The 71,646-nt window shown below is 48.7% G+C and overlaps 4 protein-coding genes across 5 annotated transcripts in view; 3 read left to right on the plus strand and 1 right to left on the minus strand.

Annotated features, from left to right (window-relative positions):
- Nucleotides 1–22,985: 22,985 nt before the first annotated feature.
- Nucleotides 22,986–40,514, minus strand: U2AF1L4 (U2 small nuclear RNA auxiliary factor 1 like 4). Of its 2 annotated transcripts, XM_063942184.1 has the most exons (9): nt 40,406–40,514; nt 39,269–39,356; nt 38,121–38,187; nt 37,673–37,717; nt 37,407–37,456; nt 37,034–37,132; nt 25,596–25,729; nt 24,975–25,070; nt 22,986–23,998 (listed from the first exon to the last, which is right to left on the minus strand). In XM_063942184.1, the coding sequence occupies exons 1-9, from the start codon at nt 40,447–40,449 to the stop codon at nt 23,887–23,889; spliced, it is 735 nt and encodes a 244-aa protein (XP_063798254.1). In that variant the 5' UTR covers nt 40,450–40,514; the 3' UTR covers nt 22,986–23,886. The 2 variants fall into 2 exon arrangements, with proteins under 2 accessions (XP_063798254.1, XP_063798255.1); XM_063942185.1 differs by lacking the exon at nt 37,673–37,717 and having other exon boundaries at nt 40,406–40,513.
- On the plus strand, nt 31,136–32,040 carry LOC134965814 (G protein-activated inward rectifier potassium channel 4-like). Its single transcript, XM_063942183.1, has one exon. The coding sequence runs from the start codon at nt 31,198–31,200 to the stop codon at nt 32,038–32,040; it is 843 nt and encodes a 280-aa protein (XP_063798253.1). The 5' UTR covers nt 31,136–31,197.
- A 10-nt stretch (nt 40,515–40,524) lies between the features above and the next one.
- Nucleotides 40,525–50,180, plus strand: PSENEN (presenilin enhancer, gamma-secretase subunit). Its single transcript, XM_063942186.1, has 4 exons — nt 40,525–40,855; nt 48,201–48,344; nt 49,570–49,674; nt 49,886–50,180. Exons 2-4 carry the CDS (start codon nt 48,284–48,286, stop codon nt 50,023–50,025), a joined length of 306 nt encoding a protein of 101 aa, XP_063798256.1. The 5' UTR covers nt 40,525–40,855; nt 48,201–48,283; the 3' UTR covers nt 50,026–50,180.
- Nucleotides 50,181–53,264: 3,084 nt separating this feature from the next.
- Nucleotides 53,265–71,646, plus strand: part of HSPB6 (heat shock protein family B (small) member 6) — a 21,910-nt gene continuing 3,528 nt past the window's right edge. Inside the window, exon 1 of the mRNA XM_063942187.1 lies at nt 53,265–53,498. Within this exon, the coding sequence (XP_063798257.1) occupies nt 53,304–53,498 (195 nt within the window). The 5' untranslated portion in view covers nt 53,265–53,303. The remainder of the gene's footprint in view (nt 53,499–71,646) is intronic.

Genomic DNA, 71,646 nt, shown 5'->3' on the forward strand with positions numbered 1-71,646 from the left:
ATCGCTCAGGGATCTTTTGTTCTTGACCCGTATGCTGGTACTTTGTTGTTCAGACGGGAAGCCATGAGATCTATCTCTGGCAAAGCCCACTTGTCTACCAGAGTCTGAAATACTTCCGGGTGTAGATCCCATTCGCTTGCTTGAATGGCGTGTCGACTGAGAAAATCCGCTTCCCAGTTTAGGACTCCCGGAATGAACACTGCGGACAAGGCTGGAAGATGGAGTTCTGTACAACTTCTGCGGATTTTACCAATTTGTATGAACAACAGGTTTTGTCCATTTTTCGGTGTTTGGGAGCAAATGGTCAATTTATCATTTACTCATATCTATTACCAGATTTACATTCCAACCAGCCAGATCTGGCAGATAATTGTATAGTGTATCCCCAGCTCTAGTGATTGCTTCTGTGCTGGTGATCAGACATTAACCACTTTTAATTAAACCTTATTTAAATACTAGTTACCAGTTACACAGCACTGGCGGCTGTGTGCGCCCAAACAGAGCAACACAAGAATTGCTCTGTTGGGCACCATCTAGTGGCCGCCGGCACGCAAAACACTTGAATTCCCCCCATAGAGGAGCAGCTGTAGAATTTTATAGCCTCCATACAGCAAGATAGATAGAGAGATAAAAACACAGCACCAATGTTACATATGTAGAAATAAAACAGATTAAATAGCCGCCTGTTCACCAGCATCAATACATGGATGGTAAAGGTCTTCTACTGCAATATTGGCCCTCATTCCGAGTTGTTCGCTCGCAAGCTGCTTTTAGCAGCATTGCACACGCTAAGCCGCCGCCTACTGGGAGTGAATCTTAGCTTAGCAAAATTGCGAACGAAAGATTCGCGATATTGCGAAAAGACTTCTCTGTGCAGTTTCTGAGTAGCTCCAGACTTACTCTTCCAGTGCGATCAGTTCAGTGCTTGTCGTTCCTGGTTTGACGTCACAAACACACCCAGCGTTCGGCCAGACACTCCTCCGTTTCTCCAGCCACTCCCGCGTTTTTCCCAGAAACGGTAGCGTTTTTTTCACACACACCCATAAAACGTCCAGTTTCCGCCCAGAAACACCCACTTCCTGTCAATCACATTACGATCACCAGAACGAAGAAAAAACCTCGTAATGCCGTGAGTAAAATACCTAACTGCATAGCAAATTTACTTGGCGCAGTCGCACTGCGGACATTGCGCATGCGCAATTAGCGGAAAATCGCTGCGATGCGAAGAAAATTACAGAGCGAACAACTCGGAATGACCACCATTGTTCATAAATAGTTGGATAAACCTATATCCACTGTACAAGGAAGGGTCCACTTTCTATCTGACCTGAGTAATCCCACATGAACACCCTTCTGACTAGTAGAACGTGGGATTACTCCTATCAGTTTCCTTACAGCTTTCGGATATCCCACTTGTATCCAGTGTCCCAGAATGAGATTTATGGGAGATTATTTTGTACTTAGGTTAAATCAGTGGCTCTCAACTCCAGTCCCCAAGTACCACCAGCAGCTCATGTCCAGTGTATATGTGTGATCTTGCACAGGTGAGTTACTGCCACAGTAATTATCCCACCTGCTTCCACAGACGGAATCCTCAAAACATGACCGGTTACGGTTGAGAACCCCTGGGGTAAATCCTCTGGTCACTCTGGTCACTGCTGGTGTACACTGGTCACTCACTTTTACTCCTGTTTTCTTTTTAATTATTTATTTTCCCTGTCGTGCTCCTTAGGATCATCGCTGTCATTGATTAATGTTGCTATCCCCTCTCTTTCCTCTACGGGACTCTGGGTTCTGTTTTTATGTTAGTAAATAGCGCAGATAACAGGTAGAGGTATAATGGTATAGAGAGGATGGTGCTTGAACCTTTGCTCTGTAAATTTAAAGTGCCAAATGCTCCTGTCACTGCCCTCTAAACCCCATTGTATCCGGTGTCCCCCTATAGCACGGGGAGATAAGGACTTAACATACACAGACCACCATGTGTTTAGGAATTCTTACTGGGCACTGATACGTGGCAGGTGTGAGATACTGAGATTGGTGTTTCTATAGGTTTAGTAGGGTTAGGCGCCTGGAAAATCATTAATCATCATGACTTTTACTGGCGCTGCTTATCCAGAAACATCCACTGGAGGCCATATCAACTGCACCCAAGCGTTGTGCCACCATCACTGGACCTTCACCAGCATCCGGGATTGCTCCCACTTCTTAGCCAATGTGTAGCAGCTACAGCCCTTCACCCTTTCCTGGGGATCAAGTGTGATCGCTCTGTAGCACTGGGGTGGATCCAAGTGTGAGCGTCATCTGCTCTTGTAAGAGATGTTCTATCAACCACACACTGACTTGACTTTGAAGTCCATTAATTGCGTATTCAATGTGATCTGGGTGTGACATTAGCACCCAGCATCGCATCGCAATATACGATTACTTTGTTGTCCCTGCAATGTGCCGTAAGGGCTGCCGGGGCTTCTGCGCATGCGCAGCGGGCAATTCCATCGGAAGTTTCCGGGTGAACCCTTCAGAACCACATCCACAAAGTGTAGCCCATAGGCTACAATGGGCTACCGCCAATCTCAGATGGCGGTAGCTGCTGGGGCAAATCTCCAGAATGTTTTGCTCTGCTGAGCTTGGTAAATCTCACAACATCACATCCCACCAGGGCCGGACTGCCCATCTAGCACATGCCAGAAGGGCCGACCGGCTGGTGGGACGGTCTGGTTACGCAGAGAGCCGGGAAGGCCGAGCTAAACGCAGCATTTGGCTCTCTGGTCTGGGCAACCGAAGCGAGCGTCTCTATGGAAATATCCTTTCCAGGATGATCTGATGGAGTTACCCTAACGCGTTTCGCACCCTTAGGTGCTTTTTAAAGAGGTAACTCCATCAGATTATCCTGGAAAGGACTGTGCTGTATTGAAAGCAAATATTCATCCCGCTGATTTGTGGTTTATATATAAACCATTTTTATTAGAAGATAAACCATAAAACCACAATATTAAAATATAACCGTGTCTCTGGTCATTATATGTACCTGGAAATCTGGTTGTATAGCGCAATGGGTCACTGTTTTATATTTTATGATGAATACTAGGGGTGCAGCTTGGCCATCAGAGCTACCAGGACTCATCAAATCTTACCGGAGATCACTAAGAGGACTGCAGGCGCTGTCTGGTTCCAGCAATGGTATCACTGTGGAGTCACAGACCTGAGTGAGGGGAGAAACAACACATTCTGCATGTACAGTATGTGGTACCCGCACATGTACATGTACACATGTCTGAGTTACTTCAGCATTGCCTCCGCAGCAGCTGGAATATCTCCTTTAAATTATATGTGTGAATGGGAGAAGCTTTGTCCATGGAGTCTAATTTACAGGACTAAGGGGTAATTTACAGACTAATCCAACGTACAAGAGGACCAACACCTTATTGGTGTTCCAAGTCATGCTCCCACAAATAGCTCCTACCTCCTGATGTTTTATTGAACCAGATGCAGACATTTTGGAGACAAAGGAGTCGACTGCCGCCGGGCTCCTGTGGTGAAGGGGATGCCTCTCCTACATTGTCTCCAGCTCCACGTGCTGGCCTGTGACTCCTGCCAGCCATTATCAGCAGGGAACCAATTAAACTACGCTAGCACCGATACTACCCAGAGCTGGGCAGCCCCTGCCTCTGGCATCGGATCTCCTTCCTGGCGCGGTACCTCCTGTCCCCTCCTCCAGTGCGTGACTCCAGCATGGCCGCAATTCCCAACAGTCACCTCCCATTACTCAGATGTGACCCCTCTACCCCTTCCCCTGTATTCCCATTACTCAGAGGGGACTCCTCTAATCTCCCCCTTATTCCCAGTAGTCAGATGTGACTCCTCTACTCTCCCCCCTGTATTCCCATTGCTCAGATGTGACTCCTCTACCCCCCCCCCCCCCCGCATTCCCATTACTCAGATGTGACTCCTCCTCTACCCCTTCCCCGTATTCCCATTACTCAGAGGGGACTCCTCTACTCTTCCCCCCCCCCGTATTCCCAATACTCAGATGTGACTCCTCTAATCTCCCCCTTATTCCCAGTAGTCAGATGTGACTCCTCTACTCTCCCCCCTGTATTCCCACTGCTCAGACGTGACTCCTCTACCCCCTCTGTATTCCCATTACTCAGTTGTGACTCCTCCTCTACCCCTTCCCCGTATTCCCATTCCTCAGAGGGGACTCCTCTAATCTCCCCCTTATTCCCAGTAGTCAGATGTGACTCCTCTACTCTCCCCCCTGTATTCCCATTGCTGAGATGTGACTCCTCTACCCCCCCCCCTGCATTCCCATTACTCAGATGTGACTCCTCCTCTACCCCTTCGCCGTATTCCCATTAATCAGAGGGGACTCCTCTACTCTCCCCCCCCCCCCCCGTATTTCCAATACTCAGATGTGACTCCTCTAATCTCCCCCTTATTCCCAGTAGTCAGATGTGACTCCTCTACTCTCCCCCTGTATTCCCATTGCTCAGATGTGACTCCTCTACCCCCCCCCCTGCATTCCCATTACTCAGATGTGACTCCTCCTCTACCCCTCCCTGCATTCCAAATACTCAGCTGTGACTCCTCTCCTCTCCATCCCTGTATTACCAATACTCAGCTGTGACTCCTCTCCTCCCCCTCCCAGTATTCCCATTACTCAGCTGTGACTCCTCTACTCCCCCTCCCTGTATTCCCATTACTCAGCTGTGACTCCTCTACTCCCCCTCCCTGTATTCCCATTACTCAGCTGTGGCTCCTCTACTCCCTGTATTCCTATTACTCAACTGTGACTCCTCTACTCCCTCCCCTTATTCCCAGTAATCAGATGACTTCTCTACTCCCCCCTTAGTCCCAGTTCTCAGATGTGACTCCTCTACTCCCCCCTTTATTGCCAATACTCAGATGTGACTCCTTTACTCCCCCCCCCCCCCCCCATTTTCCTAATACTCAGATGTTGTTACAAGCCGCTAGCGGTGCGTCTGTGTTACTACACTCCAGCAGCTAGATTCCGGAATGTATCCCTGTGTTCAGCCTCAGCTGGTGTATAATTAGTAGTTTGCCTCTGTGTGTCTAGCTGTCCAGATGCATTGTATTTCCTCATCAAGAGGCTTGGCTTTCCTGGCTGTTCTGATTGGGTCACCTCCTTTTATATTCACTTCCAGTTCACTCCCCAAATTGCTGGTTATAGTTCCTGCTACATGTGAGAACCTGTCAGCTATGTGAACTCCTGAGATTCGGATACCCTGTCTTGTTCATTTTCCTTACTGGAACCAGCTCTTAGAATTCAGGTTTTGTGTGGAATTTCCAAACAGATTCTTGTCTCCTGCACTTATTTAATTGTTTTTACCACCTTGGGTATTGTTGCATTTATATTCCGTTAAGTTGCTTATATGACCTTGTGCATTGTTGCATTTACACACCATCTGTGTTTTATTGTTATACCACCCTGTGCATTCTTGCATTTCGTATACTTTCAGTGTTTATTACTATATTACCCTGTGCATTGTTGCAGCCACATGCTGTTAATTATCTCTGTCTGAGTATTGAGTAGCGTTATCAAGGTTGTGTCCAGTGAACATCTAACTGTACTGCATTTACTCTTGCCCAGCCTCCAATAGTCGCCTTGTCCTTACATAAGACCTGGGGGCATCTGAGTTCAGGGTGGCTCTATTTCACCCTGGAAAGGCGGCTGCTAAAGGTGAAGCTTTGCAGCGCAGGGGGCTAAAAGGCTGCTGGGCAGAGGTAATTGCGTGAGCATCACCAAGTACCACCTGGTATCCCAGATAACTGTGTAGTCCATGTAACAGATGTGACTCCTCTAATCTCCCCCTTATTCCCAGTACTCAGATGTGATTCCTCTACTCTCCCCCCTGTATTGCCAATACTCTGATGTGACTCCTTTACTCCCCCCCCATTTTCCCAATACTCAGATGTACTCTCTACCTGTATTCCCAGTACTGATATTACTCTTCCACTCCATACTCCCTGTATTCCCAATACTCAGATGTGACCACTCTACTCCCCCTCTCCGCTGTTGCCAATACTCAGATGTGACTCCTCTACTCCCACCCCTTATTCCCAGTACGCAGATGCGACTCATCTACCCCCCCATATTCCCATTACTGAGGTGTGACTCCTCTACTCAACCCCACCTCCTTATTCCCAATATTCAGATGATTCCTCTACTCCCCAACCCCTGTACTCCAATACTCAGATGTGACTCATCTACTCCCCTCCGTATTCCCAATACTCAGATGTGACTCCCCCCATTTCCAATACTCAGATGTGACTCCCCCCTATTCCCAATACTCAAATGTGATAACTCTACCCCCCTCCTTGTATTCCCAATACTCCACTGTGACTCTCCCCCTGCATTCCCAGTACTAATGACTCTTCTACTCCATCCTCCCTGTATTGCCAATACTCAGATGTGACTCCTCTACTTTACCCCTCCTCCCCCCCGTATTCCCAATACTCAGATGTGACTCCTATACTCCCCACCCCCCTGTATTACCAATACTCAGATTTAACTCCTCTACTCCCATCCGTATTCCCAATAACAGGATTTTAGTACTTACCGGTAAACCCCTTTCTCAGATTCCACAGGGGACATTGGAGTGTTCTTTACAATGGGGTATAGAATGTGTGCTAACCGGGAACTGGCCCTATAAGCATTTAGAAGTGTGACTAGCTCCTCCCCCTCTATATCCCTCCTACAAGCCAGTCTTGGTAAACCGTGCCCGAGAAGAGCTGGAAGAGTGAACTTCAGCGGAGGAGTGGAACAAGAACACCCAACGAACAACAGATGTGAAACATAAGGAAACAGTCAAAAGAACTGAAAATAAACATAATGAAAATAACCATGGCAGGAAGGAACAGCAGGGTGTGCGTCCAGTGTCCCCTGTGAAATCGGAGAAAGGGATTTACCGGTAAGTACCAAAATCCTGTTTTCTCCTTCATCCACTAGGGGACACTGGAGTGCTTTTTACAACGGGGACATCCCAGAGCTCCCATCACGGGCGGGAGAGCACTGAGAACCCTGCAAAACAGCATGGCCAGATTGAGAAACAGAGGCCACAAACCTGTCGAACCGGTAAAACCGGACAAAAGTATGCTGGCCAGACCCAGGGGCTGCTCAGCAAAGTTGATCCATGGAAACCCTGTGGGATCCACCGAGAGTGTAGAATGTGCTGTAAGGCCTGTCTGATGGCCAGACGTATCCATCGTGCAAGCATCTGCTTTGATGCCGGCCAACTGGCTGGGCAGCATGATACAAGACAGTGAGTCTGATTTCCTCAGAGTAGCAGTCCTGTCCATATAGAGCCTGAGAGCCCTGACAATGTCCAGAGATATGGAAGCAGGAGAGTCTTCTGGAAGAACCGGTACCACAAGAGGTTGTTAATGTGTAAAGCAGAGACCGCCCTTGAAAGGAATTACATTTTCTCGTGGAGTTCGGCCCTATCTTCCTGGAAGATCAAGAATGGAGGACAACAGGGCAGAGCCCTCAATCAAGAATAGAGGACCACAGGGCAGAGCTCCGAGCTCCAACACTTTTCAGGCAGAAGCCAGGGTGAGTAGAAGTATCATTTTCCATGATAGGTACTTCAACTCCACCTTCTTCAATGGTTCGAACAGAGGACTGTAAGAACGAAAGGACAATCTCCAGGTCCGATAGTGCTGTGGGAGGAACAAAAGGTGGTCGTAAACAGACAACCACCTGAAGAAAGGTTGTAAGAGCCATTTCATCTGGAAGGAGATGGACAACGCAGACACCTGCACCCTCCTAGACGAAATCCGGCTGAGAAACCTGCATGCAAGAAAACAGAGGAGCCGAGACATCTTGAAGGTAGTGGGAAACGTTCCACGACGTTCACATCAAGATGCGTAAGCGTTCCAGATGCAGTGGTAGAGGTAGAAGTAACTTCCTTGCAGTCCTGAGCATAGTAGAGATGGCTGCAAGAAACCCTCTTTGCCTTAGGATTGCCCTTTCAACAGCCACGCTGTCAAACATAGTCTGGATAGATGAAAGGCCCCTGTTGTAGCAGAGATCCTCTTGCAGCAGTAGAGGCCACAGCTCATCTATCAGAAGCAGACAAAGGCTGGAATACCAAGCTCTGAGTAGTCTTTTCTCTCATGATGCTTTGAAGACGAGGCAGCAGAGGGAATGGTGAAAACAGGTAGACAAACCGGAACCCCCAGGATGTCATGAGTGCATCTACCACTACGGCTGCTGGGTCCCTTGTTCGAGAACAATACAGCAATTGGATGCCATAAGGTAAACTTGTGGAAGTCCCCACCGATGGATCAGATGTCGAAACACCTAAGAATGGAGAGCCCACTCCCCGGGATGTATGACCAAGATATTTATAGGCAGCGTCACTTCCTGTGGAGTCCAGCGGCCTTGGAAGTGGGTGTCCCGAGTCACTACCCCCCACCCTCGCAGGCTTGCTTCTGTGATGTGGAGAGTCCAATCCCACACTCTGGAACCTCTAGTCCCATAGGTGAGATGAGGTCAACCAACAGAGTAGAGATATTAGAGTTCTGGGGGCCAATGTTACTCTTTGGTGAAGGAACAAGTGAGATAGGATCCACTGAGATAGGAGATCCAGCTGAAAAGGTCTTGAGTGGAAATGGTCATAAGGAATTGCTTCTTAGGCTGCCTCTATCCTCCCGAGTAGTCGTATGCATAAATGCAGACAATCACCTGTGTTGTAGGACCAACCGAATCCTATCCTGAATGGCTTTCATCTTGTCCTTAGGGATGAAGATCCTGTCTCACCGTGGCCCGGATCATACCCAGAAACTGAAGTCGGTGCGTCAGTTGTAGACGGGACCTTGGAAAAGTCAGGATCCACTCATGACGTATGAGGAGCCTGTGAGTCACTCCTATGTTCTAATAATAATGGAATAATTGGGGGGCGTGGCCTAGTGGGACATGGAGTAGCAGCTCGGTGCGGGTGCTCTCCACCCTAATCATCCGTACTGCCTATCCTGTGGTGACCCCCCGAGCCCATTCTACCTCATCTGGTGGGGGAAGGTACAGAGCCGCCATGGAGCTGTAGTGGGCCGCCGGACGAGCGCTGGGTTTGGGGGAACTGGGCGCCGCATCTCCTCACCCCTGGCCTCCCAAGATGGTGCCGTGACTTCCGGTCCCGGCCCTCCAGCGAGCCTTCACAGAGTGAGCTGCGCGGGACCCGCTCTCCTGGGGACAGCTATATTACCTTGCTGGAGCCTGCATATTGCCCTCCTGAGCCGGATCAGTGCTGCTGTGGGCAGTGGTAAGAGCGACCCCCTCTCCCCCCTTCCCCTGTGCTGCCTGTGTGCAACAGAGCCTGGGGCTGCCTGGGTGAACCTGCCTGTTCTAGGGGTCGTGCCCCTGCCCTCTTAGACCCTGTTATATAATATATTGGACTTGCTCTGAGCTGCTATATATTCTGTGAGGCGCTGTGACTTTTGGGACCCCCTGATTCCAGTGTGTACACACATTAATATTAATATTTTGCCCAGCTGTGGATCCTACAAATTCTGTGCTGCTGCTTGCTGTTGTTGTGTCTTCTCAGAGCTGCTGATCCTGATTTGCTTTAATATATCTTAAAATGGTGAGACTAAGGCAGAATAATGTCCGCTTTGTGGGGCTACCGGAAAAAGAGGAGGGCACTAACCCGGAGCAGTTCGTTGAGTCTTGGCTGAAAAATTCCCTTGGTGCTGATTCCTTTACGCCTTTCTTCACGGTTGAACGGGCTCACAGAATCCCTTTCAGACCGCTGCCACCGGGTGCGCCGCCGCGCACACTGATAGTGAAATTTCTCCACTACCGAGACCGGGACGCTGTATTATCTCTGGTGCGTACTAAGGGCCCCCTGCTATGGAACGGTTCCAAAATTTCTGTGTTTCCTGACTTTGCGGTGGAGGTGCAAAAGGACCGTGCACAGTTTATTCCGATTAAAAGACATCTCAGGGAACTTAATCTACAGTATGCAATGCTTGTTCCTTCTAGGCTAACGGTGGTGGTGGACGGAGAAACAAAATTCTTTGCTACACCTCTGGACGCTGCCCTGTGGCTGGTTCACTGGGCCCCGGCTAGACGGGCGCTTGCAGCTGATCCTTAATGTCTGGTATATCTTTATATATATATGCTAATGTTTATTGCTGATATCCATGTTGCAGTATGTTACCCGGATGACGCTACGTTGACTCTGCTACTGTTTATTTTCTCACTCCACTGATGTTTCAGAATTTTTTTTCTTCTATATTTAGGGCTCGGGTGGTGTCTCCACACTTTTCTCATGTGAGGGTGGGAGACCTACGCCTTTGTCTTTAGGTCATTTCATTCATTGCCTTTTTTTGTTGGTATAGTTTTCTTTTTCTTTGTTAGGGGGAACAGTTTATTGGGATAAGGTATGCCTCAGTTTGGGTGGGGATACAGGCAGGGGGGACAGGATGGGGGGGATTGTACTTTGTTGTTTGTTTTCTTTTTTTTTTTCTTGTTTGTGTTGCAAACTCTGTGGGTTTTTCGAATCTTTCAATTATATCTAGTGCTAGTGTTGGTGGCCTGTCGGGGATACACGGGACCGATCATACATTTTGTTTTGTCTTGACCTATGGCCTCTAATCAACTTAAAATTCTATCCTGGAATGTCCGGGGACTGAACGACAAGGTTAAACGTTCGTTAGTGCTCCGTCACTTTAGACAATATGGTGCGGACATTATTTGCCTTATGGAGACCCATCTGGTGGGGGCAAAAGTCCTGGTTTTTAAGAAACCATGGGTGGGCTGGGCCTAACACTCCACCCATATGTCGCAATCGCAGGGTGTGTCCATTTTAGTTCGAAGGTCGGTCCCGTTTGTCCTTGATCAGGTCCAATTGGACCAGTGGGGCCGGTATGTTTTTCTTAAATGTCAAGTATATTCTATGTCTTTGCTTGTCCTGGCTGTTTATATACCGCCCCCTTATTCTCCGAAGGTTCTCAAGAAGGCAGCCGAGTTTATTACGCTATATCCGAATGTTGCTATTGTTTGTCTTGGCGACTTTAATAACGTCATCGACCATGCTTTAGATAGAACTAGAATATACCCTGATGCTCCTGTGGTGCGTAGGAGGTACTTTGCGCTACTGGTGGACAGTCTGGGTTTAGTAGATGCGTGGAGGGTCCGCCATCCTGGCGCAAGACAGTATTCTTGCTTTTCTCCTACCTACTTATCCTTCTCCAGTATAGACTTGGCCCTCACTTCTAAAGGCTTGCTGCCAAGACTGGTTGATGTTCAGTATGCTACCAGGGGCATCTCAGATCATTCCCCGGTAATTATATGTTTGGACATGGGTGACGTTAGGGGGGGCACGGATTTGGAGGTTTAATTCCTTTTGGCTGACTCAGATGGACACCGGGCAGAGCTGGTGGGAATGTGGGAGGCCTTTTTAGTGGAAAATTAGGGCTCGGTATCTGACAGTTTTATGGGATGCCTTTAAGACGTATGTCCGTGGCACCCTGATCAAATCAGTAGCTGTTTTGTAGTCTGGTTATACACAGAGGGAGCGTGACCTTGAGGCAGGCTGTAGGAGGCTGGAGCTTCAATATATTGCTGACGGTCTTGACACTACAAGGGAGAGGTGGTTGCTTGCGCAGGCTGAATGGCGCGATTACTTGGCTGATAAAGCTAAGTACCGTCTACTTTACAACCAACACACGTATTATGCAACGGGTGACAGGCCTGGTAGCTTTCTGGCTACATTGGCGGGTGCGGACAGGGCATCTACTACGGTGCCTGCTGTCTGTACTAGTGATAATGTAACTCATTTTAAAACTCCCGATATTGTAGGGGACTTTGTAGATTACTATAGACGGCTGTATAGTTCTAGGCTTACTCACACTGTGACGGAAATAGAGATGTATTTGGCTGATATTCCGTTACCCACGCTGTCCCTGGACGCTATAGCATTTTTAGACTCCCCCTTAACACTGACTGAGTTGGAATCCGCTGTTAACTCTTTTCCTGGAGGGAAGACCCCAGGTCTTGATGGGATACCCCTGGAACTATATAAAAAACACTTACCTTTTTATGGCCCTAAACTTCTTGATATATATAATAATTTATTCGTACATGGAAGGTTGCCTGACTCTATGGCAGAGGCCCTAATCACAGTTCTCCTGAAGCCGGATAAGGACCCAACACGAGTCGAATCTTATCGCCCAATTTCCTTATTAACGACTGATGTTAAAATTTTAGCTAAAATACTGGTGACAAAGCTAAGCTCTGTGATTCTACAGTTGATTCATGAGGACCAATCAGGGTTCATGCCGGGCCGGTCCACTTTACCTAATCTACGTAGACTTTATACACACTTCCAGGCCCCTCACGAGAGTTCCTGCTCCTCGGTTATAGTTTCTTTGGATGCTGCTAAGGCATTTGATTCAGTGGAGTGGGGCTTCTTGTGGGGGACCTTGGACCGATTTGGCGTTGGACCCAATTTTAAAAAGTGGGTACAGCTGCTTTATTCTGCTCCCACGGCTAGGGTTTCTGTTAACGGCCACATCTCCTCCAGTTTTTCTCTACAGAGAGGAACAAGACAGGGGTGTCCGTTGTCCACGATCCTTTTTGCTCTGGCCATAGAGCCATAGGCTTCCGGTTGGGTGGCAGGACAGACAAAATTGCTCTTTATGCAGATGATATTCTGTTATTTGTATCTGATTATTTCACCACTATGTCTCATATCTTGGAAGTAATTGACACTTTTGGGGGATTCTCTGGTTTGTCCATTAACTGGGACAAATCTTGTGTCCTTCCGCTTAGAGGCCCCTGTCCTGTTTGCCCCCCCAGGGACCTGCCGCTCCGCTGGGTGGATTCTTTTAAATACCTGGGTGTATGGATTACCAATCAGTCTTCACAATTCATTGATCTGAATATACGCCCACAATTGGACTATTTACGGTCTCGTATTAGGATGTGGAGTAAACTGCCACTTACTGTTACGGGTAGGATCAACCTCATTAAAATGGTCATATTACCTAAAATGCTGTATGTCTTCCAACATTCCCCTGTCTATCTCCCCCAGAAATTATTTGGTATCATAGATGGTCTCTTGTCCTCACTGGTTTGGTCCAACCGTAGAGCTCGGATTAAATTAGATACTCTAACTAGACCCCGTCTTGCCCTTCCTAAAATTAGATTCTATTACTTAGCGGCTCAGTTATTCCATCTAATTCCCTGGGTCTCCGACTCTTCTGGAGATTTATTAATCTCCAGTATACTATTAGTGTCTAGAATCAATCTGTCACCTCTACAGCTCTTACTAAGTGATAATGTCGCTCTCCTTACGATGCCGCTTGTTAAACAAGCGATTATGGTATGGAGGCAGGTGGGGGGGGGGGTATGGGATCCCGACACTCCATTGACATACACTCGTGATCTTCCTCATTTCACCTCCTTACAAATGGGATCGGTATGGGGATGCTGGGGAATTTGTTCCCTTAATCATTTGCACTCCTCGGGCACACTTAAATCTTTTGAACAACTGCAAATTGAATTTAATATACCCACGTCCTACTATTACAGGTTGAGTCTCCCTTATCCAAAATGCTTGGGACAAGAGGTATTTTGGATATCGGATTTTTCCGTATTTTGGAATAATTGCATACCATAAAGAGATATCATGGAGATGGGACCTAAATCTAAGCACAGAATGTATTTATGTGTCATATACACCTTATACACACAGCCTGAAGGTCATTTTAGACAATATTTTTTATAACTTTGTGCATTAAACAAAGTGTGTCTACATTCACACAATTCATTTATGTTTCATATACACCTTATACACAAAGCCTAAAGGTCATTTAATACAATATTTTTAATAACTTTGTGTATTAAACAAAGTTTGTGTACATTGAGCCATCAAAAAACAAAGGTTTCACTATCTCACTCTCACTCAAAAAAGTCTGTATTTCGGAATATTCCGTATTTCGGAATATATGGATATGGAATACTCAACCTGTATAGATATTTCCAACTTCGTCATGCATGCGCATCTCAGTTTAATGCGGCTCCACCTCTCCTTCGGAAGTCACCGGTTCACCTGCTCTTGGCTGATGCTTTAGGCTCCGGGGCTGTCTCTGCTCTCTATTCCGCTCTGCTCGGTGCCCATCACTCTGACAGTCTCTCCCACCTTAAATCTAAATGGGAAGTTGATTTGGAACCCGTTTCCCTAGATATATGGGAAGAGGCCTTGGGGACCTCACGTACTGCTACCACCTTGGCTCGCTTTCAGCATACACTTATTTATACTTCACCGAGTCTACATCACTCCCATCCGTCTCGCTAGCATAGGGGGACGGGACGACTCTAGGTGCCCGAAGTGTGCCTCTCCGGATGGTACCTTCTGGCATCTGTTGTGGGCTTGTCGGATGGTGCAGGCCTTCTGGGAAGCGGTAATTCGGTTAATAACCTCTACGGGTATCCCCTTTGATGTGTTCACCCCCCTTGTATGTATCCTTGGAGTTGTAGATGAGGAGATATTGGATGCACATTCTAGAAGATATGTTCTTAATTTATGCGCTTTGGCCAAAGTATTAATAGCTCATGGATGGCATCCTCAGGCTCTGATATTAATAAGTGGATCCCGCTAGTGAATTCGGTAGTGTCTCATGAAAAATTTGTTTGTATTTCTAGGAAAGCCCCGGATAAATTTTACAAGATATGGGATAGGTGGTTATCATCTCCAGGTCGTGTTTCTGCTTCGCAGTGACATCTGGTCACCCCATATGGCACTCTTATATAGACTGATAAGAAATCACGTCACTCCTTGTGTTTACTCTCTAGCTGTTTGCAAGCTTGTTTAGTTTTAACTGTTTATGCATACAACATTCGTAGCTCTTATTGTGTAATTATAGCGCATACATTGTTATTGTATGTTATGTCTGTCTGGAAAATCAATAAAAAAAACTTATTGAATAAAAATAATAAAAAAATAATGGAATAATTGGTTTCTGGACGAAGCCTTCCAGGTAGGGCAGTGGTTTCCAAACTTTTTTGAAACACGGCGCCCTAGAATATCAGAATTTTTTTCATGGCACCCCTAGGCCAAAAAATAAGAATTTACTCACCGGTAATTCTATTTCTCTTAGTCCGTAGTGGATGCTGGGAACTCCGTAAGGACCATGGGGAATAGACGGGCTCCGCAGGAGACTGGGCACTCTAAGAAAGAATTAGGACTACTGGTGTGCACTGGCTCCTCCCTCTATGCCCCTCCTCCAGACCTCAGTTAGGGAAACTGTGCCCGGAAGAGCTGACACAATAAGGAAAGGATTTGGAGTCCCTGGTAAGACTCATACCAGCCACACCAATCACACCGTACAACTCGTGATACTATACCCAGTTAACAGTATGAATAACAACTGAGCCTCACGAACAGATGGCTCATAACAATAACCCTTTAGTTAGGCAATAACTATATACAAGTATTGCAGACAATCCGCACTTGGGATGGGCGCCCAGCATCCACTACGGACTACGAGAAATAGAATTACCGGTGAGTAAATTCTTATTTTCTCTGACGTCCTAGTGGATGCTGGGAACTCCGTAAGGACCATGGGGATTATACCAAAGCTCCCAAACGGGTGGGAGAGTGCGGATGACTCTGCAGCACCGAATGAGCAAACTCAAGGTCCTCCTCAGCCAGGGTATCAAACTTGTAGAATTTTGCAAACGTGTTTGATCCCGACCAGGTAGCAGCTCGGCAAAGTTGTAAAGCCGAGACCCCTCGGGCAGCCGCCCAAGAAGAGCCCACCTTCCTCGTGGAATGGGCTTTGACTGATTTAGGATGCGGCAGTCCAGCCGTAGAATGTGCAAGTTGAATCGTGAAGCAGATCCAACGAGCAATAGTCTGCTTAGAAGCAGGAGCACCCAACTTGTTGGGTGCATGCAGGATAAACAGCGAGTCAGTCTTTCTGACTCTAGCCGTCCTGGAAACATAGATTTTCAGGGCCCGGACTACGTCCAGCAACTTGGAAGCCTCCAAGTCCCGAGTAGCCGCAGGCACCACAATAGGTTGGTTCAAATGAAACGCTGATACCACCTTAGGGAGGAATTGGGGACGCGTCCTCAATTCTGCTCTGTCCATATGGAAGATCAGATAGGGGCTTTTACAGGACAAAGCCGCCAATTCTGACACCCGCCTAGCCGAAGCCAAGGCCAAAAGCATGACCACTTTCCACGTGAGATATTTTAATTCCACGGTCTGAAGTGGCTCAAACCAATGTGATTTTATGAAATCCAACACAACGTTGAGATCCCCAGGTGCCACTGGGGGCACAAAAGGGGGCTGAATATGCAGTACTCCCTTAACAAACGTCTGAACTTCAGGCAGTGAAGCCAGTTCTTTTTGAAAGAAAATAGACAGGGCTGAAATCTGGACTTTAATGGATCCCAATTTTAGGCCCATAGTCACTCCTGACTGTAGGAAGTGCAGAAATCGACCCAGCTGAAATTCTTCTGTGGGGGCCTTCATAGCCTCACACCAAGCAACATATTTTCGCCATATGCGGTGATAATGCTTTGCTGTCACCTCTTTCCTAGCCTTTATCAGCGTAGGAATGACTTCAACCGGAATGCCCTTTTCCATCAGGATCCGGCGTTCAACCGCCATGCCGTCAACGCAGCCGCGGTAAGTCTTGTGACAGACAGGGCCCCTGCTGTAGCAGGTCCAGTCTGAGAGATAGAGGCCAAGGGTCCTCTGAGATCATTTCTTGTAGTTCCGGGTACCAAGACCTTCTTGGCCAATCTGGAACGATGAGTATAGTTCTTACTCCTCTCTTTCTTATTATCCTCAGCACCTTTGGTATGAGAGGAAGAGGAGGGAACACATAAACCGACTGGTACACCCACGGTGTCACTAGAGCGTCCACAGCTATCGCCTGAGGGTCCCTTGACCTGGCGCAATATCTTTTTAGCTTTTTGTTTAGGCGGGACGCCATCATGTCCACCTGTGGCCTTTCCCAACGGTTTACAATCAGTTGGAAGACTTCTGGATGAAGTCCCCACTCTCCCGGGTGGAGGTCGTGCCTGCTGAGAAAGTCTGCTTCCCAGTTGTCCACTCCCGGAATGAACACTGCTGACAGTGCTATCACGTGATTTTCCGCCCATCGGAGAATCCTTGTGGCTTCTGCCATCCTGCTTCTTGTGCCGCCCTGTCGGTTTACATGGGTGACCGCCGTGATGTTGTCTGACTGAATCAGCACCGGCTGGTTTTGAAGCAGGGGTCTTGCCTGACTTAGGGCATTGTAAATGGCCCTTAGTTCCAGAATATTTATGTGTAGGGAAGCCTCCTGACTCGACCATTGTCCTTGGAAGTTTCTTCCGTGCGCGACTGCCCCCCAACCTCGGAGGCTTGCATCCGTGGTCACCAGGACCCAGTCCTGTATGCCGAATCTGCGGCCCTCTAGAAGATGAGCACTCTGCAGCCACCACAGCAGAGACACCCTGGCCCTCGGGGACAGGGTGATCAGCCGATGCATCTGAAGATACGATCCGGACCACTTGTCTAACAGATCCCACTGAAAGACCCTTGCATGGAACCTGCCGAATGGAATTGCTTTGTAAGAAGCTACCATCTTTCCCAGGACTCGCGTGCAGTGATGCACCGACACCTGTTTTGGTTTCAGGAGGTCTCTGACCAGAGATGACAACTTCTTGGTCTTCTCCTCCGGGAGAAACACCTTCTTCTGTTCTGTGTCCAGAATCATACCCAGGAACAGCAGACGCGTCGTAGGAACCAGCTGCGACTTTGGAATATTCAGAATCCAGCCGTGCTGTTGTAGCACTTCCTGAGATAGTGCTACTCCGACCAACAACTGCTCCCTGGACCTCGCCTTTATAAGGAGATCGTCCAAGTATGGGATAATTATAACTCCCTTCTTTCGATGGAGTATCATCATTTCGGCCATTCCCTTGGTAAATACCCTCGGTGCCGTGGACAGACCAAACGGCAACGTCTGGAATTGGTAATGGCAGTCTTGTACCACAAAACGGAGGTACACCTGGCAAGGTGGGTAAATGGGGACATGCAGGTACGCATCCTTGATGTCCAGTGATACCATGTAATCCCCTTCTTCCAGGCTTGCAATAACCGCCCTGAGCGATTCCATTTTGAACTTGAACCTTCTTATATAAGTGTTCAAGGATTTTAAATTTAGAATGGGTCTCACCGAACCATCTGGTTTCGGTACCACAAACATTGTGGAATAGTAACCCCGTCCCTGTTGAAGGAGGGGAACTTTGATTATCACCTGCTGGAGGAACAGCTTGTGAATTGCCGCCAGCACTACCTCCCTGTCCGGGGGAGTAGCTGGCAAGGCTGATTTGAGGTAACGGCGAGGGGGAGACGTCTCGAATTCCAGCTTGTATCCCTGAGATACCACTTGTAGAACCCAGGGATCCACCTGTGAGCGAACCCACCGCTCGCTGAAGTTCCGGAGACGGGCCCCCACCGCACCTGGCTCCACCAGTGGAGCCCCAGCGTCATGCGGTGGATTTAATGGAAGCAGGGGAGGATTTCTGTTCTTGGGAACTGGCTGTATGGTGCAGCTTTTTCCCTCTACCCCTGCCTCTGGGCAGAAAGGACGCGCCTTTAACCCGCTTGCCTTTCTGGGGCCGAAAGGACTGTACCTGATAATACGGTGCTTTCTTTGGCTGTGAGGGAACCTGGGGTAAAAATGTCGACTTCCCAGCTGTCGCTGTGGAAACGAGGTCCGAGAGACCATCCCCAAACAATTCCTCACCCTTGTAAGGAAAAACCTCCATGTGCCTTTTAGAATCCGCATCACCTGTCCACTGCCGAGTCCATAATACTCTCCTGGCAGAAATGGACATTGCATTTATTCTAGATGCCAGCCGGCAAATATCCCTCTGTGCATCTCTTATGTATAAGACTACGTCTTTAATATGCTCTATGGTTAGCAATATAGTGCCCCTGTCAAGGGAATCAATATTATCAGACAGGGAATCAGACCACGCTGCTGCAGCACTGCACATCCATGCTGAAGCAATAGCAGGTCTCAGTATAGTACCTGAGTGTGTATATACAGACTTCAGGATAGCCTCCTGCTTTCTATCCGCAGGCTCCTTTAAGGCGGCCGTATCCTGAGACGGTAGTGCCACCTTTTTTGACAAGCGTGTGAGCGCTTTATCCACCCTCGGGGATGTCTCCCAACGTACCCTGTCCTCTGGCGGGAAAGGGTACGCCATTAGTAACTTTTTAGAAATCACTAGTTTTTTTTATCAGGGGAAGCCCACGCTTCTTCACACACTTCATTTAACTCATCTGAAGGGGGGAAAAAAAAACACTGGTTGCTTTTTCTCCCCAAACGTAATACCCTTTTCAGTGGTACCTGGGTTAATGTCAGAAATGTGCAACACATTTTTCATTGCCGTAATCATGCAACGGATAGCCCTAGTGGAATGTACATTAGTCTCGTCGTCGTCGACACTGGAGTCAGACTCCGTGTCGACATTGTGTCTGCCATCTGAGGTAGAGGGCGTTTTTGAGCCCCTGATGGCCTTTGAGACGCCTGGGCAGGCACTGGCTGAGAAGCCGGCTATCCCACAGCTGTTATGTCATCGAACCTTTTATGTAAGGAGTTGACACTGTCGGTTAATACCTTCCACATATCCATCCACTCTGGTGTCGACCCCGCAGGGGGTGACATCACATTTATCGGCACCTGCTCCGCCTCCACATAAGCCTCCTCATCAAACATGTCGACACAGCCGTACCGACACACCGCACACACACAGGGAATGCTCTGACTGAAGACAGGACCCCACAAAGTCCTTTGGGGAGACAGAGAGAGTATGCCAGCACACACCACAGCGCTATATAAACAGGGATTTACACTACACAAAGTGATTTTCCCTATAGCAGCTATAATACACAGTATTGCGCCTAAATTTAGTGCCCCCCCTCTCTTTTTTTACCCTATTGAGCCTGGAAACTGCAGGGGAGAGCCTGGGGAGCATCCTTCCAGCGGAGCTGTGAAGAGGAAATGGCGCCAGTGTGCTGAGGGAGATAGCGCCGCCCCTTTTTCGGCAGGCTTCTCCCGCTCTTTATATTATGGCAGGGGATTTTTACACATATATAGTTTATTAGACTATATTATGTGTTTTTTTGCCATTTTAAGGTAATCTAATTGCAGCCCAGGGCGCCCCCCCCCCTGCACCCATCAGTGACCGGTGTATGTGGTGTGCATGGGGAGCAATGGCGCACAGCTGCAGTGCTGTGCGCTACCTTAATGAAGACCGGAGTCTTCAGCCGCCGATTTCCAGGACGTTCTTCTTGCTTCTGGCTCTGCAAGGGGGACGCCAGCGCGGCTCCGGGACCGGACGACCGATGCTGGGCCTGTGTTCGATCCCTCTGGAGGTAATGGTGTCCAGTAGCCTAGTAGCCCAAGCTAGCTGCAAGCAGGTAGGTTCGCTTCTCTCCCCTAAGTCCCTCGTAGCAGTGAGTCTGTTGCCAGCAGATCTCACTGAAAATAAAAAACCTAATAAATACTTTCTTTACTAGGAGCTCAGGAGAGCCCCTAGTGTGCAACCAGCTCGAGCCGGGCACAGATTCTAACTGAGGTCTGGAGGAGGGGCATAGAGGGAGGAGCCAGTGCACACCAGTAGTCCTAATTCTTTCTTAGAGTGCCCAGTCTCCTTCGGAGCCCGTCTATTCCCCATGGTCCTTACGGAGTTCCCAGCATCCACTAGGACGTCAGAGAAATTTCTTATTGAGAAATTTAGAAAGAAATATTACATTAAGTAGATCGCGTTTATATGTCATCCTTAGGGTCAGTTATGTGGTGAGGGACAAGATTTGCTTCTGTTTGGCCACATATTATATGACTGGCAGCCACCAGCACTGGTTTTGCCTATTATATTGACCATGAATAATTTGAATTGGTCCTGGACCACCAACCCAGGGCAGCCCCTGCAAGTGTCCCGAGGCACCCCAGGGTGCCACGGCACACAGTTTGGGAATCTCTGGAGGTAGGGAATGATGGTGATCCCCCTTGTCCTGAGGAGTACCATCATTATCGCCATGACCTTCGTGAACCCTCTGGGGCCCATGGCAAGCCGAAGGGTAAGGCCTGGAACTGATGAGGAGAGTCCCGAATGGAGAGTAGCTGATACCCATCTGTCCACCTCACCAGATGTATGTGCAGGTAAGCGTCCTTGATGTCCAAGGACAACTAGGAACACTTTTTCCTCTAAGCCTACAATGACTAAATTAAAGAATTCTGTCCTGAACTTGAAAAAACTCTCACAAAAAGGATGGAGATCCTTGAAGTTCAGAATAGGTCTGACCGAGCCATCCGGCTTCAGAACCATGAATAAATAGTAGAACCCCTGTTTTAGCTGATGTGTGGGGACTGGTACCAACACTCCTGCTGTCAGGAGTTTATCTATAGCCTCCTGTAAAACTACATGCCTGTCATCTGAAGCTAGCAAACCGGTGGTGAAAAACAGAGGAGGCGGCTGGAACTGGAAATCGAGCTTTGAGTGATGAGGTCCCATACCCAGATGTCTGGGCAGAAAGCCCCAAAGACGAGCTCCCAACCCTGGAGTCCCCGAGGCGAGAGGAAAACCAGTCATGCACTGGATTTTGTGGTGGACTTCGTGTCCTGGAGGGAAGAGGTCTGCCATGTTGTCTGTAACCATGAGAAAGTGCTGAACCCTCTATGTAACGACCTCCGAATCTTCCATAGGCCCGAAATGGGCCGGAATAAGGCCTTCAAGTGGCCGGCGCAGCTGAGGGGAGAAAAGGAGACTTACCTCCAGTCACCTGAGAAATACACTTGTCCAGGTCGGGCCCGAACAGGATGTTGCCAGTAAATGTTAACGCTTCCACCTCCTTATTTGACTCTGCTTGCCACTGCTGCAACCAGAGAGCTCTGCGTCCAACACCGCTAAGACGGAGGACCTAGAACCGAGATCACATACCTCCTTAGATGCCTAACCTAGATAAGTGGCTGACTCCTCACTGTGCTCTGCAAAGGGGATAAGATCCTCCTCTGGGGGTCCTGCACACAGACCCACATCTAGTTATTTCACCCAGGCTTCAAAGGCCCTGTTGACCTGGCTGCCTACCAGTTCAGGACACAGTGTTACGCCTGCTGCTGTGTTAATTGACATTAGTTTTCTAATTTCCTGTCTCATGCCTCTTTCAAGGAGGGACTGGCATCACACCGTCTTTTAAAAAAAGATGAAACACAGAGGAATCTACTGTATGGGGAGTCTTGCATAACTACCTGCTGTCAGCAGGGAAGGATATGTTGACAGAAGTCGACAGGGCAACTGGAATTTTTTATCCGGGTGTTTCCTGGCCGCTCTGAGGTACACCTTTAAAACTTGGCGTATTGCGACAATCAATGCCCTGGGACACAGCCTCCGGTTCCTCCAGGATCTGTTCCTCCCGTGTGTGGAAACTCGCTCCCACTATATCCTCGTCCTTTGAATCGTCTGTCTGCAGGACAGAGGGTAACAGTCTTAAAAACTTGGTTAGGAGATGCCACTACGTAGGTTTGCCTTTGAGAAGGCCAGGATGTGACCAGCTTCCTTGGGCACTAAACGAAGACTGGCTTTTAGAATGGGTATAGAGGGGAGGAGCTAGTCACTTCTAAATCCTTAAAGTGCCAGCGCGCGTTTAGCACACACACTATACCCCATTGTAAAGAGCACTCCAGTGTCCCCCCCCCCCCCCCCCTAGTGGATGAAGAAGAAATTTAGATGCGACTCCTCTACCCTCCCCTCATTCCCAATACTAACATGTGACTCCTCTACTCCCCTCCCTGTACTCCAAATACTCGAATGTCACACTCCCCCTGTATTCCCAGCATGGATACGAGTAATAATCCACCCTCCCTGCATTTCCAATACTCAGATGTGACTGTTCTCCCTCCGAGAGTCGCCCTCCAAGACATTACGAGACGGAGACAAATCAAAACACCTATTGATTTTTTTTATTTTTATCATTTTATTATTATTTAACAAAAACAGGAAAACTGCAGTCACACATGACTAAACAGCAGAGGCGCTGTTCAGTCTCTTGAGCACTAGGTGGCGCCTCTGCCTAGGAAAGGGACAATTCATATCAGCAGTCAGATAAATTTTGCAATTAAAATAAAACAAATTAAAAAAAAACCCCACCCCCCTCCCACCCAAATAAAGACTAATTTTCCTGAAGTTGAAGGCAGGTTTGATTTCCATCCCAATGTACCAGGAGCCTGGCTTCTGTCTTTGGGTATATTGATATACAAAAAGTGGTGAAACAGATGTCACAGCTGTGGACTTGTGGAAACAGGACACTTATAAAATTCCTTGGGTAGAGAAAATAAACAACCAGACAAACCTAAAAGGATTCTCCCCGCCCCCCCGCCCCCCACCTGCGGCCCACAGGTTCATACTGTGGCTATTGGTCCGGGCTGCTTGCCCCCTACACCCTGGATTGGTCACTGCTGGGTGATAAACCGGAGGCACGGAGGAAGAGGAGGAGGAGAGGGCAGGTGGCAGAACTTGAATGTCTTAAGATTAAGCTCTGATTGGTTCAGTTGTGGTGACCTCTGAACTCGTTTGGTCAATTTTAATTCAAATGGAAAGGCTCTGCCCCGTACAAAGATTCCGCATTATGTGAGTGGGGGCTACGTTAAAAGGAAACCCTACAAACTCCACACAGAAGCCAGACACCTCTGCTGTCAAAATCTTCCATGCCACAAGGATGTCCAAAATAAAATAAAATAAAAAAATCCCCCACCCCCCCAGCAAGAACATGGTAACAGCTCAGTGACACAATGTGGCCCTCTTCCCCGTACTCCGCCCCTCCGTTACACTCATGGATGGATGGAAATGGATCCTCAGAAGCGTCCGTGCCTGAGTCGGGGGGAGCGCGAACGCCGGCGTCTCTCTCTGTCGTTGGGCTGGTGTCTCTCGGAGAAGCGCTTCGGCGCGTGGTGCGGAACTCCAACCCTGGGGAATCAGAGACTGCCGTTAGAGATCTGGAGATTTACATTGCCACAAGAATGATATGTATAGAGGTGCCCTTATATACATGCCATACGGTGCATACTGTATATGGCAGATGGGAACACGCCTGTATCCTCATATAATCACTATATAACAGGAGCACCCGCATCTATACGCTGTCTAGTAATGTGGCAACGTGCTGCACCCCTTCAGTGGAACGCGCTCCCCTGCACCATTAGACTCTCCCCGACCTTGCAAAGCTTCAAACGGGCACTGAAAACCCTCCTATTTATCAAAGTGTACCCTCCCGATGCATAACCCAGTCCTGAGGCTGCTCCTCCATCCCCCTGCCCCATGCCTTGAACATCTCTGCTTTGCTTACACCCTGCCATCAGGCTTCCTCCCGCTTGCTGGCACCTCATGTCATCTGTCTGTCGCCCCTTCCCACTAGATTGTTAGCTCTTCAGAGCAGGGCCCTCTTTCCTCTTGTTGTCTTCTCAACACATTTCACTCGCAGCTCTCCCCTACTCAGCGACCATCTTTACCGCTTTCTCTCCTGCTGGTAAAGGCTCATCTCTATCTACGGCCGCCAGCTCCTAGTAGTACGATGATCACTCCCTCACTACTTACATCTAAGCTGTATTATGTATGAGAACGTGTGGTGCGCTCTGTTACCTGTACTCTATTCCTGTTATTTATTTACTGTAATGCTAAGTTTTGTCTCCCTGTACTGTCCTTTGTAGGGCGCTGCAAAACACTTGTGGCGCCTTATAAATAAAATGTAATAATAAATAATAATAATAATAAATAATAATAATAATAATAATAGCTACATTGCAATTCTCCTCTGTGTTTTCTACCCCTGGAAGCAATTTCAATATATCTGTACTTTCAGAATTATTTATATATCTCCCAACTTGACGCCTTGACTGCCACGGTAAGCGACAATTACTTAGGGAGGCATTTCATGTGTACTTACTGTCGGTTGCGCCCTCGTCCGTACAGCTGCTGACGTAGAGCACTGGAAATGGGCTTCAAGTGCATGAAGTTGCAGAATCCCCCGCGGTTGCACTCCCTGACGGAGAGAGAGATTGGACACAGATGAGATAGGGTGCACTGTACAGTGGCGGGGTGACCGCAGTCACCCATATAACAGGAGACGGGTCACGGGATCAGAGAAGAAGTACACGTCAGCTCTTATTCGGAGCGCAGAGAATGCCGCAAAACTATCAGTGACCTGTCAGTAGGTTATATAGATGAGAACATGAAATGCGGCAGAAATTACAATTAGGGCAGGTTTACGCCAGAATACCCGGAACTCAACAAGCAGCATTTGTGTCCAGCGTCTAGGAATCAGACTATGTCTACTGCCATCCGGTCACTATAGAGGGCAACGGAGGCGCGGGCTTGTGTGCGTGTGTTGGCGGTGGTCTACACGGGGCCTTGATCTGCAGTTTATACCGCCCTGTCTTATCCAGGCTGACCAGAAGTCTGGTGTGTGCAGGCAAGGTTCTTCCCACCCATGGTGCGACACTGTTCAGGGTAAAACTCAGGACCTGGCCGCCATGTAGCACAGAAATATAAGGACCACGGCACTTACCCCATCTCATACTGTCGGCAGCAAGACTCCCTGAAATCTGTGACCGGAGACAGCTCCGCGTGGATCGCCTGCCCGTTAAACCAGCGATTGTTGAGTTCCACAAGAGCACGTTCTGCATCTTCCTCTCGGCGAAACTGTCCATTAGGGAGAGAGGGACGAGAGACGTGTTACGGCTTATGTACAGCACATGGGGGAAGACGCTGGGAGAAACTACAAGTCAGGAGGCGGAGGGAGCCTCGTGTCACCGTACGGCTCACACACACGCCCTGTCAGTGGCTTAATATAGCTGCACCTAATCAGGATTAAGATAATTAGGATTTGACACAGAGATCTGGGGCAAACAGACACAGGGACCCACCGAGTGCATTACAGGTACGTAGCAAAGTAACGGACCTAGATGTATATTCCTGATAATTATCCGACATACAAGTGTCGCATCTTCCCCGCACTCCCCTCTCTCAGAAGGAGGAAGTCGCGGGAAAGCCGGTCATTTCACTAACTTGCCGTTTGTATATTTACTAAGACCTTTATACAGGGGACTTCTATCGTTCAACAAGACATTGATATTACATTTTATTTCTTCTTTTACCAATAACGCTTTATGTTAGTCTAGAACAGAGGTTCTCAAACTCGGTCCTCGGGGGCACACACAGTGCATGTTTTGCAGGTCTCCTCACAGAATCGCAAGTGAAATAATTAGCTCCACCTGTGGACCTTTTAAAATGTGTCAGTGAGTAATTAATACACCTGTGCACCTGCTGGGTTACCTGCAAAACATGCACTGTGTGTGCCCCCGAGGACCGAGTTTGAGAACCTCTGGTCTAGAACCTTCGGCCCAAACCAGTGAGTACATAAACCAATCCTATATGTCTGGATGTGCACTGAGTTAGTATTGTGATCCGATGTCGAGGAAAACATAATAACATAACCCTGTGTTGCTGTACCAAAATCAGCTTTTACAGGACACTACCGGGCATAAAAGACATCACTATACAGAACACAATCTACTTTATGTCTATATAGTGTAAACTTAGATTACATTTTACAGTCACAATTTCATTTTGTTCTTTTCTTGCAACTAAATACAACACCAGAAGCATTCCTATATCCCCCTACATAGGAATAGTCAGCCGTGTACTGCATTACATCCTTATATCCCCCTACATAGGAATAGTCAGCAGTGCACTGCATTACATCCTTATATCCCCCTACATAGGAATAGTCAGCCGTGTACTGCATTACATCCTTATATCCCCCTACATAGGAATAGTCAGCAGTGCACTGCATTACATCCTTATATCCCCCTACATAGGAATAGTCAGCAGTGCACTGCATTACATCCTTATATCCCCCTACATAGGAATAGTCAGCCGTGTACTGCATTACATCCTTATATCCCCCTACATAGGAATAGTCAGCCGTGTACTGCATTACATCCTTATATCCCCCTACATAGGAATAGTCAGCCGTGTACTGCATTACATCCTTATATCCCCCTACATAGGAATAGTCAGCCGTGCACTGCATTACATCCTCATATCCCCCTACATAGGTATAGTCAGCAGTGCACTGTATTACATCCTTATATCCCCCTACATAGGTATAGTCAGCCGTGTACTGCATTACATCCTTATATCCCCCTACATAGGAATAGTCAGCCGTGTACTGCATTACATCCTTATATCCCCCTACATAGGAATAGTCAGCAGTGCACTGCATTACATCCTTATATCCCCCATATACAGGAATAGTCAGCAGTGCACTGTATTACAGCCCTCCTATATAGGAATAGTCAGCAGTGCACTGCATTACATCCTCATATCCCCCATATACAGGAATAGTCAGCAGTGCACTGCATTACATCCTTATATCCCCCATATACAGGAATAGTCAGCAGTGCACTGTATTACAGCCCTCCTATATAGGAATAGTCAGCAGTGCACTGCATTACAGCCTTATATCCCCCTATATAGGAATAGTCAGCAGTGCACTGCATTACATCCCTCCTATATAGGAATAGTCAGCAGTGCACCGCATTACAGCCTTATACCCCCTATATAGGAATAGTCAGCAGTGCACTGCAATACATCCCTCCTATATAGGAATAGTCAGCAGTGCACTGCATTACAACCCCCTCTATATGGGAATAGTCAGCAGTGCACTGCATTACATCCCTCCTATATAGCAATAGTCAGCAGTGCATTGCATACGAATATCCCCCCCCCCCATATAGGAATAGTCAGCAGTGCACTGCATTACATAGTTATATCCCCCATATACAGGAATAGTCAGCAGTGTACTGTATTACATCCTTATATCCCCCCCCCCCCCATATAGGAATAGTCAGCAGTGCACTGCATTACATCCTTACATCCCCCCCCCCCATGTAGGAATAGTCAGCAGTGCACTGCTTTACATCCTTATATCCCCCCAGTATAGGAATAGTCAGCAGTGCACTGCATTACATCCTTATATCCCCCATATACAGGAAGTCAGCAGTGCACTGCATTACATCCGCCCTAATTAGGAATAGTCAGCAGTGCACTGCATTACATCCCTCCTATATAGGAATAGTCAGCAGTGCACTGCATTACAGCCTTATACCCCCTATATAGGAATAGTCAGCAGTGCACTGCATTACATCCCTCCTATATAGGAATAGTCAGCAGTGCACTGCATTACATCCTTATATCCCCCTCTATATGGGAATAGTCAGCAGTGCACTGCATTACATCCCTCCTATATAGCAATAGTCAGCAGTGCATTGCATACTAATATCCCTTCCCCCCCCATATAGGAATAGTCAGCAGTGCACTGCATTACATCCTTATATCCTCCATATACAGGAATAGTCAGCAGTGCACTGCATTACATCCGCCCTATATAGGAATAGTCAGCAGTGCACTGCATTACATCCGCCCTATATAGGAATAGTCAGCAGTGCACTGCATTACATCCTTATATCCCCCCCATATAGGAATAGTCAGCAGTGCACTGCATTACATCCGCCCTATATAGGAATAGTCAGCAGTGCACTGCATTACATCCTTATATCCCCCCCCCCCCCCCATATAGGAATAGTCAGCAGTGCACTGCTTTACATCCTTATATCCCCCCAGTATAGGAATAGTCAGCAGTGCACTGCATTACATCCTTATATCCCCCATATACAGGAAGTCAGCAGTGCACTGCATTACATCCGCCCTATATAGGAATAGTCAGCAGTGCACTGCATTACATCCCCCATATACAGGAAGTCAGCAGTGCACAGCATTACATCCGCCCTATATAGGAATAGTCAGCAGTGCACTGCATTACATCCTTATATCCCCCATATACAGGAATAGTCAGCAGTGCACTGCATTACATCCCCCCTATATAGGAACAGTCAGCAGTGCACTGCATTACATCCTTGGGGTGAATTTACTAAGATGGGAGTTCTATTTAAGATGTGATGTTGCCCATAGCAACCAATCAGATTTCAGGTATTATCTTCTAGAAGGTGCTAGATAAATGAGAAGTAGAAGCTGATTGGTTGTTATGGGCAACATCCCATCTTAAATAGAACTCCCATCTTAGTAAATTTACCCCCTTATATCCCCCATATACAGGAATAGTCAGCAGTGCACTGCATTACATCCTTATATTCCCCCCCCCCCCCCCCCCCGTATAGGAACAGTCAGCAGTGCACTGCATTACATCCCTTCTATATAGGAATAGTCAGCAGTGCACTGCATTACATTACATGCCCCCTATATAGGAATAGTCAGCAGTGCACTGCATTACATCCTTATATCCCCCCCCCCCCCCCCCCGGTATAGGAACAGTCAGCAGTGCACTGCATTACATCCTTATATCCCCCATATACAGGAATAGTCAGCAGTGCACTGCATTACATCCCTCCTATATAGGAATAGTCAGCAGTGCACTGCATTACATCCGTATATCCCCCATATACAGGAATAGTCAGCAGTGCACTGCATTACATCCCCCCTATATAGGAATAGTCAGCAGTGCACTGCATTACATCCTTATATCCCCCATATACAGGAATAGTCAGCAGTGCACTGCATTACATCCCCCCTATATAGGAACAGTCAGCAGTGCACTGCATTACAGTCATATCCCCCCCCCCCCCCCTCCATATAGGAATAGTCAGCAGTGCACTGCTTTACATCCTTATATCCCCCCCGTATAGGAATAGTCAGCAGTGCACTGCATTACATCCTTATATCCCCCATATACAGGAATAGTCAGCAGTGCACTGTAGCAGAAGATTAGTCTGTGTATTTTACAGTCCGCACTGCCACAGTGTACTATGGGCCTGATTAGCAGACTTTGCAATCCTTCAGTTCGCATGTTGGGGGCCGCCCAGCATGCTGACCGCCACCTCTACCCCCCCCTTCAACAAGCAGAAATTAAGTATGCCTCCTGTCGCCGCCGCAGCTTAGCTGCCGTTCGCGCTGCACCGCCCCCCGTTTGTTGGACTTTGCAACGCTCCTAGGAGACGGAGCGTTGATGCCCCCCCACGACCGCCTCGCATGTTCTGCCGCCCCCACCCCCCCCGAAAATGCGGGCGCATACGCAGGACGGGCGCTGCGCATGCGCTCGCATATTTTTTAAAAAAAATTTGCGGTTGGATCGCACACTGCGATATAACCCGAATTAGCCCCTATGAGCTTAGGAGGACGGCAGCATCTGAGATACCCGGAACCCGATGGGCCGCATCCCAGTATGCCCAGCTGCCCTCTTTCGGGGGTAACACCATTACGTGGATATTTGGGATAAATGGACGGGGCGGGTGTGAAACTCGTTAGCAAAAAAATAGATAAAGGCGACTATTATTATTATAACTATTTATTTGCAATGATATATATTTGTGAAAGTGTTTGAAAGGGACGTGATAAAAATGCTGTATGATTTTTTGGTTTTGTCTTGGAAGACCCAATGACACGGACGGAATACCAGCGCGGCGTTCACACACCGCCTCTGGCGAAATCAGCTATCAGCATTACCATGCCCACAGACAAAGGAGGGGGCCACGAACCGAACGGACGGTGCTCAGACAACGCCCAGTCCATCAAGCCCCGACAAGTCCTGGCTTACCTGCCTCGGCCCCCCACGGACAACAGTCGATACCGTAGCTTTCCTCAGAAGGTAAGGGACTAAATTACATCGCAAACCATCCCCGCTCATCTTGTATCACACTCATCTTCCTCATCTCTTTCCACAGCCGGAATGCGTGGTGGTCCCCACATATGCTGCAGAGCCAAAGCAGAAGCCAGCACCAAATCCGACGCCGCTGCCTCTTCCCGATATAATGCCCCGTAGTGTATACAAGCGTCATATGAGCACCACTGATATTGGTTGCGCCTACCCGTCTCGCCCACGCCAAAGTGTCTGCATCTCATCTGACCTCCCGAAGTACCGCCGCTCTTCTCTTAGGGATGGTGGTGTTGGGAATGCTCGCTGGTACCCAAGACACGCTATAAGCGTTCCAGATATTAGGCACGGGGCTCGATACATTAATACGCCACCACCCGGATTCTTTTCTGCCCCACCGTCAGGACCTGAAAGGCCTCCTAAGCAACGTTGCAAGTTCATGGAAGCTGCGCTCCACCAAGGCAAGGCGTCTACCCAACGAGAGCGGCAGAGGTACGTTGCCAAGGACGGGAAGTGCCAGGTTAACTTGGGTCGCATTGAAGAAAAGGGACGATTCCTGTCAGATATTTTCACGACAATAGTTGACCTGAAGTACCGCTGGTTCCTCTTCGTGTTCACGATGTGCTACATTGTCACCTGGCTCATCTTCGCCACCGTCTACTACATGGATGCCTTATGGCGCCATGACCTGCTCAAGCTCGATCACGACGAGTGGGGACCCTGCTTCCAGAATGTGGACAGCTTTACTTCGGCACTCCTTTTCTCTGTGGAGACTCAGCGTACCATCGGCTATGGCTCTCGCATGGTGACCGACAATTGCCAGGAAGGTGTCTACCTAATTATGGCCCAGTCCATTGTGGGTTCCATGATCGATGCTCTTATGGTAGGATGCATGTTCGTCAAGATTTCCCGACCCAAGAAACGCGCCCAGACTCTGATGTTCAGCCAGAACTGTGTGGTGTGCCCGCGCGATGAGAGACTCTGCCTAATGTTCCGGATCGGTGACCTCCGTGACAGCCATATGGTAGATGCCAAAATCAGGGCCAAGCTGATCAAGTCGCGGCAGACGTACGAAGGCGAATTTCTTCCTCTCGAACAGTCGGAGATCAATCTCGGCTACGAGACCGGGGAGGACCGCTTGTTCCTCGTGGAACCGCAAGTAATCTGTCACGCGATTGACGAGAACAGTCCCTTTTGGGAAATGGGACCGCAGCAGCTGATGAGGGAGCAGTTCGAGATCATCGTTATACTGGAAGGAATCGTGGAGGCCACAGGCAAGTAGAGATGTAGATGACGTGTGCGGGTCGGCAGGGGTGGGGATTGGGGAATCAAGTGAGAGGATGGGAAAGGTCGTATTAGGCTGACATTTAAGTGCACCAAGCCATGACGACACCATGAAAAATGAGTGTCCATTTCACCTCACACTGAACAGCCGCCCACTTGTTTAACCATACGGAGTATACAAGAGATTCCTTGGTGTATATTCAATTGGTGTCGAAACGTTCGCCTCGTCGAAAAGACGGCAATTTTCAACTTTTTCAGGTGGGAAGGGGTTCCGACCTATTCAGTCCCCGGCTTTTTTATCCGACAAGTCTGGGAATTCGACTTGTCGGAAAGCACGTGGATCCCGCGGTGAGGTCTGGTGGCGGTGACCCATCCTTCAGCTAAGCTGCTGTAGCCGCTGCTCTCCTTCTCAGCACCCTCATCTCAAGCGGACTTTTTTTTAAAACTCGGACTGAGATGTCAGGAACGACCAAATCCGCATTGAATAGGTTCTGTCAGATCCATTCCGACAAATTCATGTCAGAATGGATACGGTTTTAATTGAATATACCCCCTTATCTCTGATTAGTTATCAGTTATATTAAAATCCCCAATTAAGTTTCCTGCCATTTTATCCTAATGGATGTAGGTGGGCAGCGGGTCTGTGGCAGTGTAAAATGGGGTGGGTGCCGATATTTGCACTAGAAATAACTAATCTATAGTACACCAGTAAGTGTGAGTATTACACGAACATTTCAGAACAAAAAATCTTTGCTGTTCACATAAGAAAACAATCCGAAAATTTACCAGACTATAAACTTCACTCATTATTTTAACAGGAATCCTTATTGTGTGATATATATATATATATTTTTTTTTTTTACAAGTAAATACGCTTTTAGATTAAATATTGAAACGTCGCAGTGCCCCAAAATCGCTCTCCTTGTTTTTTTCCCCATCAGAGATAACTGGCAAAAACAATACCGTATACCAGAAATTTCCAAGCTCTGTCATTACAGTCCAGGTTTTAAGGATACCTATGTTTGAGCACAGGAGACTTAATTAGTACCTCAATAGGATTTAACCATCTGGATTTAAGCATGGATATCCTTAAAACCTGGCCTGTAAAGGTGACGTTTGGTGAACTGATTATATATTCATGTTTGCATTTTCCTCTCTCTCATAAGAATATTAATTTGGTTTCTTTTAAATTCACCAAAACCTCAAGACATGAAAAGAACCTTCATAATTCTTACATTATAATGGAGGCTGTACAGAATCTTTATCACTCAGGCCACTAAACGTGTCCCTGCCACCTACGCGGAGGTACAAGCAGTCTTTTATCTGCTGTCCCAGTATGTAACTTGCGAGGACACCATGAAATCACTTGAGCCAAGTACACACTGGCAGATTTTTGGGGTGAAATATGGGCAGATTATCGGGAATGCAGACACACTGCTCGATATCAGGGGATTGTAGCCGAGATTTTTGCTTTGGAACGACAGATCGGTAAATCGATCGCTCGTTTCAAGATTTTCACGATATATCGGCGAAACCTCAAAACAATAATTTGTACACTATAAAATAAATCAGGCCTATCTCCCAATGATTACCAAACTGGCCCAATAATTGTATACTCAGCTTACGTCTTACTACCGATCATATAGAATAGAATAACGCAGAGGTTCCCAAACGCGGTGTTCAAAGCACCGTAACAGTCTGGGTTTTAAGTATATCCATGGCTCAGCAGAGATGGTTAAATCAAATTGACAGAGGTACCAATTAAGTCAACTGTGGCCAGGCATGGATATACGTAAAATCTGGACTGTTGGGTGCCTTGAGGACCACATTTAGGAACCTCTGGACTAACGTATGAATGAAGAACTGGTTGCTGGCGATGGGAGAGACCACACTGTCGCCAATATTAGTTTAGTCTGCAAAGCAGATCAATGTAACATTGAGAGCTCCTCTACATCAGACCTGGCCAACTTAGGACTCTCCAGCTGTTGTGAAACTACAAGTCCCAGTATGCCCTGACAATTTTGCTATTAGGGAATGCTAAAACTGTGGCAGGGCATGCTGGGACGTGTAGTTTCAGATCAGCTGGATAGCCTCAGGTTGGCCAGGACTTCTCTATCAGCACCTGAGGTTGTTAGGCCTGAGATAAGAAGGTATCTGTGAAACCTTTCCCTTCCTCCTCCTGGTAGAACCTCTCTCCACCGGTGATGCCCGGGCCCCCCTTATGGCAAAAACAGAAATACCAATGACCATCTCTCTTCCCACAGGGATGACCTGCCAAGCCAAAACCTCTTATTTAGAGACCGAGATAATCTGGGGCCATCGCTTCGAGCCGTGCATGACCCTAGAGAAAGGAGCCTTCCGCGTGGACTACAAGCGCTTCCACAAAACCTTTGAGGTCCAGCTCCCGCGCTGCAGTGCCAAAGAGATGGAGGAAACGCGAGACCTGGAGGGCTCTGAATTCAGCTTCTACTGGGAGAACGGCGACTTCTGCTGTATGCGCAGACATACAATGACCGACAAAGATGATGAGGAGGAGGAGGAAGAGGAGAAGACCCAAGAAGGATTTTCTAACCGCAGCGGGAGGCTTATTGGAAATATCGCTGAAGAGCGGAGTTCAGATTTCAATGGCAGCGACTAACCTATAGATGACGCTAGGAAGCTACAAGGATTCTCAGTAAGGGAGGAACAATTCATGACTGCAGTCTATAAACGATGAGTGCAATATTACACAGTACCCTTGTTGGGGCTGATCCAGCGCTTATGAGAATGCGGCCTGTCCATGTTCCTGTAGATGCAAACAGCTCCTTGGTCACAAATATTGGATCGGACCACAGAATGGCTGCAGCCGCTGTGTTAGATTATGGGTATACTTTATCGTTCTCACCAGACTTTACACTTGTTATAACTATCACAATGTAACGCACCCTCATTCCTGGTATTGGAACTACAATCAATCCTAATAATGTGCTGAAGGATCCACACAATACTGGTCTACAATCCGCGGCCGCTCACGTCTGGCTAACTACTACGCTCAGTCTCATTCCTGGATGGTGTGTGTGTGTGTGTGTGTGTGTGTGTGTGTGTGTGTATGCGTGTGTGTGTGTATGCGTGCGCGTATATATATATATATATATATATATATATATATATATATATATATATATATATATATATATATAGTCTCCCTTATCCAAAATGCTTGGGACCAGAGGTATTTTGGATATCGGATTTTTCCGTATTTTGGAATAATTGCATACCATAATGAGATTTCATGGCGATGGGACCTAAATCTAAGCACAGAATGCATTTATGTGTCATATACACCTTATACACACAGCCTGAAGGTCATTTTAGCCAATATTTTTAAGAACTTCATGCATTAAACAAAGTGTGTGTACAGTCACACAATTCATTTATGTTTCATATACACCTTATACACACAGCCTGAAGGTCATTTAATACAATATTTTTAAGAACTCTGTGTATTAAACAAAGTTTGTGTACACTGAGCCATCAGAAAACAAAGTTTCACTATCTCACTCAAAAAATTCCGTATTTCGGAATATTTGGATATGGGATACTCAATTAATAAAATATATATATATATATATATATATATATATATATATATATATATATATATATATATATATATATATATATATATATATATACATATATATATACATATATACACACATATATACACACACACACATATACATATATATATACACACACACACACATATATACATATACACGCATTTTCTATTTTTAACCACTCTGCAGTTATCCAATATAATGAATTGGATAGAGCACCTTGTTGATAATTATCTGGAATAATGTAGAAACATCTCTGTTCTGGAAAATGAGCTTAATAAAAACATTAAACACCCGGTTATAGCGCGGAGTGACTGACTAGAGGCAGAAGGGTGCATGCTGGGGTACATAGTGTAAGGCGAGATTACATAGGATATGCTGCAGCATCAGGCGAAAAGTGCATATTCCTGGTGGCAGCATAACATGGCTCGCTTCAGGTATCAACCAGCATGCCATGTTATCAGGATTTCCCAAAGTCTGAGCACAAATGGCATAATTTACGGCAGAGGGGTGCCTGCAGCGGTACCTATATGGGCAGAGGGGTGCCTGCAGCGGTACCTATATGGGCAGAGGGGTGCCTGCAGCGGTACCTATATGGGCAGAGGGGTGCCTGCAGCGGTACCTATATGGGCAGAGGGGTGCCTGCAGCGGTACCTATATGGGCAGAGGGGTGCCTGCAGCGGTACCTATATGGGCAGAGGGGTGCCTGCAGCGGTACCTATGGGCAGGGGGGGGTGCCTGGAGCGGTACCTATGGGCAGGGGGATGCCTGGAGCGGTACCTATGGGCAGGGGGGGGTGCCTGGAGCGGTACCTATGGGCAGGGGGGGTGCCTGGAGCGGTACCTATGGGCAGGGGGGGTGCCTGGAGCGGTACCTATGGGCAGAGGGGTGCCTGGAGCGGTACCTATGGGCAGGGGGGGTGCCTGGAGCGGTACCTATGGGCAGGGGGGGTGCCTGGAGCGGTACCTATGGGCAGGGGGGGTGCCTGGAGCGGTACCTATGGGCAGGGGGGGGTGCCTGGAGCGGTACCTATGGGCAGAGGGGTGCCTGGAGCGGTACCTATGGGCAGTGGGGTGCCTGCAGCGGTACCTATATGGGCAGAGGGGTGCCTGCAGCGGTACCTATATGGGCAGAGGGGTGCCTGCAGCGGTACCTATATGGGCAGAGGGGTGCCTGCAGCGGTACCTATATGGGCAGAGGGGTGCCTGCAGCGGTACCTATGGGCAGAGGGGTGCCTGCAGCGGTACCTATATGGGCAGAGGGGTGCCTGCAGCGGTACCTATGGGCAGAGGGGTGCCTGCAGCGGTACCTATGGGCAGAGGGGTGCCTGAAGCGGTACCTATCGGCAGAGGGGTGCCTGAAGCGGACAGGACACACGTTAGACTGTACCTTTACATAAACGTTGCCCACAAGGTGATCTCCGAGGTTGTCGCAGATATTCATCTCCTCAATCTCCCCGTATTTCTGCTCCACTTCAGTGAACACCTCCTAGGAGAATTTTAAAAAGTCAAAATTAGAACTGAAACACCATCGGGATAAATGTAATAAATAGCCTTGCAGGCATCAGAAAGTTTGTTCGATGTTTTAAAGGGACAATCATTTAAAACACCCTGGTCTTGCCTTTTAAATGACTGCCCCTTTAAAACATCGGCCAGACGGGTCGGAAGCTCGCAGGTTAACCTCCATATCAACAAAACACTAATCGTGAGATGACCCATCCCCCTGCCGGCACCTACAGGGATGAAGGTGGGATTCTACGTACCTCGAAGAAGTCATCGTAATGTTCCTGTACCTGAATGTCACTCACACGGCCTGAAAGAGGAGAAAGAGGGGGTGAGAATTCTCGCCCATTCTAGGTGTCGTATATATTTACCCGGATCCCTTTATACAGAACGGTTTAATTCTTCTTCCATTACTTCATAATTCACATCAGTCCTCACCCCAATGAAAGTCACAATCTGAACCCCCCTCGCACACAAACACACACACACACTAGGGTCAATTTGTGTCAGCAGCCAATGAACCTACCAGTAGTTTTTGGGGCTGTGGACTGTGGGAGGACACCGGAGCACCCTGAGGAAACACATGCAGACACGGGAAGAACAGAGAAATTCCACAGATAGGGGCCCTGACCCCAGCACAGACAGGCAGCAACACCAACCAGTGGGACACCCTATAAATATAATGCTAACCACTGTGCTACCCGAACAGATATAGTAACCTTGAGTCTTGCAAGTTGCAGAATACAGAATAGGGAGTTTTCATGGTTTAATTAACTTTGTGAAAGTGGCTAATGAAAGGCTGAGCTCCTTTACCAACGTCTCGCCTACTAGGGGTTAAACATTACCCATCATCACCTGCTTCATTTCATAAAAAGAAAATGCCCCCTCCCCCATCAGCAGCCGAGTTCGGTCACTTTAAGAGCTGAATTAAAAGTACTTTTTCAGGTAGATATGCAAGTAGAAAAGAAACTCACAGTGGGACCCATCTGCACTCTGCGCTGTGTTCTGAGGATTACGGTAAAGGTTCAGGAGCACAATTGTCTGAAATACAAAAGAGAAACATCAGCGAAAAACAACCATAACACATATGTAACATACTATATTTACTAAGACAGAACAGACACTGCAGAGAGCGTCCCCCCACGTGTCTGTGCAAGTGATCGCAGCTGTGCTAAATTTAGCACAGCTACGATCAGACTGGAATGACCCCCAATGGTTTATAACTCCATTTTTCCAGTTATTATTGAAATGTAAACATTTTAAGTCTAGTGAATTTCCAGAAATGGTACAAAGGTCAGAGGTTAACGGTTAGATGATAAAAATAAAACATTTGGTTAGCAAATACTGCATTTTATTATTTTTTCCAACCTTTGGCCCATCATGCAGGAGATTTGTACGTTGTTGAGCAGGCGAAAGGTCGGTTCCTCAGTGTGCGGGGCTTATTCACTAAGCTTGTAAGAGTCGCCGTTGCCTGATGTGTTTGTGCCCAAAAATTTAAAAGGGCAATGCTTTTACCAGCAAAAATCTTCATGTTGTGATATAAAAATCATTGCTCTTGTAAATTTTTACATTTTGGCCTCCAACACACTGGGAAGCTGCTGTATTGCTGCCGCCTAGTATACAAACCCCTGTGATGCCAATGGTCAAACATGGAGGAGAAAGCGTGAGGGTCTGGGGCTCTTCTGCTGGATCCTGAACTAAAGGGGCTACCGCAGCAGTTTGCCGTGCCATGCAATACTCCACGGCCTATGCCTAGTTGGTAATGGGTTCATCCTACAGCAAGATAACGAGGCAAACATACTTCTACGCTATGTCCGGGCTCCCCTACAGGAAAAGGAGGTAGGCATCACACTGGGGAACGGTCACTCAGTCTTCAGGCTGGTTTGGTTTGGGATGAGCTGGGCAGAAGGGTGAAAGCAAAGCAGCCTACAAGTGCAGCACACCTGTAGGAACTTGGTTCTATGGTTTAAGTTCAGAGCACACAGACAATTACACTGCGTAAAATCATGGTGTTCTAAATAATATTTGGCCATACGGCATAGCCCTGCTCACAGTAAGCATAGGCTAGAATCAGTCTCATACAGGTCTTCCTGTAAATACTTCTGCAGGACGCTGTCATTACCTGGCTGAATGTGGGCTTATTGTGGAGCCGGGAGCAGCGATCGCCGTGCCGACAGGCTCCAATCTTGAAATAAAAGGAACAGTTCACCCTTGGAAACAAAGACAGAATATTTTAACTGTTATTTTATTTGAAAAACACAGAACAAGTAATAATATAACACCCGCAGATACATGGTGACAGCAATAATCATTACTATAGCGTCACTACCACCTAAATAAACTACTGCCCCCGTCCCCCTCACCAGATCCAATGAGCGGTCGTGCACCCCCAGCAGCTATTCCAAGGGAATGAAAACTAACGTGGGTTATATGTAAGGGGAAAGAAATCTCCCACAGCCAGGGATATATAGCAGGGGAGGGGGATCCCCCAGGCGGGGGTATATAGCAGGGGAGGGGGATCCCCCCGGCAGGGGTATATAGCAGGGGAGGGGGATCCCCCAGGCGGGGGTATATAGCAGGGGAGGGGGATCCCCCAGGCGGGGGTATATAGCAGGGGAGGGGGATCCCCCAGGCGGGGGTATATAGCAGGGGAGGGGGATCTCCCAGGCGGGGGTATATAGCAGGGGAGGGGGATCTCCCAGGCGGGGGTATATAGCAGGGGATGGGGTACATAGCAGGGGGAGGAGGGTATATAGCAGAGGGAGGAGGGTATATAGCAGAGGGAGGGGGAGGAGGGTATATAGCAGAGGGAGGGGGGGGGTATATAGAAGAGGGAGGAGGGGGGTATATAGAAGAGGGAGGAGGGGGGTATATAGAAGAGGGAGGAGGGGGGTATATAGAAGAGGGAGGAGGGGGGTATATAGAAGAGGGAGGAGGGGGGTATATAGAAGAGGGAGGAGGGGGGTATATAGCAGGGGAGGGGGAATACCAGTCGGGGGTATATAACAGGGGAGGGGGATCCCCCCAGCAGGTGGTATATCAGGGGAAGGGGATCCCCCGGGACCATAGGCCCTACCATGTATCCCCCGCCACGGGGCAGGCCCCGGGTGTACGGGCGGGAGATGGCGCTATGCAATAATGGGGCGCACAGGCTGACGCCCAGTAACAGCCATCACCCCCACACAGATCCCCCGGCGCGTCCCCCTGGACTCCCCGTCCCCTCTCCTCTTCCCGCCCGGCACCGCTGACCCTCCCGTACTTGTCTTTCTCGGTGCCGAAGATCGAGGCAAGGTATTCCGCCATCTTCCCCGGGCTGGCTTGCTCTCCTGCTAGCCGTGACGCAACTTCCGGTGCCGCTCACACCTCATATCCGCTTCCTGTCCCGCCCCTTCCGCCTCCCCCCGTCTGTAGTCCCTGACCCGGGCGCTGACATGGGGGAGTCGCGGCGGCTCCTGCCGGTCAGGTCTCCCCTCATCGCCTGCCCCCTGGAACCCGCCACGGGATGGTGAGGCACCGGCACCGGGGGGACGTCACCTGGAGGCGGTGTCAGCGGCCGCGCACCAATACAAGGACTACAGCTCCCGGCAAACCTTGCGCCCCCGCGCATGCGCAGAACGTGCCGGCGCCTCGCACTACATTTCCCGGCACCCCCCTCGGCCGCTGTTCTGCAGAGCATCCTGAGGAGGAGGAGGAAGAAGTAGAGACTGGGGTGAGCGGAGCTGCTCGGGTCACTAATACTGTCCCTATGCCGCCTGTCAGGGGGCGGGGCTAGGCCTGAGGCTGTTTATACACAGCAGCTGTGCACTACAAGTCTCAGCATGTCCCAGCTGCATGCCAGTGCTTCAGTCCTGTGACCCACAGGCAGCTATGTCCATGTACATTGTACACAATGCTGTGTGTAAAGAGGAGGCAGGGTAAAGGGAGAACCTTGTCTCAAGAGCTGACAATCTAAGATGGGGGTGGGGGTCTTCCACACTAGGGATCATATACCCCAAGTACCTGCCCTCATTACTCTATTATACCGCAGTCGTAGCCATTTGGGGTGTGGTGGGTCCGCTGTTGCCCTCCTCGCCCGGTGACCATGGATCAGACACCCTCCATGGAGCTGCCGTCCCGGGTCCAGCTAAGTGGAGGGGCCAGGATCTGAGAATGTAGTTGTAAGATCAGCCGGGCAGTGAAATGTTATTCTTGTCCTGTATTTTATTAATAATATGTGTTTCTGACAACCGTCCTACTGTATATGAGGGGTTGGAGGAGGTGGGGGAGGCACTAGACTGTACACCCTAATTCTAAATATAATAAAAGAGGTGCTACCATGATGAGACTTGTAGTACCACACAGAAAAAAAATAAGCAAGTGCACCCTCTGAGTGCTAAGAACACATGGCAATCAGAACAATTATAATAAACTCTGTAATTTAACATGGAGTTAAATTGAGGTTCTTACCATAATTTTTTGGCCAAAAATATGGGCCCACCTGCCACGGCCAGGTGACCTCATCAGGTAGGTCCCTAACATTCCTAAGGTTCAAGTCCTGAGCTCGGGACACCCCCCCCCCCCCCCCCCCCCCCCGGGCCAGCACAGCCCAGCTGCCCCAAGGCATCACACTAGTAAGAAGTAGCAATTTAAGTGTTCAAAAGTGTTACATTAATAAGAAATAGCAACTAAGTGCTAGAAGCGTTACATAGGTGAGAAGTAGTAATTAAGGTGTTAAAAAGTGTTGCATTAGTAAAAAAAAAAAGTTAGAGTGCTAAAAAGTGTTTCATTAAGTGTTACAATAATGATGTAACCCCCACTTTCCCACCCAAGCAGCCAGGCCACAGAGCAGCCCAGGGGGCTCCACTGAGTTGGTGTGGCCAGGCTGCTTCAGGGCATCAAAAAAAGTAACACTTTTTAGCACTCAAACGTTTTTTTGTTTTTTTTTACTAATGTAACACTTTTTACACTTGAATTACTACTTCTCACCTATGTAACTGTAATAGCACTTGCTACTTCTCATTAATGTAACGCTTTTTAACAATTCAACTGCTACTTCATAGTAGTGTGATTCCAGTGCGCTTGGGTTGTGCTGGCCCAGGGGAGCCCGAGCTCTGGACTTGAACCTTAGGAGTGTTAGGGACACATCTGATGAAGTCACCGTGATGTGGTAGGTGGGCCCATATTTTGGGCCAAAATTATGCTAAGAACCTCAATTTTACTCCATGTTGAATTGCAGAGTTTATAATAATTGTTCTGATTATCAGCGTTCTTAGCGCTTAGAGTGTGCACCTGCATTTTTTCTTTCTTTCCGTGTAACCTGCCTACTGTGACAGTGGTATGCGGGACTACGGGGCAGCGTTAGGGAAATCTCTCGGTGAGCTATACTATGACAGGAGGGACGGTGGTATGCTGGACTGCAGGGAAGCATTAGGGAGACCTCTCAGCGAGCTATACTGTGACAGGAGGGACGGTGGTATGCGGGATTACAGGGCAGTGTTAGGGAGATCTCTCTGTGAGCTATACTGTGACAGGAGGGACGGTGGTACGCGGGTCTGTGGAGCAGCTTCGGGAGACATATCTGCAAGCTATACTGTGACAGGAGGGACAGTGGTACACAGGATTGTGTTAGGGAAAACTCTCAGCGAGCTATACTGTGACAGGAGGGACGGTGGTACGCAGGACTGCGTTAGGGATAACTCTCAGCGAGCTATACTGTGACCGGAGGGACGGTGGTACACAGGACTACGTTAGGGATAATTCTAAGCGAGCAATACTGTGACCGGAGGGACGGTGGTATGCAGAACTGCGTTAGGGATAACTCTCAGTGCGCTATACTGTGACAGGAGGGATGGTGGCACGCAGGACTGCATTAGGGATAACTCTCAGCGAGCTATACTGTGACAGGAGGGACGGTGGTATGCAGGACTGCGTTAGGGATAACTCTCAGTGAGCTATACTGTGACAGGAGGAACGGTGGTACACAGGACTGCGTTAGGGATAACTCTCAGCGAGCTATACTGTGACAGGAGGGACGGTGGTACGCGGGTCTGTGGAGAAGCATTCGGGAGACATATCTGCAAGCTATACTGTGACAGGAGGGATGGTGGTACACAGGACTGTGTTAGGGATAACGCTCAGTGAGCTATACTGTGACAGGAGGGATGGTGGTACACAGGACTGTGTTAGGGATAACGCTCAGTGAGCTATACTGTGACAGGAGGGACGGTGGTACACAGGACTGTGTTAGGGATAACTCTCAGTGAGCTATACTGTGACAGGAGGGACGGTGGTACACAGGACTGTGTTAGGGATAACGCTCAGTGAGCTATACTGTGACAGGAGGGACGGTGGTACACAGGACTGCGTTAGGGATAACTCTCAGCGAGCTATACTGTGACCGGAGGGACGGTGGTACACAGGACTGCGTTAGGGATAATTCTAAGCGAGCAATACTGTGACCGGAGGGACGGTGGTATGCAGGACTGCGTTAGGGATAACTCTCAGTGCGCTATACTGTGACAGGAGGGATGGTGGCACGCAGGACTGCATTAGGGATAACTCTCAGCGAGCTATACTGTGACAGGAGGGACGGTGGTAAGCGGGTCTGTGGAGCAGCATTCGGGAGACATATCTGCAAGCTATACTGTGACAGGAGGGATGGTGGTACACAGGACTGCGTTAGGGATAACTCTCAGCGAGCTATACTGTGACCGGAGGGACGGTGGTACACAGGACTGCGTTAGGGATAATTCTAAGCGAGCAATACTGTGACCGGAGGGACGGTGGTATGCAGGACTGCGTTAGGGATAACTCTCAGTGCGCTATACTGTGACAGGAGGGATGGTGGCACGCAGGACTGCATTAGGGATAACTCTCAGCGAGCTATACTGTGACAGGAGGGACGGTGGTATGCAGGACTGTGTTAGGGATAACGCTCAGTGAGCTATACTGTGACAGGAGGGACGGTGGTACACAGGACTGTGTTAGGGATAACTCTCAGCGAGCTATACTGTGACAGGAGGGACGGTGGTACACAGGACTGTGTTAGGGATAACTCTCAGCGAGCTATACTGTGACCGGAGGGACGGTGGTACACAGGACTGCGTTAGGGATAATTCTAAGCAAGCAATACTGTGACCGGAGGGACGGTGGTATGCAGGACTGCGTTAGGGATAACTCTCAGTGCGCTATACTGTGACAGGAGGGATGGTGGCACGCAGGACTGCATTAGGGATAACTCTCAGCGAGCTATACTGTGACCGGAGGGACGGTGGTACGCGGGTCTGTGGAGAAGCATTCGGGAGACATATCTGCAAGCTATACTATGACAGGAGGGATGGTGGTACACAGGACTGTGTTAGGGATAACGCTCAGTGAGCTATACTGTGACAGGAGGGACGGTGGCACGCAGGACTGCATTAGGGATAACTCTCAGCGAGCTATACTGTGACAGGAGGGACGGTGGTATGCAGGACTGTGTTAGGGATAACGCTCAGTGAGCTATACTGTGACAGGAGGGACGGTGGTACACAGGACTGCGTTAGGGATAACGCTCAGTGAGCTATACTGTGACAGGAGGGACGGTGGTACACAGGACTGTGTTAGGGATAACTCTCAGCGAGCTATACTGTGACCGGAGGGACGGTGGTACACAGGACTGCGTTAGGGATAATTCTAAGCAAGCAATACTGTGACCGGAGGGACGGTGGTATGCAGGACTGCGTTAGGGATAACTCTCAGTGCGCTATACTGTGACAGGAGGGATGGTGGCACGCAGGACTGCATTAGGGATAACTCTCAGCGAGCTATACTGTGACCGGAGGGACGGTGGTACGCGGGTCTGTGGAGAAGCATTCGGGAGACATATCTGCAAGCTATACTGTGACAGGAGGGATGGTGGTACACAGGACTGTGTTAGGGATAACGCTCAGTGAGCTATACTGTGACAGGAGGGACGGTGGTATGCAGGACTGCGTTAAGGATAACTCTCAGCGAGCTATACTGTGACAGGAGGGACGGTGGTACACAGGACTGCGTTAGGGATAACTCTCAGCGAGCTATACTGTGACCGGAGGGACGGTGGTACACAGGACTGCGTTAGGGCTAATTCTAAGCGAGCAATACTGTGACAGGAGGGATGGTGGTACACAGGACTGCGTTAGGGATAACTCTCAGTGAGCTATACTGTGACAGGAGGGACGGTGGTATGCAGGACTGCGTTAGGGATAACTCTCAGTGAGCTATACTGTGACAGGAGGGACGGTGGTACGCAGGACTGCGTTAGGGATAACTCTTAGCGAGCTATACTGTGACAGGAGGGACGGTGGTATGCAGGACTGCGTTAGGGATAACTCTCAGTGAGCTATACTGTGACAGGAGGGACGGTGGTATGCAGGACTGCGTTAGGGATAACTCTCAGTGAGCTATACTGTGACAGGAGGGACGGTGGTACGCAGGACTGCGTTAGGGATAACTCTTAGCGAGCTATACTGTGACCGGAGGGACGGTGGTATGCAGGACTGCGTTAGGGATAACTCTCAGTGCGCTATACTGTGACAGGAGGGATGGTGGCACGCAGGACTGCATTAGGGATAACTCTCAGCGAGCTATACTGTGACAGGAGGGACGGTGGTACGCGGGTCTGTGGAGAAGCATTCGGGAGACATATCTGCAAGCTATACTGTGACAGGAGGGATGGTGGTACACAGGACTGCGTTAGTGATAACTCTCAGTGAGCTATACTGTGACAGGAGGGACGGTGGTACACAGGACTACATATGGGATAACTCTCAGCGAGCTACACTCTGGGCAATGGAGAGTAGAGAGACTGTTACACGTAAGTGTAATGGTACAGAAGATGGCGGATGGGGGGATTATTCCCAACATGTAACGCAGAGGTTGCTCATTGGTGTACATAGCGCCGCATTATTAGAGCCACACCAGCATCATAGTGGTCCGTCGAGGGTGCAGAAATAGACGTCCGCGGCACTTGGCGCCCATTGTTAGAAACCGTTGAATTGCTGTCGTCATGAAATGCCGTCCAATAGCTCAAGAAACACAAAGAAATCTGTGAAATAGTTTCTGAAATCAATAAAATAATCGTCTGCGCAGTTATCCAGAGTATGGCAGATACAGGGGCCCAAATGTATTACGCTTTAACAAGATAGAGTGGAGACGGATACATGGGGATATTCAATTACCCACACATACTGTCGGGAGCAAAGTATCGTCAGGGGGAGGCTATCTAATTAGCCCCGATAAGCCGCCGTGTGCCGCGGCTTATCAGGGATTTAGTTTCACCTGCCTCCGGCAGGCGAAGCCATATTCTCGATAACGGCGCTATTTCACCCGAAAACACACAGGTATCACTGAACCTGTGTGTTTTCGGGTGAAAATGCACTTTTTAACAGACTAGCTAATCGAATAGCCCGACCGCAAAACCCGAAGAAACACCGGGGGGTTTTACACCCAATGTCTCTTTGGGGCTAATTGAATATCCCCCAAAGAGAGATAAAGTACCAGCCAATCAGCTCATAACTGTCATTTTTCGAACACAGCCTGTAACATGGCAGCTAGGAAGCTGATTGGCTGGTACTTTATCTCTCTTTATCCGCGATTTATAAACTGCAGATTTGAGACCATACTATTGTTCATTCTAGCACCCTGCACCTGGCACAACCCCCCGTGCAGTCCCTCTTTCCTGCCTAGGGTGTCGCTCTCTACTCTGGTGCTTCTAGCACACTCTAGTCTGTATCAGCACCGAGTGTGCTAGAAGCACCAGAGCAGAGATCGACACCCCAGGCAGGAAAGAGGAACTGCACGGGTTGTGATAGGTGCAGGCTGCTAGAATGAACACTCTGATACTGTGTAATGGCGCTGGAGATTTTGTATTCCTGTGCACATCAGACTTCCGGCCTTAAGCCAGAAATAGATGGAACAGTGAATAATAGCTTGCTGGCAGCTGCCCAGCACATGTACGCACCTTGTCGGGCATCTCACCTTCTGTCAAGGCATGGAAACATATATATATATATATATATATATATATATATATATATAAGCGTTATTAGTCGTCATCGTCCCCCATGAGAGCCCAGCATTGGCTCCTGTCTTGTATCTCACCTGCCCTGTTATACTTGTCTGTAATGTACTGGAACAATTACGCTGCAGACACTCAGGGGTTAATCCTGCAGCCCCCTCCTCTATGTACAGTGTGTGTCAGCCTTCCCTGCCTGTCTCCTCACCCCCCCCTATTAACGACGGTGAGAGATACAGACGGATCTCAAACATTACCAAATACGGCCCTCCTGGGCCATCACCACTGGGGGAAGAATGGAGAGGCAGACCGAGCTGGCGGGGCAGGAAGCCAACATATCTCAATGAGCATTTAAATCTTTATCCACTTTCAGCGTTGGGGAGGCAGAGCCTGGGTCGGGCCTGGAGAGCTCTTCACTCTTGCCAGGTTCTTGGGCTGTTTAACCCTCTGCCTCCCGCCAGTTAAAGGGCCCCAGGCAGAGTCTGACATGTTTTGTTGTTGTGTTGCTATAATCTGCCAGGCCTGTGTCTCTGTCTCTCTGCAGTCGTCATGTGTGCAGGGTCCCTGGGTTTCCACAAGAGCCTCGTACAGCGGTCAGGTCACTGACTATCAGAATGCAAGAGAGACTGAGCCGTCCGCTAATTACTGATCGTTCACCTGGATTATTATATAACGCAGTGACAAAACGTTGACCATGCAGGAGAAACAGGAACTGCAGCCGAGCCACGTAGAGCAGGGGTATTCACCATGCAGCTTTCCAGCTGCTGTGGAACTACACATTCCAGCATGCCCTGTCACAGTTTTAGCATGCCCTAATGGCAGGGCATGCTGGGATGCTTAGTTCCACAGCAGCTGTGGGGCCGCACTTGCCTCCTAAGTGTTGCGCGGCTCTCCGGCTGTAGTGGAACTATAAGTCCCAGCATGCCGTCCTGTGGCTGGCACAGCATGCTTGGACTAGTAGTTCCACAACAACTGGAGAGTCAAACGTTGCCTTCGTCCTGGTGTAAAGATTACATGTACATTTATTCTCAATTCCCAGATATCTTTGACCCGGAGACGACCGATCCTGAAGCATCAGGGCGCACCTACCCACCCCGCAGTGTGAGGTGTGCCAACGCTGCGATGAATCTGGAACGCGTTCCTAATGAGGAGAAGCTGCAGTTGTGTAGGAAGTATTACCTTGGTGAGTGGCGCAGGAGGGAGTGCTCTCAGTAAGGGACATCCGGCCCGTGCTGTGTACCAGTATATCTGTATTCAGAACTGTTCAGCATGTTAGCTGTCCCATTCATTAGCAGAAAGCTGCACACCCAGTGCCCGATACATTATACAGTATAATGCTAGTGGTGCCCAACCAAACCATTACCCCAGTCAGTGACCTGATTGTCCGCCTTAGCCCCCCACAAAGTAAGACCAGCCGGTGTCAAAGGATGATGGCTGTATTGCCTGCGGGTTACAAAGGAGGATTAATAAAGCACACAGGGCCTGATCGCAACATCAAAAATTTTCTCATGGGCAAAACCATGTGCACTGCAGGTGGGGGCGATGTAACATGTGCAGAGAGAGTTAGATTTGGGTGGGGGGTGTTCAAACGGAAATTAAATTGCAGTGTAAAAATAAAGCAGCCAATGTTTACCCTGCACAACAACAAAATAACCCACACAAATCTAACTCTCTCTGCACATGTTACATCTGCCCCACCTGCAGTGCACATGGTTCTGGCCATTAGAGAAAGATTTTGCTTCTGCGATCAGGTCTGAATGAGGTCCACAGGTTCCACCTGGCATAAATTGGGATTGCATTGATCCAGAGGAAGACAAAACACAACCCATAGAGTAACGGATGCCAGTTTATCCTCCCCACAAATTGAATAAGAAATCAAATGGAAAAAAAAGACGAAGAGGTAAATTACCAGGATTAATCACCCCGATAACATTTGTGCATCCAATTGATATAACAAAACATGCAGGAACTGTGAGTGCCTCTCCTGATAACTGCAGCCACCGAGCTCCTTGCCTGATCGCCTGGAGTTCTGGGCACCAGATAAATGTGATTTGCTGTGGGATTTGGTGTTCTGGGCCTTACTGTGTATGCGGCTTATACTGGGAATGTTCCGTGGATACTGCACCAATGCGTCACAGAATAATTATGTAGTGTTCATTCTAGCACCCTGCACCTTTCAAAATCCGTGCAGTTCCTCTTTCCTGCCTGGGGTGTCACTCTCTGCTGTGGTGCTTCTCAGCACACTCTGATCTGTTACTCGGTGCTGTGATACAGACCTGTGTGTGCTGTGAAGCACCAGAGCAGAGAGCGACACCCCAGGCAGGAAAGAGGAACTGCACAGGATTTGAAAGGTGCAGGGTGCTAGAATGAACACTAATTATGTACGTGTTCCCTTTGTGTGTCCGCAGGGGGATTTGCGCTGCTGCCTTTCCTGTGGCTGGTAAATGTTCTCTGGTTCTTTAAGGAAGCGTTCTTCAAACCAGCGTACACGGAGCAGCCTCTCATACAAAGCTGTAAGTGTCTCCTGTCCCGGGAAGGGGATGGGGGGGGCGCATTTGGGTGTATATGATACTTTATGGTGGGTGTATTACCGAGACCATTAATACTTATTAATTACAGGAAGTCTAGAGTACATAGGAAAATTCCATCCCCCCCCCCCAATCACAGAATTATCTCCGGTATACGGACATTCTGTCACTACTAACTCTGACCTTCCTCCTGCAGACGTGAAGCGCTCTGCGTTTGGCCTCTTTGTCTGGGTGGCCATCCTGACAACATGGATCAGCATCTACCAGACGCATCGGGCCAGCTGGGGGGCGACCGGTGACTACCTGTCGTTTACTATACCGCTAGGCATCCCCTGACACCGGGGGGCGCACTATGGTTGTACACCTGGGACCACCTATTCTCGACCAGCAGTTCACCGACCTCTTTGCACTTCTCCTCATCTTGCTGCAGACTCCATGTCAAGATGCGTCAACTACAACAAAGGCAGTTTCCAGCCAGGACCGGGGGTACGGGGGGGGGTAAGGATGGGGGGAGGGGGTAGGGTATTACACCGCAGGGAAGGAGGGGCCTTCGTCTGACTTGTTATGTGCTCTGAAATAAAATGCAGAAAGATTAAATTCCCATTGGTCACTTTCTCTCCAGGTCACAACACAGGAGACGCCGGGGTGTTACAATTAACACATCCTGGTGCGGTAGTCAGTAATTCCCTGTTATGCTTCCGTAATGAGACTGCAGGAGTCTGGGGGGGGGGGGGGAATCTATTTTAGGGATGTGCAGAGCCGTTACTCCTATTACACAGACAGCAGGATTAGGACTATCCACTGTCTGACCGCTGCTTCGCCCGTCACCTGTGTAATCAGACATTATATATGGGACGTGTCAGGGATAATGTATCAAGCATCCAAGTTATGATGGATGCCTTATCATGCTTTATTTGTCTCATGGGTGTCTGTGCAAGCTAGACAGCACTGGAGAGAGAGAGCCGGCATGCAGTCACATGTTGCAGCGTTAGACGCTTGTATTTAGCCAGGCAGCCCTCCATGATCCGTTCCCATGTACCCTCTCAGCCAGGTGCTCTGTGAGTGCGGATCTGCTCCTGTTACATGAATAGTCTCTGAAGCTGCACAACGTGGACACTTTACACTGTGGGGTCGTTTTATTTCTTACTCATGACTTAGAGTGGAAACAGCCTTAGTGGGGCAATCCTACCAGGTGCAAGTTGCTGTTACAGTGGCGGCAACCACATCGTAACTTGCCCCCCTCGTGGCCTGAACTTGCCACTGACTAAGCTGCGAACCAAAATCTGAAAGTTTGGAGGTACCGTAAGCGCGGCATCTAGCGGCACTTACCCACACCACGTGGGAACTCGCAGCTAATAGGATTGACCCCATAATGCTCTGTGGTCAAATTACATTTTAACCAAAGACTCCAAAGCAGCAGTGCCACCTAGAGGCCGAATGATCACAAAATTCTCTGAAAGGTATGGATACCTACTGATAATAGAACGGCGTGCACTGATTTGTAGGAGGCATATGAGATTGTGTGATAGCCGAATTCTCCAATACATGAGTAAACTAAAACATTCATACATTTATATCTTCCACGGTAGCTGCCTCACTTTGCACAATGGGAATTACTTTTATGTTTTACACTGTACATGAAAATAGCAGTTTTGGGGTAAAACTGCTCTTGAATGGGATAAACATACCCCTTTTCCATATAAATTATTCCATATGGGTTTAAATCACCCTCTTCTGTATCACAGAGCAGAACCTCCCAATCGCCGGCTGCTGCACTGTGCTCACCTGACTTGCCTGCTATAAATGCACAGCTCTAATCCACAGCATTGTCCTGCACTGCACACAGCGCCCTCTGCTGACAGACTCCCAGCCTGACTGCCCTGACGTGTGTGCGGGGGTGCAGACTGACTTTGTGCAAATGTTGTGACTGCTATGGAAACATGTCTGGCTATATATAACCCTGAGGTCAGGTGTCTGTGATGATATTAGATAGGGGATTCACAGTTAACCCATCTGTGTACGGCCAGGTGTCCGAGCAGAGGACTCTCTGGACAATTTATTGGTTGTAGTTATCAAACCAGCGAATAGAAGTGACATTTTGGCCAGTCATTTATAATGATCATCTATTGTTAAGGCTCCACACAATTTCTGCAGCGTTGTACAGGTACCATGCAGGTGACGATGAGAATAGATGCTGTCTGGGTCCTGCAACATACCCACAAGTCAGTTGTGTTTTGCCGCTGTCACTGTAATGAATTGCCCCACAGGCCGCTTCCAGAATGCGTGAGATTTGGGAAGGGTGCATCCAATTTCAGATCTAAAGGGCAGTGTCCAGCGTGTGTGGGCTTCATGCAGAAGCAGCCGGTATTTACCCTGCATGTAGACATAAGTGTATTTGCCCCCCTTGCGGTGCAGTGTGGCCTTACCCAGGTGCTGGCTTAATTTTGCTTTGCTCAGGACCAGCCCCTATAGCAGGCATTCCCAACCACGGTCTTCAAGGCACACTAAAGTGCAGGTTTTAGTGATATCCAGGCTTCAGCACAGGTGACTTAATTAGTAGCTCAGTTATTTTGATTTAGCCATCTGTGCTGAAGCCTGGATATCACTAAAACCTGCACTGTTGGTGTGCCTTGAGGACCGTGGTTGGGAATGCCTGCCCTATAGGCTTTATAATGTCACCTATCTACAGTGTATCTACATGGAAAGATGGATCTAGGGCTGTGTGTGATACACCATCATTCACCCATCAACACCCAATAGAGCAAAAAAGAATAAACTAAAAATGCATAGCGGCCAATCAGATGTGTGCTTCTATTTTCTAACCTAGAACAATCTACTTTGAGACATTTTTATTGGTTGTTCTATTCTTGCTTTATTTGCAGCGGGCATATGTGCCGGCGCTTTTATTTATTTATTAACAGTTTCTTATATAGCGCAGCAAATTCCATTGCGCTTTACAAATGGACACAATTAGAAGACAAAACTGGGTAAAAACAAACAGTCATAGAGGGAGGAGGGCCTTGCTCGCAAGCTTACAATCTATGGATTGTAAGCTTGCCTTTAGCAACCAGGTCCTGTCATTTACACACCACGGCGAGTAGCAATAAGCATTCGCCTTTTTTGATGTGTGTAACGTATTTCTAAAACGTGGCAAACTTTTTTTGTTACACTGCTTAAAAAAAGATATGATTTTTTGGCTGCTGTTACATCTCAGTAAATGAAAGGAAATCAGTGATTGGTTGATGTGGCATGGGGCACCCATTCTTCATACGACGGGGAGAGTACAGAGGAAAGTTGCTTCCTCCATCATTGCGCTGCCAGAGTCAGGAAAGTGCGATGTAACCACACACGCCATTATTTTATCCCTGTAATCCTCCTTGGTGCTGGAATTGCTCAGTCACTCTGTCTGCTTCTATTTCTGACGTTCTCCCCGTCCCGCACTGGATTCCTTCCCACAAGCCTCCTGGAGGTAGCAGGCCAATTCCAGAGAGTTCGCTGTGCCCAGGGAAGGAGGGGGGGGGGGGGGGGGGGGGGGTTCTGAGGGAGTTGTATATAAGCAGCCTGGATCTCACAGCCTCAGCCTCCGTCTGGATAGAGCAGCACCTGCACACATCATGGACATTACAATCCATCACCCCTGGATGCGCCGGCCGGTCCTGGCACCCTCCCTCATCCCCAGCCGCCTCCTGGGACAGAGATTTGGAGAAGGGATCTTGGAGACGGATCTGTTTTCTGCCATGCCCATGAGCTTAAATCCTTATTACTACCGATCCCCCAGCATCCAGCTGCCAGAGGCCGGGCTGTCTGAGGTCAGAAGTGTGCATGTGTCTGTGTGTGTGTCCTGGGCCCAGCAAGGCTCCTGCCTAAGGGCTGCACTGCTGGGGGGGGGGGGGCAGCGAATATATTTTCTGCATTTAAGTTTTCCTACTATCGTTTTTCCCAACAAAATGATGGGGGGAGGGGTGGGGTGTTGGGGAGAGGGGCACAGGTATGTGGGGGATAGTTGCCACCGGTCTGTAATTTGCAGGGACAGGTTTTTAAAGATGTGTCCCTCTTTTCCATTATTAACCAGCAGCACCTTGTGAGATCTATTTCTCTGAATTTCAGATGCATCTTTTATTTATTCTCCGGGTTTATAAATGACTAGCGGATGGACCCACTTCCTCAGCCTCTCTGCCCACTCCACTCCACAACACTCCATTCCTGGTCCTCCTGTTCTGTTGCTGTCACACGCGCTTGCACGTCACACCTAATGCGCATTCACAAGCAGTGTGCGCAGTGCACGCTAGGTGGGAAGGGCACGTACGCTCTGCAGACGCCAATAAAACATTACGCAAACGTGGTAACTTCATTTTTATCAGGCACCAATTTTATAATAATATATCCTCTATTGCAGAAGATATTATTATGAAGTTCAGTAAACCTAGCATGATGTCTCTTGTAGTTCTCCACCGAGACCGTACAGCGGGTGACTTTTGTTATTATAGTTACAGCTCCTGTCACTTAGGGGGACATTTACTAAGCAGTGATAAGAGCGGAGAAGTGAGCCAGTGGAGAAGTTGCCCATGGCAACCAATCAGCAGCTCTGTGTGATTTTATAGTATGCAAATTATAGATGTTACTTCAGTGCTGATTGGTTGCCATGGGCAACTTCTCCACTGGCTCACTTCTCCGCTCTTATCACCGCTTAGTAAATGTACTCCTTAGTTCCAAATGTCTCCTCTTTCCTAACTAATATGATCCTAGTGACCAGGTATTAGCCTGCTGGTGTCGCAGGCTGTTTTAGGAATACCCAGGGGTTTGGCTCCTTTACTCAGACTGAAAGCGCTGTTTGAATCGTGGGGGTGAAGCAGCAAAGAGCGGAGCAGTTGCCAGTAGCAACTTATCACCGTCTAATGGTCATTTAATAGACTGTGCTCTGCAAAAGTTATCTGGAGGTTGGTTGCTGTGGAAACTTCTCCACTTTATCTCTGTTGAAGGTTTAATGAATCTCCCCCGAAAGTTTCCTGCACAGAGATTATTCTGCCCCCCTTCCCCCAGCCCTGCCTGCTGCACTCATCTCCGCATACCAGGGAATAACTTTTCCCCACTTGTCAGTGGGTCAGGCTGAAATGTCAGATGGCGTCGTGGTGGCATTTCCAGCCAGTGACACCATAATCATCAATACTCCGTGTTCAGGAAGGGACTTAGGGGGTCATTCCGAGTTGATCGTAGCTGTGATAAATTTAGCACAGCTGCGATCATCTTCCCAGACATGCGGGGGGACGCCGTCATGCCGCCCCCTCCCCCCCAGCGACCGCCTCTGCCTGTCAATCAGGCAGAGGCGATCGCTAGGAAACGACGGCCTTCAGGCCGCCTGGCATGCGCTGGCGCATGCACAGTTCCGACACGATCGATGCGAACTGCATCGTGCGATCGGGTCGGAATGACCCCCTTAGGGTGTACCTTGTCTCTGTTGATCTGTGTGTTCTATTTGTGGTATACACAAGCTGGATAATAGTAGACACCAGCGGGATGAGCATATGACCTAACCAGGGGGGTAATTCAGACCTGATCGCTCGCTAGCGTTTTTTGCACCGCTGCGATCAGGTCAGAACTGCGCATGCGCGTCACACAGGTACAAAGCGGAACGCCGCTCAGCGATGGGTTTGTGCGAAGAATCCATTCGCACGATCAATCGCAAGGAGATTGACAGGAAGAGGGCGTTTGTGGGTGGCAACTGACCGTTTTCTGGGAGTGGTTGGAAAAATGCAGGCGTGTCCAGGCGTTTGCGGGGCGGGTGTGTGACATCAATTCCGGGCATGAACAGGCTGAAGTGATCGCAGCGGATGAGTAAGTCCTGGGCTGCGCAGAGACTGCACAAGATCTGTTTGTACAGCTCTGCTACACATGCGATCACACACTTGCAAAGCAAAAATACATTCCCTCGTAGGCGGCGACTATCTGATCGCAGCGCGGCAAAAAAAACCTAGCGAGCGATCAGGTCTGAATTAGGCCCCAGGGTTCCAGGTTTATTGTAGTAAGAAAATATACAGCCGTACTCGTAGTAACAATGACAGGTGGCAGAGGTGATGTGGAACATATAGCGGACCTGCCTGGTCATGTGTGTGTGTGTGTATATATATATATATATATATATATATACACAGTGGAATGCAGGATCTACCCGAAGCTGAATACTACACATCCATACTACACACCCGTGTGGTAACGTGGCGCTCAAACACAGTGGCAAGATAGTGCCACACATGCAGTAGCAGTGTCAGCGGCCATCTTGGTAGAGGAACCTAATGCCTAAGTAAAGAAAATGTCAAGATATTTTTTTTTGTGTGAATTTATGGGCTTATTTATTTATTTATTATGAGTGATACATTTCACTGTGAGTGATAAATTGCACCAGCCAATCAGCTCCTAACTGTCATGTTTCAAACAGTCTGTAATATGACAGTTGGGAGCTGATTGGCTGGTGCAATTTATCGCGCACAGTGAAATGTATCACTCGTTGATAAATGAGCCCATTAGTTGGCTACAGATTTACGCTGCCACAATTGTGAGAAAAGTGCAAACACTACATCCCTGGTACACTACGGGCCAGATGTAATAAGGCCCCAGATCTCCGGAGGCGAGGGGGTGCCGGTCGACCTTGGAGGGTTTTTTTTTTTTTTAAAGGGCCAATCACTTACAAGGTACGGTATAACCAGGCCCCAACATGAGCATTGTCAGTTATTTTCCCAGGAATCAGATTATGGTCCTAATTCACATCTACGATCAATAACTCTGACATGCGCGTGGACGCCCAGCACAGGGCAAGTCCGCCCCGCAAGCCGGATCCAGCCCTTCCCCCTCGCAGACATGCGCACAGCGGCGATGCTTTCGCACCTGCCGAGTAGCTTTCTGTCTACGCAGCTTAGCTGTGAAGGCAGACAGCTACCCGCCATGTTTAGGGACGCAACGGCTGCATGTGATGCCACGCAGCCAGCCGCAGCCTGCCCTGCAAACGGTCCGCCTGCGTTGTCCGGACCGCACGCCCCCTCCCGCCTCTGTCCGTCAATCAGGCAGAGGCGATTGCGCAAATGAGATGCCGGCGCATCCGACTGTACGCGCGTGCAGTGCGGCCTCTGCGTGTGCGCACACTTCACCGGGCATCAGACTGCGAGCGCTGCCGCTGCAGCGTTCCAGTCTGAATTAGGTCCAGTATTCAGCTGTAATACACAGGGAGGCTGGCTTTGCCTCCTTACACATTTATCAAGCAAGCATGCGTAAAATCCAAAATGAAACATATTGGCCCTCATTCCGAGTTGTTCGCTCGGAGATTTTCATCGCATCGCAGTGAGAATTCTCTTAGTGCGCATGCGCAATGTTCGCACTGCGACTGCGCCAAGTAACTTTACTATGAAGAAAGTAAGTTTACTCACGGCATTTTCATCGCTCCGACGTTCGCATTGTGATTGACAGGAAATGGGTGTTACTGGGCGGATGCACGGCGTTTTAGGGGCGTGTGGCTGGAAACGCTACCGTTTCCGGAAAAAACGCAGGAGTGGCCGGAGAAACGGTGGGAGTGCCTGGGCGAACGCTGGGTGTGTTTATGACGTCAGCCAGGAACGAAAAGCACTGAACTGATCGCACAGGCAGAGTAAGTCTGAAGCTACTCAGAAACTGCTAACTCGTTTGTAATCGCAATATTGCGCGTACGTCGGTCGCAATTTTAAGAAGCTAAGATTCACTCCCAGTAGGCGGCGGCTTAGCGTGTGTAACTCTGCTACATTCGCCTTGCGAGCGAACAACTCGGAATGAGGGCCATAATACAGTTTAATACTCACTGCCAAGTGCTCACACATACATAATCCCAGAAAGAGTGGTTTGGCGCCACACCCTGGTCAGAGGAGGTACTGCTAACAGTACAGCGCCCAGGTTTATCCAGGCAAACACCATTATGTCCATTTACTAGGTGAACATGAGTTAAACACGTAAAATTACTATATATTTACATACAAATAGGCAGTCGATGGAAGAGTTCTATAGTACAGGTAGACCTGCAATGCGAGAGGTGCAAGCGGAAAATTGATTTCTAGGGATTGTTCAGGTTTGTTAGCAAACCAAAAAGTTAGCAATTGGGCAAAACCATGTGCACTGCAGGTGGGGCATATGTAACATGTGCAGAGAGAGTTAGATTTGGGTGGGTTATTTTGTTTCTGTGCAGGATAAATACTGGCTGCTTTATTTTTACACTGCAATTTAGATTTTAGTTTGAACACCCCCCCCCCCACATCTAACTCTCTCTGCACATGTTACATCTGCCCCACCTGCAGTGCACATGGTTTTGACCAATTGCAATTTTTTGTGGTTTGCTAACTACTCTGAATAACCCCCCTCTATACCTTAATGGGTGTATATCTGCAAAGCAGCAGATAGCCGGATCATCGCTCTGGATTGAATAGGCCCCTATAAATATAAATACATTTGGGTTCAAATAAAAGACAGTAGGTGTGACCGAATGTGCCCCGCTATCTGCTCCAAGCAATCACAGATTGGTTTGGCTCTCATGGGACCTGGTCCAATAGGGGGATTCCCTCTTACTGTCTGTTACTGATTTCACCCACTCTGCAGTGTGTAGAAGTTTTGCTGCCACCGCCTGATTAGCACTGGTTTTCCACATGGACCAGGCCCTGCATGGTAGCTGGCATCGGGTGGATCTTGGATACACTGGACTCAACCCAGAACAGCTGGAGAACAGGATTGCATTTGGCCAATTCAGCTGATTGCAGGAATTGAGATGTAGTCGTCTTGAAGGCAAGATGTTTATTGCTCAAATCGTCTCCTAAAAAACTCTTCCCCTTTGCAAGGGAGATACAGCATACAGATGTTCACAGCAGTACAATACTTCTTGAAGGCAGACGGCTTTCTGCCATGTGTCAGGTCGCAGCGGCCATGTGTGACATCACGCAGCCACCGCGGCTCTCCCCGCAAACGGTCCAGACATGCAGTCCCCAAAGGTGCCGTGACACCCCTAAAACGCCACGTTGCCGTCCCACGAAAGCCTCCGCCTGTCAATCAGGCAGAGGCGTTCGCACGTGTGAGGTGCCATCGCATCTCACTGTGTGCATGCGCAGTACGTCTTCTGCACGTGTGCACACTGCACAGGGCATCAGCATGCGAATGCTGAATTAAGCCCTAAGTCCCAGCCACAGTGGAGGAACAATAAAATAGTAAATTGTTAACACTTGGCCCATAGCGTCGTTAATACATTTACACAGGGCGCTTAGCGCCGATCATATATTTTTAAACAAATGGCGCCTAGCACGTGTAGCATTTCAAACCTAGTGCCTATTGGGTAATTGGAATTTGACGCCTAGTGCCGAATGGTCAGCTCTGATATGGCGCAGCAGCATGGGGTTTAACCCCTTCTGTGCCGCGGTCACCATCAGCCACATTTATCTCGCAGTCTTTGAAATGACAGATGATTGGGCGCCTTGCACAACTTCTCCAATTTCTCTCTCTCCAGTGCTTGATATGTCTCCCCTGTAGACTGAACGAGCTGTCTCTCAGCATATTGATTTGGTGGGTGGTTTCATGGGTAACCTGAAGAAATAGAGGGTGATTCAAAAGTCGCAGTACACACTTCTGTTTCAAAAACTTTGCAAGAAATGTGAAAACTGAATACTCCAGTAGGGTATGGGTCGTTGGGTTGACTCAACTTAGGTCGACAGTCATTAGGTCGACAACTGAAGGGTGACATGTACTAGGTCGACAGGTGAAAAGGCCGACATAAGTTTTTGGACTTTTTTTGGTGTTATTTTCTTCGTAAAGTGACGGGGAACCCCAATTAGTGCACCGTGTCCCCTGGCTTTCAGGCAAAGTGCCTACCATTCCCAATCATAATCCACTTGGATCGTAAAGTATGAAAAAGTCCAAAAAATTGAAAAACTCATGTAGACTGTTTGACCCGTCGACCTAATGACCATGTTGACCTATTGACCATGTCGACCGATTGCATGTCGACCTTCAGTGGTCGACCTAATGACTGTTGACCTAAGCTGTGTCGACTTAACAACTGTATCCCCTCCAGTAAGGTATGGTCACGTGAGGTGGGCTGTGAGATGTTACACGACCCCCTTTCCTTCCATTTGAAAAAACTGACTTAGATTCAAGATGGCCGATTTTAAGATGGCACCCGTGTTCGGTACATACCCTAAAAGATAGCCCACCTCACCCATACCTCACTGGTGGTCTTACTAGGGTGTTCTGCAAGGACTGTTTGAAGTTAAGCCAAACTCCCCAAGTTTTTGAACTTTTGTCTAAACTCCAATATTTCTCCTAAAATAGTATTAGGAGTCAGATTGGGGTAAGGTACTTGGTTACTGGGTGAAATAGGATTGCCTTTGTGCATTTGGGGACTAATGGGCAAATTTGGTAGGGACGGGTGCGGGATTCTGAAACTGACAAGATTTTGGCGAGTAATCAAATTTAATGCGATTTTGACAAGACGACAGACCTTGACTGCTGCAAAAAAAATTGTCATATCTGGTGGATGAGCTTGGCAGGCCGGTTCGCTGCACATCCAAACCTGTTCCTGTGACATGACGTTATCACCGTGCACCGCCACAAGATGGCGATGAATGTCAACTGCTGATGTGCCCGTTCGACACAGAGATCTGGTCACCCTACGCACCGCAATGTGTGACCATGTGTTGGGAGTAGAACCTAGACCAATATCTTATAGTGAAGAAAGATGGCCGTGCTGAGGGCCTTACTTAGGGAACAGGGGTGGGCAATAAGCGGCTATCCAGCTGCTGTGTGGGACTACACATCCCAGCATGCCCTGCAATAGTTTTGCTATCAGGAAATGCAAAAAGTGTGGAAGGGCATGCTATGATTTGCAGTACAACAGTAGCTAGAGGGCCGCGTATTGCCCAGCCCTGGTCTACAAACACTGTGCAGACACATTTCTTGTTCTCTAAGATGCATGGTCAGGCACTTATCACTCGTCGTACATTATTCAGCTCTGAAACAAGAATGAATCAAGGGACGCCGCACAAAAGCAAACCACTGATTCCTAGTCCCTTGAGAGGACAGCGAGTCCGGAGTGCCGACACATGTGACCACAAGTCAGTTCCCCCGTTATCAGATATATAGATCTACACTAAAAAGGTCTACAGTCAATAAGTCTACCACTAATGGTGGACATGTAAAAGATAGTTCAACAGGACAACATGGTCAAAAGGTCGACGTGCCAGTGGTCGACGTACATATGGTAGACAAAAGTTATTTAATTTTTTTCTTCATTTTTTTAAAACTTTTTCATACTTTACCATCCATGTTCGCTCGCCATGCGAGGGGACGCAACACACTAATGGGTCTTGTTTGTGGCAGGAAAGTGACAAAACACCCCCAAAAAACTTGGTTGCCTTTTTTGTGTCGACCGTTTCCATGTTGACCTTTATTGTCTACCTATTCTATGTTGACCTTTTGATTCTGTCTACTTTTTGACCCTGTCAACCTAATGCATGTCTACTATTAGTGGTAGACCTATTGGGGGGTAATTGAGACCTGATCGCACGCTAGATTTTTTCGCTGCGCTGCGATCAGGTCAGAACTGTACATGCATATGCACCACAATGCGCAGGCGCGTCGTATGGTTACAAAGCGGATCGTTGCTGGGCGATGGGTTTAACGAAGAATCCATTCGCACAGCCGATCACAACGAGAGTGACAGGAAGAAAGGCGTTTCTGGGTGGTAACTGACCGTTTTCTGGGCGTGTCCAAGCGTTTGCAGGGCGGGTGTCTGACGTCATTTCCGGTCCCGTACAGGCTTGAGTGATCGCAGTGGCTGAGTAAGTTCTGGGCTACTCAAAAACTGCACAAAACTTTTTTGTACCACTCGGCTGCACATGCGATCGCACACTTGCAAAGCGAAAATACACTCCCCCAGAGGCGGCGACTATCTGACCGCAGCGCTGCAAAAAATAGCTAGCGTGCGATCAGGTCTGAATTAGGCCCATTGACTGTAGACCTTTTTAATGTAGATCTAATAATACACACCCAGGCCCTCATTCCGAGTTGTTCGCTCGGTATTTTTCATCGCATCGCAGTGAAAATCCGCTTAGTACGCATGCGCAATGTTCGCACTGCGACTGCGCCAAGTAACTTTACTATGATGAAAGTAATTTTACTCACGGCTTTTTCTTCGCTCCGGCGATCGTAATGTGATTGACAGGAAATGGGTGTTACTGGGCGGAAACACGGCGTTTCAGGGGCGTGTGGCTGAAAACGCTACCGTTTCCGGAAAAAACGCAGGAGTGGCCGGGGAAACGGTGGGAGTGCCTGGGCGAACGCTGGGTGTGTTTGTGAGGTCAACCAGGAACGACAAGCACTGAAATGATCGCACAGGCAGAGTAAGTCTGGAGCTACTCAGAAACTGCTAAGTAGTTAGTAATCGCAATATTGCGAATACATCGGTCGCAATTTTAAGAAGCTAAGATTCACTCCCAGTAGGCGGCGGCTTAGCGTGTGTAACTCTGCTACATTCGCCTTGCGACCGATCAACTCGGAATGAGGGCCCCAGTTCCCCCACCTGTTACCTTTGCATTAACCCTTTGCAGTTGTGGGACACCACCCTCTAAAACACATTTTTCTTGAACACAAACTAATACCTACCTGCATATACTGTAGGTTGATCATTACTGACATTTATTCAGCATTACAAGTCATATGGTTGATTCCCATTTTTGCTGACTTTTAACTTAGTTTGGTTTTGGTATGATTTTTTGGGGGTTTGGGTTTGTTTGTTTATGTGGGTTTTTTTTTTGGGGGGGGGGTGTAAGTTTGTTTTTTTGTTTATGCTTATGCTAGCATAATTTTTGTTTCTTTTACTGCCTTGCTGTACGAGACACTATGGGAGATGTACTAAGCACCCATTGTGCCGCTTAAGATTCCTGGCCTCCTCCCACCCCCAAAACCGCCGCGACACATCTCTATTTTCTCTGACGTCCTAGTGGATGCTGGGGACTCCGTAAGGACCATGGGGAATAGACGGCTCCGCAGGAGACTGGGCACATCTAAGAAAGATTTAGGACTATCTGGTGTGCACTGGCTCCTCCCCCCATGACCCTCCTCCAAGCCTCAGTTAGATTTCTGTGCCCGGCTGAGCTGGATGCACACTAGGGGCTCTCCTGAGCTCCTAGAAGAAAGTATAGTTTAGGTTTTTTATTTTCAGTGAGACCTGCTGGCAACAGGCTCACTGCAACGAGGGACTAAGGGGAGAAGAAGCGAACCTACCTAAGTGGTGGTAGCTCGGGCTTCTTAGGCTACTGGACACCATTAGCTCCAGAGGGATCGAACACAGGACCCGACCTCGTCGTCGGTTCCCGGAGCCGCGCCGCCGTCCCCCTTACAGAGCCAGAAACAAGAAGGTGGTCCGGAAAATCGGCGGCTGAAGACTTCTGTCTTCTCCAAGGTAGCGCACAGCACTGCAGCTGTGCGCCATTGCTCCTCATGCACACCACACACTGCGGTCACTGATGGGTGCAGGGCGCTGGGGGGGGGGGCGCCCTGAGCAGCAATAATAACACCTTGGCTGGCAAAACTAACACCATATATAGCCCCAGAGGCTATATAGGTGTATATTAACCCCTGCCAGAAACGATAAAATAGCGGGAGAAAGCCCGCCGAAAAAGGGGCGGAGCCAACTCCCTCAGCACACTGGCGCCATTATTCCCTCACAGCTTCGCTGGAAGGAAGCTCCCTGGCTCTCCCCTGCAGTCCTGCACTACAGAAAGGGTAAAAAAGAGAGGGGGGGGCACAATTTAGGCGCAGTATATATATATTATAGGCAGCAATAGGGGAAAACACTCTGTATAGTGATATCCCTGTGTTATATAGCGCCCTGGTGTGTGCTGGCATACTCTCCCTCTGTCTCCCCAAAGGGCTTTGTGGGGTCCTGTCCTCTGTAAGAGCATTCCCTGTGTGTCTGCTGTGTGTCGGTACTGCTGTGTCGACATGTATGATGAGGATAATGATGTGGAGGCGGAGCAAATGCCTGTGAATGTGATGTCACCCCCTGCAGGGTCGACACCAGTGTGGATGGACTTATGGAAGGAATTACGTGACAGTGTCAGCTCCTTACATAAAAGGTTTGACGACATAGGACAGCCGGCTACTCAGCTTGTGCCTGTCCAAGCGTCTCAAATGTCATCAGGGGCTATAAAACGCCCGCTACCTCAGATGACAGATACAGATGTCGACACGGATACCGACTCCAGTGTCGACGATGATGAGACGAGTGTACCCTCCAATAGATCCACCCGTTATATGATTGAGGCTATGAAAAATGTTTTACACATTTCTGATGATACCCCAGGTACCACAAAAAAGGGTATTATGTTTGGTGAGAAAAAACTACCAGTAGTTTTTCCTGCATCTGACGAATTAAATGAGGTGTGTGAGGAAGCGTGGACTTCCCCAGAAAATTGATCATTTCTAAACGGTTAATGGCTGCGTACCCTTTCCCGCCAGAGGATAGGTCACGCTGGGAAACACCCCCTAGGGTAGATAAAGCGCTGACACGCTTATCAAAAAAGGTGGCACTACCGTCTCCGGATACGGCCGCCCTAAAAGAACCTGCTGATAGAAAGCTGGAAAGTACCCTAAAAGCTATATACACACACACTGGCATTATATTGAGACCCGCTATTGCATCAGCTTGGATGTGCAGTGCTGCTGCTGCGTGGTCAGACTCCGTCGGAAAACATTGATACCATGGATAGGGACAATATTTTGCTTACGATTGACCATATAAAAGACGCGGTCTTATACATGCGTGATGCACAGAGGGATATTTGACGGCTGGCATAAAAAAAAAGCGCTATGTCCATTGCCGCCAGACGGGGGTTATGGACTAGGCAATGGTCAGGGGATGCCGACTCCAAGCGGCACATGGAAGTTTTACCCTATAAAGGGGTGGAACTTTTTGGGGAAGGTCTTTCAGACCTCGTTTCCACAGCTACTGCTGGGAAATCGACTTTTTTGCCACAGGCTACCCCACAGCAAAAGAAAGCACCGTATTATCAGGTACAGTCCTTTCGGCCCCAGAAAAATAAGCGGGCTAGAGGCTCATCCTTTCTGCCGAGGGGCAGAGGAAGGGGGAAAAAGCTGCAGCACACAGCTAGTTCCCAGGAGCAGAAGTCCTCCCCTGCGTCCGGTAAGTCCACAGCATGGCGCTGGGGCTGCTCAGGCGGAATCGGGAACGGTGGGGGCACGTCTCAGGTTTTTCAGCGCACAGTGGGCTCTCTCACAAGTGGATCCCTGGGTCCTTCAAGTAGTATCTCAGGGGTACAGGCTGGAATTCGAGACGTCTCCCCCCCGCCGTTTCCTAAAATCTGCTTTGCCGGCAACTCCCTCTGCCAGGGAGGCAGTGTTGGTGGCTATTCAAAAACTGTATTCACAGAAAGTGATCGTCAAGGTACCCCTCCTTCAGCAAGGAAAGGGTTACTACTCCACAATGTTTGTGGTACCGAAACCGGACGGTTCGGTGAGACCCATCTTAAATTTAAAAGCCTTGAACACTTATATCAAAAGGTTCAAGTTCAAGATGGAATCGCTCAGGGCGGTTATTGCGAGCCTGGAGGAGGGGGATTACATGGTATCCCTGGACATCAAGGATGCGTACCTGCATGTCCCCATTTACCCTCCGCACCAGGAGTACCTCAGATTTGTGGTACAGGACTGTCACTATCAGTTCCAGACGCTGCCGTTCGGGTTATCCACGGCACCGAGGGTCTTTACCAAGGTAATGGCCGAAATGATGATACTCCTTCGCAAGAAGGGAGTTTTGATTATCCCGTACTTGGACGATCTCCTGATAAAGGCGAGGTCCAAAGAACAGTTGATAGTGGGGGTGGCACTTTCTCAGGAAGTGCTACAACAGCACGGCTGGATTCTAAACATTCCAAAGTCACAGCTGGTCCCGACGACACGTCTTCTGTTCCTGGGAATGATTCTGGACACAGACCAGAAAAGAGTGTTTCTTCCACTGGAAAAAGCCGAGGAATTGTCATCTCTGGTCAGAGACATCCTAAAACCAGGAAAAGTGTCGGTACATCAATGCACACGAGTCCTGGGAAAAATGGTAGCTTCGTACGAAGCAATTCCATTCGGAAGGTTCCACGCAAGGACGTTCCAGTGGGACCTGTTGGACAAATGGTCCGGGTCCCATCTCCAGATGCAACAGCGGATAACCCTATCGGCCAGAACCAGGGTGTCGCTGCTGTGGTGGCTGCAGAGGGCTCATCTACTAGAGGGCCGCAGATTCGGAATACAGGACTGGGTCCTGGTGACCACGGATGCCAGCCTTCGGGGCTGGGGGGCAGTCACAAAGGGAAGAAATTTCCAAGGACTGGGGTCAAATCAGGAGATTTCTCTTCACATAAATATCCTGGAGCTAAGGGCCATTTACAATGCCCTAAGCCAGGCAAGACCCCTGCTTCAAAACCAGCCGGTACTGATCCAGTCAGACAACATCACGGCGGTCGCCCATGTAAACAGACAGGGCGGCACGAGAAGCAGGATGGCGATGGCAGAAGCCACAAGGATTCTCAGATGGGCAGAGAATCATGTGTTAGCACTGACGGCAGTGTTCATTCCGGGAGTGGACAACTGGGAAGCAGACTTCCTCAGCAGGCACGACCTCCACCCGGGAGAATGGGGACTTCATCCAGAAGTCTTCCAAATGCTGGTCAACCGGTGGGAAAAACCACAGGTAGACATGATGGCGTCCCGCCTCAACAAGAAGTTGAAAAGATATTGCGCCCGGTCAAGAGACCCTCAGGCGATAGCGGTGGACGCTCTAGTGACACCATGGGTGTACCAGTCGGTTTATGTGTTTCCTCCTCTACCTCTCATACCCAAGGTACTGAGAATAATAAGAAGGCGAGGAGTGAAAACCATACTCGTGGTTCCGGATTGGCCAAGAAGAGCTTGGTACCCGGAACTTCAAGAGATGCTTACAGAGGACCCTTGGCCTCTGCCGCTCAGACAAGACCTGCTGCAGCAGGGACCCTGTCTGTTCCAAGACTTACCGCGGCTGCGTTTGACGGCATGGCGGTTGAACACCGGATCCTGAAGGAAAAGGGTATTCCGGAGGAAGTCATCCCTGCCCTGATCAAAGCCAGGAAGGATGTCACCGCAAGACATTATCACCGCATTTGGCGAAAATATGTTGCTTGGTGTGAGGCCATGAAGGCCCCGACGGAGGAATTTCAACTGGGTCGATTCCTGCACTTCCTGCAAGCAGGGGTGACGTTGGGCCTCAAATTGGGGTCCATAAAGGTCCAGATTTCGGCTCTGTCGATTTTCTTCCAAAAAGAACTGGCTTCACTACCCGAAGTTCAGACTTTTGTCAAAGGAGTACTGCATATTCAGCCTCCTTTTGTGCCCCCAGTGGCACCTTGGGATCTCAATGTGGTTTTGGCATTCCTGAAATCACATTGGTTCGAACCACTTAAGACTGTGGATTTAAAATATCTCACGTGGAAAGTGGTCATGCTGTTGGCCTTGGCGTCGGCCAGGCGGGTTTCAGAATTGGCGGCTTTGTCTTGTAAAAGCCCTTATCTGATTTTCCATATGGATAGGGCAGAATTGAGGACTCGTCCTCAGTTTCTCCCAAAGGTGGTCTCAGCTTTTCACTTGAACCAACCTATTGTGGTGCCTGCGGCTACTAGGGACTTGGAGGATTCCAAGTTGCTGGACGTAGTCAGGGCCCTAAAAATTTATATTTCCAGGACGGCTGGAGTCAGAAAGACTGACTCGCTGTTTATCCTGTATGCACCCGCTAAGCTGGGTGCTCCTGCTTCTAAGCAGTCTATTGCGCGCTGGATTTGTAGCACTATTCAGCTGGCGCATTCTGCGGTAGGCTTACCGCAGCCTAAATCTGTAAAAGCCCATTTCACACGGAAGGTGGGCTCATCTTGGGCGGCTGCCCGAGGGGTCTCGGCTTTACAACTTTGCCGAGCAGCTACTTGGTCGGGGGCAAACACGTTTGCAAAATTCTACAAATTTTATACCCTGGCTGAGGAGGACCTGGAATTCTCTCATTCGGTGCTGCAGAGTCATCCGCACTCTCCCGCCCGTTTGGGAGCTTTGGTATAATCCCCATGGTCCTTACGGAGTCCCCAGCATCCACTAGGACGTCAGAGAAAATAAGAATTTACTCACCGGTAATTCTATTTCTCGTAGTCCGTAGTGGATGCTGGGCGCCCATCCCAAGTGCGGATTGTCTGCAATACCTGTACATAGTTATTGTTACAAAAATCGGGTTTTGTTGTGAGCCATCTCTTCAGAGGCTCCATTTGTTATCATACTGTTAACCGGGGTTCCTATCACGTGTTATATGGTGTGATTGGTGTGGCTGGTATGAGTCTTACCCGGGATTCAAAAATCCTTCCTTATTGTGTCAGCTCTTCCGGGCACAGTTCCTAACTGAGGCTTGGAGGAGGGTCATGGGGGGAGGAGCCAGTGCACACCAGATAGTCCTAAATCTTTCTTAGATGTGCCCAGTCTCCTGCGGAGCCGTCTATTCCCCATGGTCCTTACGGAGTCCCCAGCATCCACTACGGACTACGAGAAATAGAATTACCGGTGAGTAAATTCTTATTTTTCACAAACGGAGGCCATCGCCGCCCACTCCCCACCCCCGAAACAGCATCAGACTGTCAATCAAAGTTTGATGCCAGGCTGTGTCCTATGCAGCAGGACACGGTCGCGCACACGCAGAACAGGTCCTGTGCATGCGCAGAGTACAGAAAATCGGTACTTTGCGCCGATGGCTGCAGGAGCAACCACACCTAAATGTCCTCATATTGCATGCAAATTATAAATGTTACATCAGTGCTGATTGGTTGCCATGGGCAACTTCTCCACTGGCTCACTTCTCCACACTTTTCACAGCCTAGGACCTCTCCCTAATTTGTATTTAGAGGCATCTCAACATTGATGTGAATTCCTTCATTATTAGTAAAGTTTTAGGACTATACAATTTGTGTACATCACTTGCTGTATAACTTCACATTTGTGTACATGTAGCAACAAACCACATGCATGCTATGGCGGCATACGGGTAGGGGTGATGCAGCCGCATAGATGCGTACAACTTGGAATATGGGTAAAAGTCCACATTTATATCAGTGCATGCAGTGCCGGTATATTACATTGCCGTGGTGCTGCATTATAGTAGGGCAGATGTATTAAGCCTGGAGACGGCATAAGGAAGTGATAAGTGCAAGGTGATAAATGCACTAGTCAATCAGCTCCTGACTGTTAATTTACATATTGGAGCTGATTGGCTGGTGCATTTATCACCTTACACTTATCACTGGTTTATCACTTCCTTATGCCTTCTCCAGGTTAATACATCTGCCCCTATGTCTGCTGTAATGTAATGGCGCATTCCTGTAAGAGTCACAGGAGGATGTAAGTGGTGCTGCCCATAAGAGTCAGAGGAGAGTGGTGCTGCCCGTAAGAGTCACAGGAAAGTGGTGCTGCCCGTAAGAGTCAAAGGAGGATGTAAGTGGTGCTGCCTGTAAGAGTCACAGGAGGATGTAAGTGGTGCTGCCTGTAATAGTCACAGGAGGATGTAAGTGGTGCTGCCTGTAAGAGTCACAGGAGGATGTAAGTGGTGCTGCCTGTAAGTCACAAGAGGATGTAAGTGGTGCTGCCTGTAAGAGTCACAGGAGGATAAAAGCGGTGCTGCCCATAAGAGTCACAGGAGGATGTAAGTGGTGCTGCCCGTAAGAGTCACAGGAGGATGTAAGTGGTGCTGCCTGTAAGAGTCACAGGAGGATGTAAGCGGTGCTGCCTGTAAGAGTCACAGGAGGATGTAAGCGGTGCTGCCCATAAGAGTCAAAGGAGGATGTAAGTCGTGCTGCCCATAAGAGTCACAGGAGGATGTAAGCGGTGCTACCTGTAAGAGTCACAGGAGGATGTAAGCGGTGCTACCTGTAAGAGTCACAGGAGGATGTAAGTGGTGCTGCCTGTAAGAGTCACAGGAGGATGGAAGCGGTGCTGCCCATAAGAGTCACAGGAAGATATAAGCGGTGCTGCCTGTAAGAGTCACAGGAGGATGTAAGCGGTGCTGCCCATAAGAGTCACAGGAGGATGTAAGCAGTGCTGCCTGTAAGAGTCACAGGAGAGTGGTGCTGCCCGTAAGAGTCACAGGACGATTTAAGTGGTGTTGCCCGTAAGAGTCACAGGAGGATGTAAGTGGTGCTGCCCGTAAGAGTCAAAGGAGGATGTAAGTGGTGCTGCCTGTAAGAGTCACAGGAGGATGTAAGTGGTGCTGCCTGTAAGAGTCACAGGAGGATGGAAGCGGTGCTGCCCATAAGAGTCACAGGAGGATGTAAGTGGTGCTGCCTGTAAGTCACAAGAGGATGTAAGTGGTGCTGCCCGTAAGAGTCACAGGAGGATGTAAGTGGTGCTGCCCGTAAGAGTCAAAGGAGGATGTAAGTGGTGCTGCCTGTAAGAGTCACAGGAGGATGTAAGTGGTGCTGCCTGTAAGAGTCACAGGAGGATGTAAGTGGTGCTGCCTGTAAGAGTCACAGGAGGATGTAAGTGGTGCTGCCTGTAAGACACAAGAGGATGTAAGTGGAGATGCCCTTAAGAGTCACAGGAGGATGGAAGCAGTGCTGCCCATAAGAGTCACAGGAGGATGTAAGTGGTGCTGCCCGTAAGAGTCACAGGAGGATGTAAGTGGTGCTGCCTGTAAAAGTCACAGGAGGATGTAAGCGGTGCTGCCTGTAAGAGTCACAAGAGGATGTAAGCGGTGCTGCCCATAATAGTCAAAGGAGGATGTAAGTGGTGCTGCCCATAAGAGTCACAGGAGGATGTAAGCGGTGCTACCTGTAAGAGTCACAGGAGGATGTAAGCGGTGCTACCTGTAAGAGTCACAGGAGGATGTAAATGGTGCTGCCTGTAAGAGTCACAGGAGGATGGAAGCGGTGCTGCCCATAAGAGTCACAGGAGGATATATTAGCGGTGCTGCCTGTAAGAGTCACAGGAGGATGTAAGCGGTGCTGCCCATAAGAGTCACAGGAGGATGTAAGCAGTGCTGCCTGTAAGAGTCACAGGAGGATGTAAGCGGTGCTGCCCATAAGAGTCACAGGAGAGTGGTACTGCCCGTAAGAGTCACAGGACGATGTAAGTGTTGCTGCTAGTAAGAGTCACAGAAGGATGTAAGCGGTACTGCCCGTAAGAGTCACAGGAGGATGTAAGTGGTGCTGCCTGTAAGAGTCACAGGAGGATGTAAGTGGTGCTGCCTGTAAGAGTCACAGAAGGATGTAAGTGGTGCTGCCTGTAAGAGTCACAGGAGGATGTAAGTGGTGCTGCCTGTAAGAGTCACAGGAGGATGTAAGTGGTGCTGCCCGTAAGAGTCACAGGAGGATATAAGTTGTGCTAGTTGTAAGAGTTACGGAGGATGTAAGTGGAAGAGAAACAGCGGAGAGAGAGAATTACCAGTAATGGGGGAGAGGCATCAAGGCTCCTCGAGTAGAGCGAATCAGCTTCTCCGTATCATTTTATAGAATTTACTTGATAAACGGTAGCTAGAAGCTGGTTGCTAAGGGCAACATCACTCTTTAGGAGGCTTGATACATCGTACCCCAATGTCCTTTATGTTTATTTCCATTGTGTCTGCTCACAGCTGACGCTAGAGGGGACAAGAGACGTGACCCAGACAATGGGTCCATGTCATCCTACGGGGACCATTGACGACTAGAAGGAAAGGCAGTAGGAGGCACTGGCAGATAATGAGGCGCTGAGAGCAGCCACTTTGATCTTGTCCGAGGCATAGATGGCTGCACCTGTGCCTCAGGACTGTTCTGTTAGCGCTGAATAAGAGAGTTGGGTGTGACATGTACAGCCACGCCCCAGCATGTAATCTGAGGATATGGCTGTATACCTGAGGCAGTATCC

The sequence above is a fragment of the Pseudophryne corroboree genome, chromosome 10 (assembly GCF_028390025.1).
Source record: "Pseudophryne corroboree isolate aPseCor3 chromosome 10, aPseCor3.hap2, whole genome shotgun sequence".
Lineage (NCBI taxonomy): Eukaryota > Metazoa > Chordata > Amphibia > Anura > Myobatrachidae > Pseudophryne > Pseudophryne corroboree.

Bases quoted from the DNA above. Each gene is read 5' to 3' on its own strand.
- U2AF1L4 (XM_063942184.1), bottom strand. From the start codon at position 40,449: ATGGCGGAATACCTTGCCTCGATCTTCGGCACCGAGAAAGACAA. The intron at 37,457-37,672 runs GTAGGTTCATTG...CTCCTCTTTCAG, and splicing joins CACAGCCCCAAAAACTACTG to GCCGTGTGAGTGACATTCAG. The intron at 25,730-37,033 runs GTACAGTCTAAC...CCTAATGGACAG, and splicing joins TGGGCAACGTTTATGTAAAG to TTTCGCCGAGAGGAAGATGC.
- PSENEN (XM_063942186.1), top strand. From the start codon at position 48,284: ATGAATCTGGAACGCGTTCCTAATGAGGAGAAGCTGCAGTTGTGTAGG. The intron at 48,345-49,569 runs GTGAGTGGCGCA...GTGTGTCCGCAG, and splicing joins GTGTAGGAAGTATTACCTTG to GGGGATTTGCGCTGCTGCCT. The intron at 49,675-49,885 runs GTAAGTGTCTCC...TTCCTCCTGCAG, and splicing joins GCAGCCTCTCATACAAAGCT to ACGTGAAGCGCTCTGCGTTT.
- LOC134965814 (XM_063942183.1), top strand. From the start codon at position 31,198: ATGGAAGCTGCGCTCCACCAAGGCAAGGCGTCTACCCAACGAGAGCGG.